Here is a 72,089-nt window from a genome sequence, read left to right on the forward strand (position 1 = left end):
CCCTGATTGATTCAAGCTTCACAGAGTGGTGAGAATTCATCTCTCTCTCTCTAGGTGTAGCCTTCTGACCCTGACTTGTGTGATCAGTTATAGTTTTCTAAACCTGACTTTTATAATCAAATTTAAGTTAGATTTAATATTATAACTGTTTTGTTTGTTTGGCTCCCCTATGGTTATCACCTGGCAATAAATAACTTTCATGATTATGCTGGTTGCTTCTCTCTGTCTCTGTCTCTGTCTTCCCCCCGCCTCCCCTTGGGTGTTTTTTTGGTTTCCTTATTCGCTCTGCAGCAACGCTCCTCATTCCTAAGCTAACAGATCCCTGCAGCACCCAAAACTCCTGTGGGGTTTGCTCATCAAGTGGGTTACTACCAGAAAAATTGTAATGTGAAAGTGGGGATAGGGACGTGCTGAACCTGGGACATAGGAGGGAGGCAGCTTGGAAGTGCTGCTCGATCCAGCCTGCTCAGGCGTGCTCTATTCCGATGCGGTGCCCGTGGCATATGAGGGTGACAGCTTGGAGCTACTGCTTGACCCAGCCTGCTGAGCCCAGGGACATATAAGGGGTCAGCTTGGGAGTGCTGATTAACCCGGTCCTCTCAGACGCGCTCTGTCAATGTGTGTGTGTGTGTTCATCTGATTCTGGGGCTGGAAGAACCCAGCCCTGGGGAACTAGGTCCTGCAGGACAGCTCCATTGGGAGGGGACTTGCAGCAGGGAGAAGTAGAGCTCTGTAGGAGAACACAAGTGACACAAGCAGTCCATGGATAGAATTACAGAACCCCCCCCCCAGAAGAGTAACCCTAATAAATTAGCATACCCCAAAGTAACGGGCAAAGCTGGTAACACCAGCCAGTGAGAGAGAGTGGGTTTCCAGGATGTGAAGATACAGTTCTGCCAGCTCATTTACCATTGTTTGAATGGAAGTTGCTCTGTAAAACAGAGGGTAGGCCAACAGCTCTGGGAAGGGAAGACTGAAAAAATGGGATTGTAACAGAACTATTTTGAAATTTGAACTATACTATTGTGACCACTCATGCTGTAGTAGTCTTCCTGGAGAACTTCATCCTAATCCTTCTCGTTGTCAATGTTGGTGAAAGAGAAGGAGCTAAAACATGCTGCATTTCACTTCCCATGTCATAGATGATGAACGTATTTGGCTGTCTCCTACCTGTTTGCTCAGCTGTGTAGATGCCTGTGATGAGGCATCTGACCCACACTGGCTCATAAGGGGTTAATAGAGCCCTAGGGAGGCTGGGTGGGAGGCAGCCAATCACAGAAGGGCTTATAGGAGGAGCCAATCAAGGCTGGGCAGGCCCATATAAGAAGAGCTGCAGTACAGAGTAGCTTCAGTCACTCTCTGGAGCTTGAAGAAGGATGAGGACTGGCTGCCTTGTAGGTAGAGGGCAGTAAGCACCTGGGACCGAACAGCGGTGCAGGCAGAGACCCAGGGACCTAAAGGCAGTTCCTGGCGGGCTGCAGGGATCTGTAGGCTGAGGCCCTGAAGTAAGGGCAAGAGCCAGGGGGAGTGTTGGGCCTGTGGGGAAGTAGCCCAGAAAGATCTACAGAAGAGTCAGAGGGGATGCAGCAAGTGGAGGCCATCTAGAGTGGCTGGGACCAGGGTAGTGAGTGGGCGCAGGTCCCCCCCCCGCCCCCACTTACCGCTGAGGAAGTGGCTGGAATGAGGGATGGCGATACTGTCCCCTAGAATGGGGGAACACGGAGTGTGGCACAGCCGGTGGGCTGTGTAACGAAGAGGATGCTGCGGTTGTGGGAGTAACATGGGTCCCTGGAGCAGAAGTGATGGTGGCAAGACATCACCAGAGGAGACTGCACTGGCATACAGAGCTAATCCCCAGGACAGCCAGCAGGAGGTGCCACAGTGTTGAGTCAAGCCCTGTCACAATGCCTAAGAAATTTGTTTGCATTCCAGCCATTCCACAAGGTTGGCAAGACTGGAAGGTTCTGGGGCCTGTCCTCTCTGTAGAGGAAGAAGGCCTTGGTGCATAGCAGGTTGCAGCCCCTACTTCAGCTCCTCCAGAACCTCTTGTTGAAGTTCTGGCTGCACGCCTCCCACACTTTTTTCCTTTTGTTCACTCCACAATGTCCCAAGCAATCCATGTAAATCTCCTCCTGGCCTTGGCCAAGCTGGCTGTGTAAGAGGCTAGGAAGAGGAAGCTCATTCATTGCAAGGCTCTCTCTGCTTGAATTCCTTGCATTGGTTGTTCCTGCATCCAGACAGAATTCCACTGGGGAGCATGGGACTCTTAGCAGTGGACATCATCCAGGGGTCTCTGCTCGGTGTCCTTGCACAGGCATCCTCTGTTATCTGCTTGACCCACTCCCTAGACCCAGAGGCGATGTGTAACTGTTGGTAGTGAGGGGGGGGGGCATGACAACCCCAGGCATTGCCTCTGAATCTAGAACAGAGGTTTTCAAACTGTGAGGCATGCCCCAAGAGGGGCACAGAGGAATGTGAGGGGGGCGGGGAAGCGGCAATGCCACAGGGCTCGGGGAGAGAGCACCACCTCCACCCCCGACTCAGCCAAAAACTGTAACTCCAAGTGGGGGGGTGGGGCTCAGCTCAGAAAGTTCCCCCAAGCCAGACAGGCTGGGTAGCCCGCTGAGGTGAGTTCAGGGTGGAGCTGGTGCTCCCTCCCTGAGCCCCACCAAGTGGAACTGACCTGAGCCGCCTGACATCACTGCTCCTCCCCTGCCCCCCCCCAAAAAAAACATTCCTCCAAGCCCCCTGAGTGGAGTGCACCCCAGCTTGAAAACCTCTGAAGCTGTTGCTAAATGGAAGGTGTAAAATCGGGGGGGAGGGTACATGACACTCACACACTTTGCCTCTACCCAGATCTATGCTTTTGTTTCCTTTGTCCCATTCCATTGACCTCTGTTTCTATCCGTAAAGCTTTTTAAAATGAAGTTTAGGGTATTTGCTAATTTGCACATTAATGTATTGGATACTTTGCTTAAAATGTCACACAATGTCTGGCGGTTAATGCACAAAGGAGTGTTGATGAGTCAGGTTCCTTGCACTGAATGCTCACTTATTTTGCTTTCCTGTCACAAACACTGACTGAGGGGATTTGGAATCTGCTTGCTATGGCTTGTATTGGTTCAAGTTATTCAAAATAACCAATCAGGCAAACATGACCGTTAAAGAGAGGAGCGACAGGGTAAAAGGTCATATGGCAGTCTCCATCATTAGCTCAGGATGTAAAGAGAGCTGGGTGTGCTGTCACAGGCAACTGCTGGTAAGTGAATCTATCTCTTTGCTTTTCCTTTGTAACATAAAATTCCTACTAGCGTTACTATTCTACTATGTTGTTTATGCTGTTGCAAAGCTGTATTGTTAGTTTCTGTAAAATTTATTTTATTTTCAGCCTGCCTAGATTATTTTTGCTTTCTAAATAGTGCAAAATAAATGCCTTCACAATAACACTCTGACTGCACTTTTGAAGAGATTATCAAAGCATGTGCATTACATGCAGATCTATTGCTCCTCAATAGCTGGGAAAAATTATTTAAATTGTAGTCCCAGTACATAATAGATCACCTTGTTTTAAGCATAAGCAGAGAAGGTGTTGGCACCACTCAGATGTAAGCCTGGGGGCATTTCACAAATTTTAAGCTGCATTTGAAGTGTGAATATTGAGCAGACTCAGGGCTGGGCAGTATAGGAGAGAAATATATTAGAATGGAACTAAAGTTCAATAGTAGAGCTGGTGATAAAAGGCAATTCTTTTCAGTGAAAATTTTTAAAGGAAACAAAACTGGTTTTACTTTGTTCAAAAATACCTCACAAAATGTTTAAATTTTTCTATCAAAAGGTTTTTTAAAAAGCCGTGGTGCAAACTGAAATGAAGTATGTTTGGTATTTATTCCCCCTCCTCCCGGTATCTTTCCTTTTCTCCGCCAGAGACAGATGAGGTTGTTTTAAACAACTAACAAAATCATCCAAAGCACAGGACTTGGCAGTGATAGTGGACTTCAGCTACCCAAACATCTGTTGGGAAGATAGTACAGCAGGGCACAGATTATCCAACAAGTTCTTGGAATGCATAGGAGATTTTTTTTTTTATTTCAGAAGGTGGAGAAAGCACCTAGGGGAGAGACGGTTCTAGATTTAATTTTGACAAATAGGAAGGAACTGATTGAGAATTGGAAAGTGGAAGGCAGCGTGGGTGAACATGATCATGAAATGGTAGAGTTCCTGATTCTAAGGAATGGTAGGAGAGAAAATAGCAGAATAAAGATAATGGATTTCAAGAAGGCAGACTTTAGCAAACTCAGGGAGTTGGTAGGGAAGATCCCATGGGAAGCAAGTCTAAGGCGAAAAACAGTTTGAGAGAACTGGCAGTTTTTCAGACAGACATTAAGGGCGCAAGAGCAAACTATTCTACTTCATAGGAAAAATAGGAAGTATGGCAAGAGACCACACTGTCTTAACCAGAGATCTTCAATGATCTGAAAATGGAAAGGAGTCCTACAAAAGGTGGAAACTAGATCAAATTACGAAGGATGAATATTAAAAAAATAAACCCACAAGCATATAGGGACAAATTTAAAAGGCCAAAGCACAAAATGAGATTAAATAAACCAGAGACATAAAGGGTAACAGGAAAACATTCTGCAAATACATTTGAATCAAGAGAAATACCAAGGATAGAGTAGCCCATTACTCAATGAATGGGGAAAGATAGTAACAGAAAATGTGGAAACGGCAGATGAGCTAAATGCCTTCTTTGTTTCAGCTTTCACCGGAAAGGTTAGCGATCAGACATCTAACATAGTGAACATGGAAAATTGTAGAAATTCCAGAGGCCTGGAAGATGGCAAATATAGTGCCAATCTATAGAAAAAGGAATAAGGAGAGCCTGAGGAATTAGACTAGTCAGCTAAAGTTCAGTAGCCAGAAAGATAATGGAGCAAATAATCAAGCAATCAATTTGTAAACACCTAGAAGATAATCAGGTGATAAGTAACAGTCAACATGGAATTGTCAACAACAAATCATGTCAAACGAACCTGTTACCTTTCTTTCACAGGGTAACAAGCCTTGTGGATAGGGGAGAAGTGGTAGACGGGGTATATCTTGACTTTAGTAATGCTTTTGATCTGCTGGTGGGCCACCACACAGTTTGTTTACATTTGCATAGCCGCCCGCCGTTCCCGGCCGATGGTAGCTGCGGGAAGCGGCAGCCAGTATGTCCCTGTGGCCCGCACCGCTTCCCGCAGCTCCCATTGGCTAGGAACTGCAAACTGCAGGCCGCAGGTTGCCCACCACTGCTTTTGATACTGTCTTGCATGACTTATTCATAAACAAACTAGGGAAATATAGCCTAGTTGGAGCTACTATAAGGTGGGTGAATAACTGGTTGGAAAACCATTCCCAGAGAGTAGTTATCAAAGGTTCACAGTCAAGCTGGAAGGGCATATCAAGTGGGGTCCTGCAGGGATCAGTCCTGGTCCAGTTCTCTTCAATATCTTCATCAATGGTTTAGATAATGGCATAGAGCAGGGATGGGCAAACTTTTTGGCCCAACAGCCACATCTGGGTGTGGAAATTGTATGGCAGGCTGTCATGAATATAAAGGGAAAGGTAAACACCTTTAAAATCCCTCCTGGCCAGAGGAAAAACCCTTTCACCTGTAAAGGGTTAAGAAGCTAAGATAACCTCGCTGGCACCTGACCAAAATGACCAATGAGGAGACAAGATACTTTCAAAGCTGGAGGGGGGAGAAACAAAGATTCTCTCTGTGTGTGTGAGGCTTTTGCCAGGAATAGAACAGGAATGGAGTCTTAGAACTTAGTAAGTAATCTAGCTAGATATGTTTCAGAGTAACAGCCGTGTTAGTCTGTCTTCGCAAAAAGAAAAGGAGTACTTGTGGCACCTTAGAGACTAACCAATTTATTTGAGCATGAGCTTTCGTGAGCTACAGCTCACTTCATTGGATGCATACCGTAAGTAAGCTATTACCAGCAGGACAGTGGGGTGGGAGGAGGTATTGTTTCATGGTCTCTGTGTGTATATAATGTCTTCTGCAGTTTCCATGGTATGCATCCGATGAAGTGAGCTGTAGCTCACGAAAGCTCATGCTCAAATAAATTGGTTAGTCTCTAAGGTGCCACAAGTACTCCTTTTCTTCTAGCTACATATGTATTAGATTTTGTTTTGTTTAAATGGCTGATAAAATAAGCTGTGCTGAATGGAATGGATATTCCTATTTTTGTGTCTTTTTGTAACTTAAGGTTTTGCCTAGAGGGATTCTCTATGTTTTGAATCTGATTACCCTGTAAGGTATTTACCATCCTGATTTTACAGAGGTGATTCTTTTACCTTTTCTTCTATTAAAATTCTTTGTTTTTTTCATTGTTCTCAACATCCAAGGGTTTGGGTCTGTGGTCACCTATGCAAATTGGTGAGGATTTTTATCAAGCCTTCCCCAGGAAAGGGGGTTTAGGGTTTGGGGAGGATTTTGGGGGGAAAGACGTTTCCAAGCAGGCTCTTTCCCTTTTATATATTCGTTAGATTATTGCTGCCACCACCAAGCAAGTCCAAGGGCAAAAGGTAAAATAGTTTGTACCTTGGGGAAGTTTTAACCTAAGCTGGTAAAAATAAGCTTAAGAGGTTTTCATGCAGGTCCCCACATCTGTACCCAAGAGTTCAAAGTGGGGAAAGAACCTTGACACAAGGCATGAATGTTCACGAAATTGGGGTTGGGATGCAGGAGGGGCTGAGGGCTCTGACTGGGGGTGCAGCCAGAAATGAGAAGCTTAGGGTGTGGGAGGGGGCTCTGGGCTGAGTCAGGGGGTTAGGGTGGAGGGGGTGATGAGGGCTCTGGATGGCGGTGTGGGCTCTGGGATGGGGCTGCAGATGAGGGGTTTGGGGTGCAGGAGGGTGCTCCAGGCTGAGACCAAGGGGTTTGGAGGGCAGGAGGGGGATCAGGGCTGAGGCAGGGGGTTGAGGCATGGGGGTGTGTGAGGGCATCTGGGGGTGCAGGCTCTGGGGATGAGGGGTTTGGGATGTAAGAGGGTGCTTCAGGCTGGGACTGAGGGGTTTGGAGGGTGGGAGGGGGATCAGGGCTTGGGCAGGGGGTTGTGGAGGGGCTCAAGGGTGCAGGCTCTGGGCAGTGCTTACCTCAAGCAGCAACCAAAAACAGCAGCATGTCCACCATCCACAGGCGCCAGCCCTGCAGCTCCCATTGGCTGCAGTTCTCAGCCAATGGGAGCTTCGGGGGCGGTGCTTGGGGTGGGGGCAGCATGCAGAGCCCCCAGGGTGCCCCTTCATGTAGGAGCTGGAAGGGAGACATGCTGCTGCTTCCGGGGGGCATGGCACATGTGTGTGGAGCAGCCCCCAACCCCGCTCCCCAGCTGGAGTGCAGGAGTGGGGCAAGTCCCAGACCCCACTCCCCAGCAGAAGCTCGAGGGCTGGATTAAATCGCCTGGTGGGCTGGATGTGGCCCTTACACCGTAATTTGCCCACCTCTGGCATGGAGAGTACACTTACAAGGTTTGCGGATTATACCAACCTGGGAGGGGTTGCAAGCGCTTTGGAGGATAGGATTAAAATTCAAAATGATCTGGACAACTGAAGAAATTATCTGAAGTAAACAGAATGAAATTCAATGACAAATATAAAGTACTACACTTAAGAAGGAACAATCAGTTGTGCACACGCAGAATGGTAAATGACTGCCTAAGATAGAGTACTGCAGAAAGGGATCTGGGGGTTCTAGTGGATCACAAGCTAAATATGAGTCAGTGTCACAATGTTGCAAAAAAAAAACCCACAAAAAAAGCAAACATCCTTCTGGGAGGTATTAGCAGGAGTGTTGTAAGCAAGACATGAGAAGTAATTCTTCCACTCTACTCCACACTGATAAGGTCCCAGCTGGAGTATTGTGTCCAGTTCTAGGCGACACATTTCAGGAAAGATTTGGACAAATTGGAGAAAGTCCAGAGAAGAGCAACAAAAATTATTAAAGGTCTAGAAAACATGACCTATGAGGGAAGATTGAAAAAATTGTGTTTGTTTAGTTTGGAGAAGACTGAGGGGGAACATAACCGTTTTCAAGTACATCAAAGGTTGTTACGAGGAGGGTAAAGAATTGTTCTCTTTAGCCTTTGAGGATAGGATAAGAAGTAATGGGCTTAAATTGCAGCTAAGGTGGTTTAGGTTGAACATTAGGAAAAAAACTTCCTAACAGTCAGGGTAGTTAAACACTGGATCAAAGTGCCTAAGGAGTTTGTGGAATCTGTAATTGGAGGTTTTTAAGATCAGGTTAGACAAACCACTGTCAGGAATGGTCTAGTTATTACTTAGTCCTTCCTTGAGTACTGAGGACTGGACTAGATGACCTCTCAAGGTCCCTTCCAGTCCTACACGTCTATGATTTGTTTTCAGTGGACAAGGGGGGGGGAAGGGAAGGGGTAAGAAAGGGGGAGGGAGAAGAAAAATGGGGAAAAAATGTTGAGGCCCACTCAATCAAAAATCAAAATGATTTTTTAAAATTTGAGTGAGAAATCAGAAAAAAATTATTCAATTTTTTAAATGCAGATGTTCATGTTCAAAAAGGATACTTTTTGTCGGAAAAGTTTTTACACAAAAACATTTGACCCTCTGGGATATCTACCTGTGTCATTTCTGACAACAGGTGCATGATAAGGAGATGCTTCGTTCCTGTTTTATGAAGGAGATAGGGATCCTGCTTGCTTCCGTCCCCTGTGTGGGTGGTTATACAAAAGCTGTCAGTGAGAGTCATGCTAATGCAGTCTCTAACCTGCAGTATTCCAGGTGAGAGCGTACCAGCAATTTATAATGGCATTGCGTTTTCAGTATTGTTTTATATCATGTTCTTTATATAACCTAATATTTCTTTTGCTTTTTTGTCCACTGTTTTGTATTTATTAATTAATATTGCAGGAGCAAGATAAAACTCTATTGTGATAGGCTCTGTACAAACAGAGTTAAAAGGACAGCCCCGGTCCCAAAAAATTTAAAATCTAATTTAAGACAAGATACAATAATGAGTGTATACAGCAAGGGAAATGGAAATAGTCAACTCTTCTTAATGCCAGAGAATCTAATAGTGAAATTTGGGCACAGGAGGGCAAAGACCAGTTAGACCAAAGCTGGCTGATAGGAAGTGGTTGGGCAACAAAAGGACTGTGATGGGTCAGGGGGTGGGGGGTGTCACAATGGCCCCCTGAGGACTGTCTCCTGATGTGCTGAAATTACTTCTGAGCCCATTTTCCCTGCTAGCTTGGAACTCCAGAACCCTGCCTTGTTCAGCCAGACACACTAGCCTGCTGCAACACAGACTCAGGGCCTGGGCAACACCCCCAAAGCTGCAGACTTTAACCAAAAACAGCTCAGCAGATTACCTCTCCTGCATCCGGACACCCAGTTCCCAATGGGATCCAAACCCCAAAAAATCAGTTTTACTCTGTATAAAGCTTGTACAGGGTAAACTCATACATTTTCCGCCCTCTATAACACTGATAGAGAGATATGCACAGCTGTTTGCTCCCCCCAGGTATTAATCACTTACTCTGGGTTCATTAATAAACAAAAGTGACTTTATTAAGTATAAAAAGTAGGATTTAAGTGGTTTCAGATAATAACAGACAGAACAAAGTAAGTTACCAAGCAAAATAAAGCAAAACCACGCAAGTCTAAACCTAATATATTAAGAAACTGATTACAGGAAATATCTCACCCTCAGAGATGTTCCAATAAGCTTCTTTCACAGACTAAAAGAAAAGGAGTACTTGTGGCACCTTAGAGACTAACAAATTTATTTGAGCATAAGCTTTCATGATCTATAGCTCATTTCATCGAATATATGCGGTGGAAAATACAGTGGGGAGATTTATATATACACAGAACATGAAAAAATGGGTGTTATCATAAACACTGTAACGAGAGTGATCAGGTAAGGTGAGCTATTACCAGCAGGAGAGCCGGAGGGTGGGGTGGGGGCCTTTTGTAGTGATAATCAAGGTGGGCCATTTCCAGCAGTTGACAAGAATGTCTGAGGAACAGTAGGGGGGGAAATAAACATGAGGAAATAGTTTTACTTTGTGTAATGACACATCCACTCCCAGTCTTTATTCAAGCCTAAGTTAATTATATCCAGTCTGCAAATTAATTCCAATTCAGCAGTCTCTCGTTGGAGTCTGTTTTTGAAGTTTTTTTGTTGAAGAATTGCCACTTTTAGGTCTGTAATCAAGTGACCAAAGAGATTGAAGTGTTCTCTGTCTCGTTTTTGAATGTTATAGTTCTTGACGTTTGATTTGTGTCCATTTATTCTTGTCCAGTTTGGCCAATGTACCTGATCACTCTTGTGACAGTGTGTATGGTAACACCCATTGTTTCATGTTCTCTGTGTATGTAAATCTCCCCACTGTATTTTCCACTGCATGTATCCAATGAAGTGAGCTGTAGCTGACGAAAGCTTATGCTCAAATAAATTTGTTGGTCTCTAAGTTGCCACAAGTATTCCTTTTCTTTTTGTGGATACAGACTAACACGGCTGCTACTCTGAAACCTTTCACAGACTAGACTCCTTCCTAGTCTGGGCCCAATCCTTTCCCCTGGTACAGTCCTTGTTATTTCTGGCAGACATCTTAGGTGGTAAGCAGAGGTGTTCTCATGACTTACAGCCCTTTCTGTCCTGCTCCACCCCTTTTTATAGCTTTGGCACATCTTTTATCTCTCTGGATCCCCACCCCTCCTTCTAAATGGAAAAGTACCAAATTTAAGATGGATTTAATTATCAGGTGCCATGGACACATGTCACTGTAAGACCCCAGCCTCCATTCTTCTTGGGCTGGCCCACACGTACACAGGAAGGTTTGCAAGTAAACAGAGCCAGTTACAGTTCATTGATTCTGAAGTACCCTTAATGGCTTCTACTCAATATGTTTACATCAGTAATACAAGTTTATATCTTATTCTCCTAACTTCAGAAATAGAAATAATACATGCAAACAAATGGGATGAACACACCCAGTACATTATAAGCTTTGTAATGATACCTTACAAGAGACCTTTTGCATAAAGCATATTCCAGTTACATCATATTCACATGTATGGAGTGCAATGTCAAAGTGGTTGGGCAACAAACAAAGGCGTGCTGGAGAAAATGAGGAAACCACATATAGCTGGTTGGAGAACTTTCCAGGAGGTTTGGGGATGGATAAGGGGGCTTAGTGCAGTTGGGTCACTAACAGGAAGGGTAAATCAGGCATTAGCAGTTGACGATTGTGGAATTGAAGACCTATGATTTAGTTAGTACAATTCTCAGTGCTCAAAGGGTTAAATGGAAAATGTCCAAGAGAAAGCTTCCAAGCTATTAAATCATAAACGGCTAGCACATCCTGTAAACAGTAACGACATTAGAGAGGGGAACATCTGCTAAGAAAGAGCTCGTGAGAGTAGCAAACACACTGCGTGTGGAGGGGAGATAGGAGGGCAGAATGGAGAAGGTCAAAAGGAGGTAACTAATAACGTAACAGGCACTAGATACAGGGAGCTGGAGCGGATAACACCCAAGGACCTTTCCTGCCCCAATAGTGATGATATTCAGCCATTCACTATGAGGTTTGTTTTTTAAAATTAAGTTAGAAGTAAATGTCATGTGCGTGATTCATCAGTGCCATGTAGCTAAGTCAGGGTACGTCTATAAAACCCACAGCAGCAAGGCTCAGAGCCTGGGTCGACGGACTTCAGCAACAACTAGCTGTAGAGACATAGCAGCTCGAGCTGGAGCCCACCCCCCTCCATAGGCTTGAGAGTCAGAACTCCTGCCTGAGCCACAATATCTGGGCAGCTATTTTCTGTCAACCCAGGCTCTGAGACTTGCTGCCGCTCCCTGGGTAGACGTACCTCAGTGGCCACTGTAAAGGGACCATTCTAGGGTCATGCATATTTATCCATCCATTACCGTTTTCGGCTCCACACATATCCAGACTAATCAGCACCCCCCCACCCCAACCTTCTAAAATAGCCTTTCTCTAGGGTAGAGGAGGGCAAACTACAGCCCGTGGGCCACATCCGGCCCGTGGGACTGTCCTGCCTGGCCCTTGAGCTCCCAGCTGGGGAGGCTAGCCCCCGGCCCCTCCTCTGCTGTCCCCCCTCCCCCACAGCCTCAGCTCGCTACGCTGCCAGCACTCTGGGCAGTGGGGCTGCGAGCTTCTGCCAGGCAGCGTGGCGGTGTGGCTGGCTCTGGCTGGGTGGCGCGGCTGCCAGTCCTGCTGCTCTGAGCAGCATGGCAAGGGAGCGGAGAGTTGGGGGGGGGTTGGATAAGGGGCAGAGGATCCTGTGGGGGCATCAGGGGTTGGGGAACAGGTGGGGTTGGTTAGGCGTGGGAGTCCTGGGGAACCTGTCAGTGGGCAGGGGTGTGGACAGGGGTTGGGGCAGCCAGGGGACAGGGAGTAGGGGGGTTTGGATAGGGGGTGGGGTCCTGGGGGGGCAGTTAGGTGTGGGAGGGTCCCGGGAGGGGGCAGTCAGCGGACAAGGAGCTGGATGGGTCAGAAGTTCTGAGGGGGGCAGTCAGGGGGTGGGAAGTGGGAGGGGGCAAATAGGGCATGGGGGCCAGGCTGTTTGGGGAAGCCTGGCCCTCCATACAGTTTTGGAGCCCTGATGTGGCTCTCAGGCCAAAAAGTTTCCCCACCCTTGCTCTAGAGGCATGTTTTCAACTCCTTTGAAGTCAATGACAGAAAATATCATATTGCCTTTATATAAATCCATGGTACACCCACATCTTGAATATTGCATGCAGATGTGGTTACCCCATCTCAAAAAAGATATATTGAAATTGGAAAAGGTTCAATAAAGGGCAACAAAATGATTAGCGGTATGGAACAGCTTCCATATGAGGAGAGATTAATAAGATTAGGACTTTTCAGCTTGGAAAAGAGATGACTAAGGGGGGATATGATTGAAGTCTATAAAATCATGACTGATGTGGAGAAAGTAAATAAGGAAGTGTTATTTACTCCTTCACATAACACAAAAATTAGGGATCATCAAATGAAACTAATAGGCAGCAGGTTTAAAACAAACAAAAGGAAATATTGCTTCACACAACGCACAGTCAGTCTCTGGAACTCTTTGCCAGAGGTTGATGTGAAGGCCAAGACTGTAACAGGGGTCAAAAAAAAACTAGCTAAGTTCATGGAGGATAGGTCCATCAATGGCTACTAGCCAGGAGGGGCAGGGATGGTGTCTCTAGCCTCTGTTTGCCAGAAGCTGGGAGTCGGTGACAGGGGATGGATCACTTGATGATTACCTGTTCTGTTCATTCCCTCTTGGGTACCTGCCATTGGCCGCTGTCGGAAGACAGGATACTGGGCTAGATGGACCTTTGGACTGACCCAGTATGGCCACTCTTAAGTTCAATGGGACTCTTTTCATTGACTTCAATGCGCTTTGGATGAGGCCCAAAGTTAGGACTTTTTGTGTGTGACACAGTAAGTTACTAATATCAGTGACTAGACATTTCTGCCTTGGCATTTACTGTAACATATAAAATCATTTAATTCCCAATAGATTCTGGCAATTCCTTCTCTCTTGTGCAGGGCCTGCCCTTCTTTACTGTAGTGAAGGAAAGACTTTCACCAGCAGGTGTATTCCTGGAAAACCTACTGGCCAGGGGTTGTTATTGCTGGTAATAGAGGGTGGGGCAAAAGTAGGAGGGGGGTGTCGATAGGATAAAAGGATGGGGAAATCTGAAAACAGCCTCCTAGATTATCGTTCTGTGGCACGATAAGATTGCTAGTGATTGACAGAAACTGACTATCCAACCAGACCAGCTTAAAGACCTCATCAGATATCAATCCAAGTGGCACTCAGACTGAGAGGGGGCCACGACATTTTGGGATTTTCCAGGATGATGATGATGAATTAACAAAATAAATCCCTGAGGAGAAATTCTAGCAGCAGGTGGTTTACATTGCTTCAGGTTTAGGTTTCAGATAACACAGATGATACTACAGAAATTAAAGCCTGAAGTTCAAGGTCACAGGGGATTAAAAAGCAGGTGCCAGGCATCTAAAGAAAAGGGTATTTCCAGGTTAGACTCCACCTGCCAGACACAAGTATATCTATTGTAGTACTGTAATAAAGTTTTGTTGAACAGATCAATACAATTTCTAAATGCAGCTGTTGCAGCCTTAAATCCAATTTCAAGCTGACTTTCTCCTTCAGATAATGGGGGAAACACAGTCATCTGTTTACTAAGGGCCTGATTCAAAGCTCATGAATGGGAATCTTTCCCTTGACTGCAGTGGACCCCTAAATACAACACTTAAAAATGGAATTTCAGTCATGGGCAGGGGGTCTGAAGCTCTCGTGTTGGGGCAGGTATGTGGATATAAGTTTCTAGTAATTCTTAGCACATATGTAGGGCCAGAGTCTGGGACTATTACACTGGCTCATCTGGAGGGGGAAGTGTGGAGTTACGCTGCTTTGGGACACACACACTCCCAGTATGCAAGGGGAACCCACATACACTCTGCCCCCACCCCTTAGGACCCTGTGAATCCATCCCACCTCACAGATAAGTGCATTGGGGAATAAAGCCATGGTCATGCTTCTCCCCACCCCTTTTGGTGTCATTTCTGCTTTTCGGGGGGTAGGAGAGGAGAGAACAATTCTTGTGTTTCTCCAACACAGGAATCCCTGGGGAGGGTCTGAGGTGGGTACGGGAATGGCATGAAGGATGCCATTAAACATTACTGATTCTCACAACACTTCTGAATTAGGTAGGGAAATTATCCCTCGATTTCACCTCTGTCTCAGTGACTTAACTCAGGGGGTGTCAGTTTTAGTTGGAATTAGATCCCGGGGTTCCTGGCCTCTAATCCAGTGCTCAGACCACTGGTAACCTTTGGGGACAATTACTAGTTATTGCTGCTGCAAAACAAAATTTCCCCAGGAGGTCGTCAGATCCCCGGCAGCTCCACAATTCCTCTCCTCCCCTTTCTCCAACATCCTTCACAGCCCCGAATGTCCTATGTTGCATTAAGACACTCCTAGACAGGAGAGCTACATGCAGCTCCTACCACAGACTCTCCTTGGGTCAGCCATAGGACAAATACGACCTTAGATCTTGCCGTGCCATATGCTAACTGTGCAGCCTTCGCATTCTCCTACGGGAGGGATTCGTCTGGAACTGCAGGTCACTTGTAGTGATTGCATTGATCCCGTCATTACCATGCGTGTTGCTGATTTTTACTGTATGCTTCCACAGGGTCCTGCTGGCATTGTACCAAAACGTTACCTGCTAGTGCAGGCCTCCTTGGCAGGATGAGTTACAGAATGATGAGCCAGTGCCTGAGTATGTATAAATTCCTTCCAGTACTGAAACATATCTCAGAATAGTATTAGTTGGACACTGAAATGTGCGTCAATCTCTGTTTTAAGCCCTTTTTGTAACCCCTGTGTTCTGGAGCAGCCAGGACCTGTCTGACCCCTTGTGTAATCTAGATCAACCTCAGGGCTGCTCCAACTTATGCTCTGCTTCCCATGGCCCACAAGGCCTTAGCAAGCTAAAAATAGCAGCAGTGCATGGCAGTTATGGTGCTTTTCAATCCCAACAGTAGTAGCGTTGATGTGGTAGGACAGGCTTCAGCATGTACTAGCAACATGAATATACACCTCAGCTTGTACTCAGGCAGCTAATATGTGCCCCCATGTCTTCACTACCATTGTTACCCGTGTTACCTACATTAAAGCTAGCACTGGTATTTGTAGAGTCCATGGCCAGAAGGGACCATTCTGCTCATCTAGTCTTATCTTCAATGTAACACAGGCCAGAGAACTGCCCCAAAATAATTCCTAGAGCAGAGCTTTTAGAAAAACATCATCCAATTTTGATTTTAAAATTGCCACTGATGGAGAATCCACCACAACCATTGGTTGGTACATTGTTCCAAGGGTTAAATTACCTCACAGTTAAAAAATTATACTGTATTTCCAATCTGAATTCGTCTAGCTTCAACTTCCAACCATTGGATTGTGTTAGACCTTTCTCTGCTAGATTGAAGAGCCCATGATCAAATATTTTTCCCATGTAGCTGCCTATAGATATGATCAAGCCCCCCCCCCCACCCTTAACCTCCTCTATAAATTAACTAGATTGAGCTCCTTGAGCCTATCACTATGAGGCAAGATTTCTAATGCCTATCTGTGCTACAATTGCACCCTCATATTGCAGTGCAGATATACGCAGAGCCCTTACTCCAGCTCTTCTCTTAGTGATCAATGGCTCCATGTCTAGTTGGCAGTCGGTATCAAGTGGAGTGCCCCAAGGGTCGGTCCTCAGGCTGGTTTTGTTCAATATCTTCATAAATGATCTGGAGGATGGTGTGGATTGCACCCTCAGCAAGTTTGCAGATGACACTAAACTGGGAGGAGAGGTAGATACGCTGGAGGGTCGGGATAGGATACAGAGGGACCTAGACAAATTAGAGGATTGGGCCAAAAGAAATCTGATGAGGTTCAACAAGGACAAGTGCATAGTTCTGCACTTAGGATGGAAGAATCCCATGCACCGCTACAGACTAGGGACCAAATGGCTAGACAGCAGTTCTGCAGAAAAGGACCTAGGGGTTACCGTGGACGAGAAGCTGGATATGAGTCAACAGTATGCCCTTGTTGCCAAGAAGGCCAATGGCATTTTGGGATGTATAAGTAGGGGCATTGCCAGCAGATCAAGGGACGTGATCATTCCCCTCCATTCGACATTGGTGAGGCCTCATCCGGAGTACTGTGTCCAGTTTTGGACCCCACACTACAAGAAGGATGTGGAAAAATTGGAAAACATCCAGCGGAGGGCAACAAAAACGATTAGGGGACTGGAACACATGACTTATGAGGAGAGGCTGAGGGAACTAGGATTGTTTAGTCTGCGGAAGAGAAGAATGAGGGGGGATTTGATAGCTGCTTTCAACTACCTGAAAGGGGGTTCCAAAGAGGATGGCTCTAGACTGTTCTCAGTGATAGCAGATGACAGAACAAGGAGTAATGGTCTCAAGTTGCAGTAGGGGAGGTTTAGGTTGGATATTAGGAAAAACTTTTTCACTAGGAGGGTGGTGAAACACTGGAATGGGTTACCTCGGGAGGTGGTGGAATCTCCTTCCTTAGAAGTTTTTAAGGTTAGGCTTGACAAAGCCCTGGCTGGGATGATTTAATTGGGGATTGGTCCTGCTTGAGCAGGGGGTTAGACTAGATGACTTCCAACCCTGATATTCTGTGATTCTATGATTCTTTGGCTGTGGAGATCCTCTGCATGAAGAGTATCCTCAGGGACTCATTTCCACCCCATTTAAGGCCACCTTATGTTGCCAGAACAGCACAAATTAACCTACGTGTGAGTGAGAATCAGTACCTGCTGGTGCAGCCTCTGTAAGCATTACATTATCTGCAATAGCTCAAGCCCAGCCTTTGGCATTCCACTCTGTTTTACTGACCGATAACATTGTTGAGACTTACCTGGGTATTAAGAACATAAGAACGGCCACACTGGGTCAGACCAATGATCCATCTAGCCCAGTATCCTGTCTTCTGACAGTGGCCAATGCACCACTGGAATTGTAGGTGAATAATTACCACCACTTACTTTGGGACCCCAGATTTTGGCTCTCAGGGTGCATTTTGACCCAAGGCCAGCCCCGAGTGCCCGCGAAAAGTGCTGGGTGAAGAGTACATCAGAGAGAAGTCCTCAGTTTGCTCAGTGAGGGCCTTATTCACTAGTGCTTTCTGGCCTGAAAACTGGCCACAAAGCAGCTGACCAGCTGAGTCCTCTCCCCACTATCCATCCTGGTAAGGGGCCTGCCTGCCAGGCGCAGAGGTAGCTTTATTAACTCTCCACTTCCTTTGGTGGAGCTCCCAGAAGAATGAGTGAGAGGAGGTGTGGCCGCAGCATCCCTATGCCATGGCTAGTTCCAGCTTGTAGTCAGTCCCATGGTAGACAGGATACAAGTTAGGGTATCCCTCAGAGCTGCTCTAAGCTACCCTGAGAGTTGAACTGGCCCCTTGAAATGAGGCCTACAATGAGCATAGAATGGGGAACAGCAGCAATGAAAACTTTCTACGTTAGCCCTTTCCAACATGCCCCAACCCTGTCAGGATGCACCACTTCTATGCCTGTTCCATTCTTGGCCACCCTTCTGAGGCTGCCAGCCTCAGAGATGAAGTGGCTGAGTGGTAAAGGCAATGGACTGCTAATCCCCTGTTCTCTGCATGTATGGGGCTGAATCTTCTGCTTTACCACTGGAACAACTTACCAAGGGCTGCGGGAGATTCGCCAGGACTGGCAATTTTCAAATCAAGACTGGGTGTCTTTTTCTAAAAATAGATGCTCTAGTTCAACCAGGAATTATTTCAGAGAAGTCCTGGGCCCTGTGCTATACCCCAGGCCAGCCGAGATGATTGTAGTGACCCGCTCTGGCCTAGCAATCTATGGAGCAAGAGTGCCCATTGCAAATGGCGATGGGCCCAGGCTACACAGGTTCAGATACAGGTTCAGATTTCAGCTCCCTCCCCTGCCCACAGCACCAGAGTCCAGGGACGTCTGACTTTGGGATTCTAGCTCAAGCCTCTCTAAGGATATGTTGACACTTACCGTGGTGTGTAGAGTACATTCACTGCACACACCCCTAGTACAGGTGTAAATAACTGTGTAGATGGTTAGGCACTGCTTAGGCAAGCGGAGAAGAGAGCCAGTGAGTAGGTACCCTGCATGTCTCTGCATACCCAAGCCGTGCCTCCCCCATCTATGCTGCAGTGTCCCCCACGTGTTCACCGCCAGAGCCTTTCGCCCACTGCAGAGAGCTGCCAGAACCTTTCCCTGGTGCCTCCCCTCTGCCAGAGCCTTTCACTGCCACATGTAGCTATACCCCGCAGCATGAATGCAGCCTGCTTTTCACTGTGGCATGTTGCTACACATACCCTACATGCCACCAGCATAGATGAGGTGATTCAGCCACCTGTCCAGTAGGAAATGCACAGAGAGCACCAACTGCTTAAACATATGCCAACGAACCACCATCAGAAAGGTTAATGTTTCATCACAGCCTTTCTGGTCCAGAGACACATTAACGTCCCTGATGAACAGGTCCCCATCACCATTCCCCTGTCCTAGATCCCCAAATGAACATTTTTTTTGTAGATCTGGGATAAATACTGCATAATACTGTCTAGCCTGACTCTTCCTAGCTTCCCTTTCTCTCTAGCGCTGCTGCTGGTTTTCCGTTGGGCTCTAAAAACAGCAGAAGCCCAAGAACATAGAACCGTTGGTGTGGGGTCTTCAGTGCTGCTGACTGCATTGCCCACTGATGATCAAACAGTCATAGACCATATACAGTGGGAATACATAAATAGCACAGTTTCCGATATTGTGGATTACTATGGAACTGGAAGCAAACCTACGATCTATAAAGCATATGAAGAGAGAATCATTTTCTATTCCAACGGCTCCCTCTTGTTGAAAAACGTACAAGAGACAGACAGCGGGACCTACAGAGCTACCATCAATTTGAACAAAATTGAAGCCAGGGAAACTACACTGTTCGTCTTAGGTAAGTGAAAGAGCAGAAGTATTTATAAAACAGCACATTAAAACAACTGGCAGCACACAAATTTTTTGCACTGGATAGATCACTAATGTGAACAGAGGCTGTGCGTGTGCATGTTTCAAGGAAGCAGCTGCACAACCTGTTATTATCACATAAAACAGCCCTGAAGTCATTTATAAAACATTTACCCCTGTAAATCTGGACAAGAATCCATTACGTTTGACAAGGGGGAGGAAACTTCTAAAAAATGAAAAAGAAGCTGGATATCAGAGGGAAAATAGTTTTATTATGAGATCTGTTCACTCTATTTAGTCAATTCTGCCTTTACAGGCAAAATGCCAACTCTCATATCGCTACCATTATTTTCTTGGAGGTCTCGCATCAAAGCCATCCTGACTTGACCCTGATTAACTTATGAAAGCACAACTCAAGATGGTGTGGCTGAAGAACAGAGAGACTCTGGTTCTAGCCACACTACACGTGTGCATCTTGACCTGAGCAAGAAATACCAATTTTGATTTCACTGAGTTGCACATTAAGGTTCTGTGACATATAGTCATAACGTCCTTTATTTTTGTATATGACACTGAGAAATAGTCTTCTAAAAGTGGTGGAGATGCCATCTCTGGTAAACTATATAACTAGACTGGAGAACGTACTGAAATATATTGCAGGGAATAGCCCTACACAGGTCCCTAAGAATTGACTGACAAGGTTATTTATGATTCTGTAAGGACCATATCATTTGAGAACAAGAAATTTCTAAGTGGGTTCGAGCAAAGGAGCAAGGAGACAAACAAAAATTAATAAGGTTGAAAGACAATGGTGTTAAAAAAACAACAACCCTCAAGATTCCTTATATCAGAACTCTTGTACTGAGGATTACCTAGGCTATGAAAGTTTAGACGTGAGCTGCTAGAATTTGGCTTTTGACGTCTACCGAGCTATTAATCAATCCTACATCACTGGATGTTAGATGTATTCCTAAAACTTGGGAAATCATCTTCTATCATATAGATAAGCAGATTTAATTGTTTGATTTAGATGCCTAACTTTAAATACCCGAGTTTGTATATTTCAACCAGGACTTTTAAATGTGTATATAATCTCTCTTTCCCCCCCCCAAGAGCCTATCTCCAAAACTCAGCTACAGATAAATTCTACTGTGGCCGGTTCATCTATTGAATTATCCTGCAAGGTGCTGGTTGGCAAAGTGCAAGCTATTGATTGGAAGAAAGATGGGAAGCCCCTACCCAGGAACAGATGTTACTGGTTCTCTGAAAACTTCAGTCTTTTGTACATACCAGAAGCACAGAAATCAGATTGTGGATCCTTTTCTTGTAATGCCAGCAGTGATATAAACTGGCAGGAAACCTCAGTGAATTTGACCATTGAAGGTAAGTGTTGTATTAGCATCTTCGACTGCAAACACTTGCCATGGCTAGTGCCAAACTTGATGCTTAGTGGTGCCACATGTTACCCTCTTCAGGTTGCAGATTAGATTAATGAAATGCTAATCTCTCATATTCTTCTCCCCCTTTCAGAGTTCCTAGGCTTAATTCTATTAACCATCCATGCAAATAACACAACCTTAGAAAGTAAAATTGCATAGAGTGATGTTAGAAGATCCTCTTTGGATAACGTTACAAGTCTTTTGCTATGTGGTAGCAACAATGCATACAGAAGGCCCGACTCACTGCTGCAGGATGCCAGTTTTGAAACAGCATGTAACTCCTCTGAAATCAATAAGTTACCTCAACACAAAACTGGAGCAATGCAATGGTGAATCAGGCCCAGCGAAACGTACATGTTGATGCTTCCTGACTTATGCAAGGGCTCATACAGACAGTCCTAGGAAGGATGAAAGTCTGAGACATGTAATTGATTTAATCTTCACACCTGTTGTGGAGCCCTGCACTTGGCATCTTTAAGAGCTTCCAACGTTTGCATGAGACATCCAGCTCTATTTTCTACAATACCTCATATTGTTTTCCAAAGCGTTACATACATTTAAAACTTATGGTTGAAATTTACAAGTTTGGGTACCCAAAGTGAGGCACCTAGGCTTAGATTCACAAACGGATGAGGTGTTGTAACGCTCAGCGTCACAAAGGATAACTTTTAGACCCCTAGTGAAATCACAGGAACAAAACACCGGGACACACACAGGCTGCATTAGGCACCTCCTGTCCCTATACAATGGATGGGGAGAGATGTGCACTCAAGAATCCAGTTCACAAAAGCCAGCACAGTAGGTGGGGAGCCACCAAAGCTAGCCAATGGAATATGCCAACAAGAGGAGGCTCCTCCAACAAGAGGAGGCTCCTCCTCCTTCTCCTCTCTCCCCTCTCACAGACATAAGCACCTGAGTCCAGGCTACAGGGAGGTACCAAGCCCTGCTTGTGATTCCCAGCTGGGAACTCCTCTCCTGGACTTATTGGAGTCAGGGGAGTGGATCCTGGGTCTGCCACCTCTAACCATCAGGCTCCAGAGTTAGTCATTCTCACTCTCTCTGGTCCAGTGACTCTGTCTAATCACAGTGGAACAGTTTCAACAGGAGAGAATGACAGAGCCCCACATCAGAACATCCCGTAGCTCAATGGTTCGAGCACTCAGAGGTGGGAGATCCCTGTGCAAATTCTCTCTCTGCCTAATGGGGGGATTGAACCTAGGTCTCCCACATCCCAGATGTGTGTTCTAACCATTGGGCTAAAAGTTACAAGCTGAGTAGCACTACCTCTTCCTCCAGACAGATTTTGAACAGAACCCAATCTGGTAGGCAGCCTCAGAGCATGCCTACATGATTGGGCCCCACAGGTGAGTTAGGTGGGCAAACATCTAACTTCCCTGGCTCATGAATCCCACTGGAGTTGCGGTGGAAGACAGGCACCTCGATGACTAGGAGGCGGCACCCATGCATGTTCCCAGAGGCAGAAACTTAGGCATCCAGGATACTTTGACCATGAAAATGTAGGTGCCAAGTGAATATAAGTGTCTACAGGGTTCAGTGGGAGTTTTGTGGGCAGTAAGGGAGCCTAAAAATAGGACTTAGGCCCCTAAATCTGGGATTTAGTAAACTAATACCTTTGTGAATCTAGGCCCTAAATCCATATCTAAACACCTAAATCAAGTGATTGATTGTCAGCATGGGTGCCAGGTTTGTATAATTTTTGGTGGTGCCCAGAATGGGTCCAAGCAGAGCCGTCCTGTTCATAGGACAGACCAGAGCAACCGCCTCGGGCACCACACTTTGGGGGGCTCCATGCTTCAGGGGAATGTGGGGGTCCAGGGCAGCCTGAAGGGTTAGCACGGGGCCTGGCGCCACACTCATTACCACTTCAAAAGTTATTTTTCCTCTCTTGGTATCCTGCTGTTAATTGATTTATCTCGTTAGACTGACCTCACACTTGCTAAGGCAACCTCCACCCTTTCATGTATTTATATGTGCTCCTATATTTTCCACTCCATGCATCTGATGAAGTGGGTTCTAGCCCAAGAAAGCTTATGCCCAAATAAATGTGTTAGTCTCTAAGGTGCCACAAGGACTCCTCGTTGTTTTTGCTGATACAGACTAACACAGCAACCACTCTGTTACTTTTCATTGTATCTCAAATCCAGGCTAGAAGATTCACCCCCATTTTAGTCTTTGGGACACTGAACTGAACTGCAGATAAAAAGGAAATTGTACTTATGTAACTCACACACCTTCTGGGTGTGGTGTTCTGTCCCATCTAGTGGCACCAAGACCACTTACAGAAAGATTAATGAGTCTGCTTTACAGTTTTGGTTAACAGCCGTATGGCTTTTAGCTCATGCAGTAGAGGCTCATGCCCTAAACTCCAGAAGTCCCAAGTTCAGTCCTGCCTGCTCACAACCAGGGTCTATCAGTGTTATACTTGCACTGTCCTTCAAGCAGAAAGAAAGAGCAGGGAAAACAGAACAGCTTTCAGTCCTCCTGAGCCCCTTATGTTCTCAGCTTTCAAGTGATGGTTTGGATTTGTGTTGTCCATATTTTAGGTATCATGCCTTCACTGAAGCATGCACTGAAAATTTCTACTGTTGTTCTTGTTATTGCAACAACATTGGCTGCTGGATCTGGATTGGGCTTCATTATCTTGTGCTGTCAATCAGAAAAGAAAAAAATTAGTAAGTATTTCAGCTCATTTCCCTTGAATCTTTGACAGCATGTAAATAGCAAATAAACCCAAAATGTGCTTAATTTCTTCCATGTATGAAAACGTAGGTGACAGAGTGGAGTTGAAGGCAAAAAGGTATGTGGTCTTACGCCTGTAGCAGGATACTTCAGTTATCTTCACTATATGTCAGTTTTCATGTTCACATCTGATTAGATTTCTCTGAGAAATTCCAAAGCTCCTGGGCATCTTCAGTACTCCAAGGCCAACATTTCCCAACCTGGGCTCCTAACGCCAGGGTCTGAAATCCATATGGAGGCACCTAAATGAGTGACCCGATTTTCTTTCATTAGTGCAGAGCAGCCAGCAGCTCCTACTGATGTCAGTAGAACCTGTGTTGCTTTCTTATAAGAACATAAGAATGGCCATACTGGGTCCGACCAAAGGTCCATCCGACCCAGGATCCTGTCTACAGACAGTGGCCAATGCCAGGTGCCCCAGAGGGAGTGAACCTAACAGGTAATGATCAAGTGATCTCTCTCCTGCCATCCATCTCCACCCTCTGACAAACAGATGCACCCACCATTCCTTACCCATCCTGGCTAATAGCCATTAATGGACTTAACCTCCATGAATTTATCCAGTTCTCTTTTTAAACCCTGTTATAGTCCTAGCCTTCACAACCTCCTCAGGCAAGGAGTTCCACAGGTTGACTGTGCGCTGAATGAAGAAAAACTTCCTTTTATTTGTTTTAAACCTGCTGCCCATTAATTTCATTTGGTGGCCCCTAGTTCTTATATTATGGGAACAAGTAAATACCTTTTTCTTATTCACTTTCTCCACATCACTCATGATTTTATATACCTCTATCATATCCCCCCTTAGTCTCCTCTTTCCCAAGCTGAAAAGTCATAGCTTCTTTAATCTCTCCTCATATGGGACCCGTTCCAAACCCCTAATCATTTTTGTTGCCCTTTTGTGAACCTTTTCTAATGCCAGTAGATCTTTTTTGAGATGAGGGGACCACATCTGTATGCAGTATTCAAGATATGGGTATACTATGGATTTATTTAAGGGCAATAAGATATTCTCAGTCTTATTCTCTATCCCTTTTTTAATGATTCCTAACATCCCGTTTACTTTTTTGACTGCCCTGCTGCACACTGCATGGATGTCTTCAGAAAACTATCCATGATGACTCCAAGATCTTTCTCCTGATTAGTTGTAGCTAAATTAGCCCCCATCATATTGTATGTGTAGTTGGGGTTATTTTTTCCAATGTGTATTACTTTACATTTATCCATATAAAATTTCATTTGCCATTTTGTTGCCCAATCACTTAGTTTTTGTGATATCTGATGATGATGATACGGATCTCCTTGGTAGTCCTTTGAGATCTTCTGATGAGGCCTTTATTATTATGACTCCCATGCCAATGCCCTATCCACCAGATCCTGTTGCTTTAACTTATGTTAAATACTGATCGGCCTTTCCTTTCTCTCTCTTCCTCTCTTTCCCAGCTCATTTTAGTATCAAACTCCTCTGGGTTTCTCTTTAGCGGATGGGCTACTCCACCTCATGCTGGTATGAAGCAACTTTCACCCCAGGCCTCTCAACAAAATACAGAGCTTATTCCTAGTATGGCATGGAGGTCCCGTAAACCTGCCCCACTTCCAGATTTCTTTTTAATTACACGCATACTAGGCTATAACTATGTCCTCACTTCTTTACAAAGTGAGAGGCCTGGGCACAGCAATATTTTAAGGTCCTTTCCTCTTTAATTCTCCTATAACTGACTAATAGATTGGGAGGTCTGTAACTAATTAGGCTGTGTTAATAGAAGTTCTTTTTAATATGAACTGGCACCACTCTCCTCTTGCGTGTGTGTGTATACTGAACTATCTCCATTCATCCCTTTGATAAACGGGATCTCTTCTGAGCTGCAAGGTTTTGCCTTATTTTAGAATCTGGTCCAACCTTTTCAGCACTTGAGGCCACATGCTAGTTTTGGGGCACCTCCACGGGCCATATATGGACATATGTGCTCTATAAAATGGCATCTTCCATGCAGCATGACCTTGCGTGTACAGTGCATGCAAGGTCATGCTGTGTGGAGGATGCCATTTTGCTCTACATGATCATGGATCATGATCTGGGATAGAGGACACAATGTTATACAGCAGGTCCACTGGCGATGGGGGTGGTGATGTCACTCACTAATGTATCTGTTGCTTTCGTAGCAGGAGAGCTGTGGAGATGGCCTGTCGTATTCATCCATGGGCTTGTGTGTGTCTCGGCCATCCTGATGTTCACTGCTGCTGTCTTCTGGATATGGGAAGAAGGTAGGCCCACCTTGGTTCTCATACTAAAGGGTATAAATGCAGTGAACGAAGCAGATGGAACAGATTGCAGAAGGAAACATACTCTTAGTCAAAGGAGCAGGTTCAGCCCTAGACACAAAAAGCAAAAGAATCATAGAATCATAGAATCATAGAATATCAGGGTTGGAAGGGACCCCAGAAGGTCATCTAGTCCAACCCCCTGCTCAAAGCAGGACCAATTCCCAGTTAAATCATCCCAGCCAGGGCTTTGTCAAGCCTGACCTTAAAAACCTCTAAGGAAGGAGATTCTACCACCTCCCTAGGTAACGCATTCCAGTGTTTCACCACCCTCTTAGTGAAAAAGTTTTTCCTAATATCCAATCTAAACCTCCCCCACTGCAACTTGAGACCATTACTCCTCGTTCTGTCATCTGCTACCATTGAGAACAGTCTAGAGCCATCCTCTTTGGAACCCCCTTTCAGGTAGTTGAAAGCAGCTATCAAATCCCCCCTCATTCTTCTCTTCTGCAGGCTAAACAATCCCAGCTCCCTCAGCCTCTCCTCATAACTCATGTGTTCCAGTCCCCTAATCATTTTTGTTGCCCTTCGCTGGACTCTCTCCAATTTATCCACATCCTTCTTGAAGTGTGGGGCCCAAAACTGGACACAGTACTCCAGATGAGGCCTCACCAATGTCGAATAGAGGGGAACGATCACGTCCCTTGATCTGCTCGCTATGCCCCTACTTATACATCCCAAAATGCCATTGGCCTTCTTGGCAACAAGGGCACACTGCTGACTCATATCCAGCTTCTCGTCCACTGTCACCCCTAGGTCCTTTTCTGCAGAACTGCTGCCTAGCCATTCGGTCCCTAGTCTGTAGCTGTGCATTGGGTTCTTCCGTCCTAAGTGCAGGACCCTGCACTTATCCTTATTGAACCTCATCAGATTCCTTTTGGCCCAATCTTCCAATTGGTCTAGGTCCTTCTGTATCCTATCCCTCCCCTCCAGCATATCTACCACTCCTCCCAGTTTAGTATCATCCGCAAATTTGCTGAGAGTGCAATCCACACCATCCTCCAGATCATTTATGAAGATATTGAATAAAACCGGCCCCAGGACCGACCCTTGGGGCACTCCACTTGATACCGGCTGCCAACTAGACATGGAGCCATTGATCACTACCCGTTGAGCCCGACAATTTAGCCAGCTTTCTACCCACCTTATAGTGCATTCATCCAGCCCATACTTCCTTAACTTGCTGACAAGAATACTATGGGAGACCGTGTCAAAAGCTTTGCTAAAGTCAAGAAACAATACATCCACTGCTTTCCCTTCATCCACAGAACCAGTAATCTCATCATAAAAGGCGATTAGATTAGTCAGGCATGACCTTCCCTTGGTGAATCCATGCTGGCTGTTCCTGATCACTTTCCTCTCATGCAAGTGCTTCAGGATTGATTCTTTGAGGACCTGCTCCATGATTTTTCCAGGGACTGAGGTGAGGCTGACTGGCCTGTAGTTCCCAGGATCTTCCTTCTTCCCTTTTTTAAAGATTGGCACTACATTAGCCTTTTTCCAGTCATCCGGGACTTCCCCGGTTCGCCACGAGTTTTCAAAGATAATGGCCAGTGGCTCTGCAATCACAGCCGCCAATTCCTTCAGCACTCTCGGATGCAACTCGTCCGGCCCCATGGACTTGTGCACGTCCAGCTTTTCTAAATAGTCCCTAACCGCCTCTATCTCCACAGAGGGCTGGCCATCTCTTCCGCATTTTGTGATGCCCAGCGCAGCAGTCTGGGAGCTGACCTTGTTAGTGAAAACAGAGGCAAAAAAAGCATTGAGTACATTAGCTTTTTCCACATCCTCTGTCACTAGGTTGCCTCCCTCATTCAGTAAGGGGCCCACACATTCCTTGGCTTTCTTCTTGTTGCCAACATACCTGAAGAAACCCTTCTTGTTACTCTTGACATCTCTGGCTAGCTGCAGCTCCAGGTGCGATTTGGCCCTCCTGATAACATTCCTACATGCCCGAGCAATATTTTTATACTCTTCCCTGGTCATATGTCCAACCTTCCACTTCTTGTAAGCTTCTTTTTTATGTTTAAGATCCGCTAGGATTTCACCATTAAGCCAAGTTGGTCGCCTGCCATATTTACTATTCTTTCGACTCATCGGGATGGTTTGTCCCTGTAACCTCAACAGGGATTCCTTGAAATACAGCCAGCTCTCCTGGACTCCTTTCCCCTTCAAGTTAGTCCCCCAGGGGATCCTGGCCATCCGTTCCCTGAGGGAGTCGAAGTCTGCTTTCCTGAAGTCCAGGGTCCGTATCCTGCTGCTTACCTTTGTTCCCTGCGTCAGGATCCTGAACTCAACCAACTCATGGTCACTGCCTCCCAGATTCCCATCCACTTTTAAAATAAAATAAAAGCACCTTATTAATCTCATAAAATAAAATAAAATAAAATAAAATAAAAGCACCTTATTAATCTCATACCTGGAAGATTCAGAGGCAGGATGTCACCCTGTCGCTATAGCATGGGTTATATGGACTATAGAATCATAAAATCAGCAAAAGGGGAGAAAGGGCAGAAAAGGCAGGAGGCCACTGTACATATCCGAGATGGGAGATTTGAAATTAAAGCTCCATACAAATTAAAGCTCTAACCAGCACTTACTTCCAGAAGATGGCAACCACTTTTTCATCCCGAGGTGCCTCCTTTATCTTACTGCAGCCAATGATCCAAACTTTTCCAAGCTGTTTCCGTAACATAGATGGGGCTACATGAGGATATAAATCACAGCACTCATAGGCCCCTCCCATGTCCTGAAATAGAGTCAAAGAGCCACTAGTAAATAAACCTGGCTTCCCCACTAGGGTAGAGAGATATGCCCCTAAGATAAGTGCCCAGGTCTCCAATTTTATTATAAAAACCAGAAGGAAGGAAGGACGAGAGAGAAAATCAGTTCCAGCCCTTCCCATGTTGTCGTTCTGGCCCCAAAGCAGGACAGTATCAATATTCTGGTCAGCACTTAAACACAACTTCAAACGTGCACTTAAATCCCACTGAAGTAATCGGGACTTAAACTTGTATTTAAAGCTAAATATGTGCCTAAGTCCTTTTGTAAACTGGCATCTCTCTGACCCCTTCCATACCACCACACCTGCTTGGGACCCCCATTCCTTAAATCTGCACCGTGGTCATGCCACACAATTAATAACAAGGAACTTTGGTTCTGTCGGTCCCTTATTAGCTTAAACAGACTTTTAAAGATAGATTAACGTTTTTTCAATAACTTTTTTTCCCTTGTTACATCCCTGCAGGGTGGAATTAAGGTTGGTTGGGTGCTTTAACTGTATGTTTCCACACTCTATCATGTTTGGTTGTTTTACGTCTAGCTTTAAGTAGGAATCTCTTGGGTCTATAAAGCTTTTGAGGATGGGATGTTTATTATGATACATATTCTCATCCTTAACTCCAGCTGAACATGTTTTGGCTGGCAGTTATTAAACCACAATGAAACAGAATTAACCAAAACATCCCTTCTGTCATCATAACTAAGACCCAGTCCTGCTACTACTCCATCTTGGCAGACCTCCAAGGGGACTCCTTGTGGCTGCAGGGGTCTGCCCAGGCAGAGTGATTTGCAGAAGCAGGACCTAACTGTAGGTACAGCAATTCTAGTTTCATTCCCTATTTCTCCACAGGTCTCACCACAGCCCTTGTATTGTATATGTTTTTCCTCACATGGGTGATCATGGTAACACTTCTCATAAGTGTGGTCTTGGCAATTTGTCCCCAACACCTTGGGATATTTAAAAAGAAAACAAGTAAGTAATAGGTTATTTGTGCATGTACCTATATATCTGTGACATTTAAGAAAAGGTTAGACAAACATCTGTCCGGGATGGCCTAGTTGTAGTTATTCCTGCCTCAGTGCGGGCAGATGGACAAGAGGATCTCAAGGCCTCTTCCAGCCCTACACGTCTATGATTCTCAGAGTGAGTGGTGTAGCTGTAACGTATTGTAGCGATTATCATTGGTTACACGATACATTTCTTGAAATGCTGAGCTTTGTTGGCACAGTTGGCCTGAAGCATGACAACTAGACTCCCCCAGTTAGTGGCCTTAGGCCTGTTTTTTTCCAATTCCAATTGTCCTCATATGCGCTTAACACTGTGCTCTACCTGTGGAAGGTAACAGACTTCTGGGTGCCCACCAGAGATGCTAGGTACGTACTCAGGCCAATTTGCCTCTCCCACGGCTGCATTACTACTTTTATCACAGTAGCACAATGAGAGCTAGTGTAGGTCTGTCTCCTCAAGTTGGGAATCTCACCTCCAACTCAGAGTGTAGACGTAGCCTATATGTTGAGGGCGAAGTTTTGGCTGTCCGTGAGTGTGGCTAAAGGGAGAAGAAGGAACAAGGAAAATTTTCCCCCCAACCCCCCATCTTTAAAGGAGCCAGACGCAACACTGACCCAGCAATAAGCTGTGCAGTTGGCTAGCGTGCCTGCAGAATCCCATAGCCAGCAGGACTGTGACGCTGCAATTTCTCTCCTTATTCTTCTAGCACCCTTTGTGTGGTGTAAGTATAAACCCGCTCATTTCATGCATATTTTAAAGACTTTTAAAACAAATCTCACTGTTACAGCATAACACCTCCTGAGCAGCTGCTAGTATTTGGCAGCAGATGAAGTGCACTTTGTACCTTTCCCCCTTGCTGGCTGATACTTAGTAACGTTTGCCCATAACTGCTTTGCCTTATAATGTTAAACAAAGAAAACATATGTACAGAGCGCTTAACATCACATAAAATGTTACAAAACTCAATAAACCATTGCAGACCTGTTAACTCCTGTTGATACTTGCTGCACTGAAGTCTCATGAGCGAGCGGAGACTCACCATGGGTCACCTCTAGAATCAGGTTTCAAAGGCTTTTGCAATTGAACAGAAAGCAGGAATGATTCTATATACAAGGAGAAGAAAAAAACAATCTCGATCTACATTCAATTGTGTCAATCAAATATGGCAGCATTTTATTATTTCTTTTCTCTTTCCAAGTGTACCGCGTCATTCTGGATACTGCAGCTCTTGGGGGAGTGATTCTGGTTGTGGTGTTTGCCATCTTCCTTATACAGAACATCCAGCAACTCCAAAGTAAGCCTCCGTCCTTCACGGATTAAAATTTATACTGTGTGTTTTCCTGCAAAAATGCATTTTTTTAAAAAAGGGAATTTATTTATATTTGGTGCAAAATAGAGATTTCAAGTTCCCCCTGCAGCCCAAGAGGCTGAGAATCTCCATAGCACTAAATACTACAGGGAACTTTGGGCATAGCGTGTCCTCCCCATCTCCAGCCCTGTCCCCGGCCAGCCTTCTACGCCAGGGCTTGCAAAGAGGGTGTGGTGTTCTGTCCCATTTAGTGGCACCAAGACCTCTCAGAGAGAGTTAAAGCCAGGCGGCTTTTAGCTCACGTGGTAGAGTCTCATGCACGAAGCTCCAGAGGTCCCTGGTTTGATCCAAATGACCAGAGTCTGTTGGTGTTACATATGCACTGCTGCATCAGGAGAATTCTTCTCTGCCAGCTGCAGGGCTTTTACAGCCCCCGAGTCCCGGCCCTTGTGAAACTTTCCCCGAGCAAATAAACTAGTGACATGGTGTTTCATTCCTTTCTTCTTTTGACCTCCAGGACAAGGCTGCTCACCATTTTTTGACAGCAGAGCTGCCACCCTTATCTCTGCTGCAATTTCTCTCCTTATTCTTCTAGTGTCCTTTGTATGGTGTAAGTATCAACCCTGCTCATTTCATGCATATTTTAGAGATTTTTAGAACAAATATCACTGTTACAGCATATTGCACCATCCATTTTAAATATTCCTTATTTCCTCTGGGAGTTATAGAGAAAAAGGATAACTTTATAAAGTAAATTAGAAGGCAAGGGGAAGTAGATGAACTATACAGCCCATCTACCATCATTTAGTGCGAGGTGGAATAACAAATATCTTTTTAACTTGGAATCTTCTTTGGGGTTAAAATTATAAATATATTTTTATACATATCTCAGGCCTCCCCTAAAGTGAGATTCACCCCATGCAGAGCTAGCAGCAGGGTCTGTGTGTCACCGATGTCCCACTTACGCTCTGTAGCTCTAACTCCCAACTATTCCCAGAGCTGGGCAGTCCAGGCTTTTTCCTTCACCTTCGCTCCTCACAGCTCCTTCTGCTTACACCCTCACTCCCCCATGCCTCAATGCAGCACAGTAGGCAGGGGTAGGAGGCCAGTACAGCTGCTTCCCAGTCCTAAGGCAGCACATTTCACCCCCAGGAAGAGGCCATGGCATGAGGGAGATGGAACCAGTAATTACAAAGCAATTCTGGGAGAGAAAGAACTGAGGGGAACACTGGATCATGGTGGGAAGAGCCAGCTGATGGGCAAAGAGAGGCAATAGCGAAGGGGAAAAAGAGGTTGGTGACAATTACATGGTGTGCTGGTGCTGTTGGTTATGATTTCCTTTGGGAGGGACTAGGAGAGATTGCTGTTGATCCTGTTGTGATGGGAGGGGTCGGATCCCTTCCAGCACAAAATGATTTTATTGCCAGAGCTGCTAATACATGTTTGTATGATGATATAAATCCTCTAGCTTCAAAGCATATAGACTTCATTTTATCGGAACACGGAAATAATAAAGGAGACGCAGGCAAATATGACTTTGATTACACCAAAATGCCAAAAACAAATCACTTCAGCCATACCTCTTCTTTACAAAAATGTTTTGCAAATTTTACTGTTTTCTCTAGTATTGCGGAAAGACAATAGTCTCCTGGAATTTGGCTCAGAGAACCACGCTCAGATCCCATTTTCTGAAGGGTTCTAGTTTCAATCTCATACCATAGAGGCTCCAGTGACTTTCTCGGTGTAACATCTTTTCTTTCCACTGGGTTTGATGTTTATATAAAACACTAAGCAGGGGTTAATCTGTCTATGCTTTCCAGATCACAGGAAGAAAAAAAGCCAAGGAAAGGATCAGCAAGAAGGACAGCATGCAGAAGTAAGGATGCAGTTGTTATACCAATAAAATAAAAACCAGCAGGATCTTATTAAAGGGGAAAAGGGAAAATGCCACATTTATTGTGAATACAGAAAGAATCATAGTAAGCAGTTAGTTATAGCTATAACATTCCATTCAATTTCATATTTATTCACACATTCATTCATACACACACAGGTTCTGCAAGGTTGTTATCATAGTTACCAGCCTTAGAGTTGCTCATGCCAAGCCACTGGCCAGTTGGCCTGGACATGAGGAGGGAGCAGGGCCTTGTCAGATGCTCATCTGATGCTCCTGGAAGTTGGTTTGCAGAATCAGACCCCAAAGTTCTCACTTTTTAGAGTCCATTTTTATAGGAATTTCTTCCTATGCCAGTCTATGGGAATTGCTTCATCATGCTGTTGCTGAATCAATCAGCAGATGATGGCTCCGTGCTGCCAGATGTTATCTTGTTCTTTGCTTCTCCCGTTCTTGAGGTTGTTGGGTAGATTCCAGTCTGCCCTCCGGGGGTCCTCTGGTTATTTCCACTTGACGCCTTCTTCAGCCGAGGGACACTGGATTCTTAGGCTGGCAACTCCCTGATCATTCAATTATTATCCACACCAAGCATCCATCCACATACATCCTCTATCTCTATTTTAATCACAATTGTTAACAAAGCGAGATGAATACAACAAAAGGGTGGGGAGTCTCTGGGTGCTGTTTCTGTTGTTACAGCGTATTGCTTTGAGTCTCTCTCTGTGTGAGTAGTTGTTGTTACAAAGAATTGCTTTGAGAACAGACTCTGTCTTAGAATGTACTAACACAATTAGCAGCTTGCAAGTTTCACACATAGAGGGAGAGAAACAGTATCAAAAACCAAGGGACCTCTTAATTAGTAATACCCTGGAATTTAAACTATGGGGAATCAAACTCATTTGTGATTTTAATACAGAATTTCTTTAATATCGATAAACCTGGAAATCCTGGGTGCCCCATCATCTCAGGCATTGGCACCCTGACAGCAGGATTGTCTGGCTATGTAGACTCCCTCCTCAGGCCCTACGCTACCAGCACTCCCAGCTATCTTTGAGACACCACTGACTTCCTGAGGAAACTACAGTCCATCGGTGATCTTCCTGAAAACACCATCCTGGCCACTATGGATGCAGAAGCCCTCTACACCAACATTCCACACAAAGATGGACTACAAGCCGTCAGGAACAGTATCCCTGATAATGTCACGGCAAACCTGGTGGCTGAACTTTGTGACTTTGTCCTCACCCATAACTATTTCACATTTGGGGACAATGTATACCTTCAAATCAACGGCACTGCTATGGGTACCTGCATGGCCCCACAGTATGCCAACATTTTTATGGCTGACTTAGAACAACGCTTCCTCAGCTCTCATCCCCTAACGCCCCTACTCTACTTGCGCTACATTGATGACATCCTCATCATCTGGACACATGGAAAAGAAGCCCTTGAGGAATTCCACCATGATTTCAACAATTTCCATCCCACCATCAACCTCAGCGTGGACCAGTCCACACAAGAGATCCACTTCCTGGACACCACGGTGCTAATAAGCAATGATCACATAAACACCACCCTATACCGGAAACCTACTGACCGCTATTCCTACCTACATGCCTCCAGCTTTCATCCAGACCACACCACACGATCCATTGTCTACAGCCAAGCTCTATGATACAACCACATTTGCTCCAACCCCTCAGACAGAGACAAACACCTACAAGATCTCTATCAAGCATTCTTACAACTACAATACCCACCTGCTGAAGTGAAGAAACAGATTGACGGAGCCAAAAGAGTACCCAGAAGTCACCTACTACAGGACAGGCCCAACAAAGAAAATAACAGAACGCCACTAGCCATCACCTTCAGCCCCCAACTAAAACCTCTCCAATGCATCATCAAGGATCTACAACCTATCCTGAAGGACGACTCATCACTCTCACAGATCTTAGGAGACAGGCCAGTCCTTGCTTACAGACAGCCCCCCAACCTGAAGCAAATACTCACCAGCAACCACACACCAGAACCACTAATCCAGGAACCTATCCTTGCAACAAAGCCCATTGCCAGCTGTGTCCACATATCTATTCAGGGGACACCATCATAGGGCCTAATCACATCAGCCACACTATCAGAGGCTCGTTCACCTGCACATCTACCAATGTGATATATGCCATCATGTGCCAGCAATGCTCCTCTGCCATGTACATTGGTCAAACTGGACAGTCTCTACGTAAAAGAATAAATGGACACAGTAGAGGGAGAGAAACAGTACCAAAAACCAAGAGACCTCTTAATTAGTAATACCCTGTAATTTAAACTATGGGGAATCAAACTCATTTGTGATTTTAATACAGAACTTCTTTAATATGATCCAACACTTTACTCCAGAAAATATTTTCACTGGACTTTGAAAATATTCTCATTGGTTCCCCACAGTACAACAAAAACTGAGAGATCCCTCAATTCAACCAGAACTTTTTTGAGCTTCCAATACTTCAAAACACTTTACAACTGCTTGTGTAAATATATAAAGTTACACACACACAGGACTATTGTTTAACATTTCACAGTAAAACACCACATCTCTTTAGGCCAGGCAGGGAAGAATTTCACATGCAATTGAAAAGCTGAGACTTTCTGGAAGCAAAATGTAATGAAATAAGAACGGACTGCAGCCAGGATGGTGGGATCTGCTGCTTTTCCAGTGGCACTCTGCATTTTTCATGACCTGGCAGAGAGGAGTTCTGAATTTTCATCTGCTCTGGATGACAAGGTGTCATAAATATAAAGGGAAGGGTAAACCCCTTTGAAATCCCTCCTGGCCAGGGGAAAGCTCCTCTCACCTGTAAAGGGTTAAGAAGCTAAAGGTAACCTCGCTGGCACCTGACCAAAATGACCAATGAGGAGACAAGATACTTTCAAAAGCTGGGAGGAGGGAGAGAAACAAAGGGTCTGTGTCTGTCTGTATGCTGGTTTCTGCCAGGGATAGACCAGGAATGGAGCCTTAGAACTTTTAGTAAGTAATCTAGCTAGGTATGTGTTAGATTATGATTTCTTTAAATGGCTGAGAAAAGAACTGTGCTGAATAGAATAACTATTTCTGTCTATGTATCTTTTTTGTAACTTAAGGTTTTGCCTAGAGGGGTTCTCTATGTTTTTGAATCTAATTACCCTGTAAGATATCTACCATCCTGATTTTACAGGGGGGATTTCTTTATTTCTATTTACTTCTATTTTTTATTAAAAGTCTTCTTGTAAAACACTGAATGCTTTTTCATTGTTCTCAGATCCAAGGGTTTGGGTCTGTGGTCACCTATGCAAATTGGTGAGGCTTTTTATCCAACATTTCCCAGGAAAGGGGGGGGTGCAAGTGTTGGGAGGATTGTTCATTGTTCTTAAGATCCAAGGGTCTGGGTCTGTAGTCACCTAGGCAAATTGGTGAGGCTTTTTACCAAACCTTGTCCAGGAAGTGGGGTGCAAGGTTTTGGGAAGTATTTTGGGGGGAAGGACGCGTCCAAACAGCTCTTCCCCAGTAACCAGTATTAGTTTGGTGGTGGTAGCGGCCAGTCCAAGGATAACGGGTGTAATATTTTGTACCTTGGGGAAGTTTTGACCTAAGCTGATAAAGATAAGCTTAGGAGGTTTTTCATGCAGGTCCCCACATCTGTACCCTAGAGTTCAGAGTGGGGGAGGAACCTTGACACAAGGCATCTAAGAACACAATGTCTCCAATGCCATGCCTGGCCATCAGTGCAATTCTGACATCAGGTTAGATTGTAGAGGGTGGTAATACTCGATTTCTTGCCCAGCCCCCTGCAATTCAGCAATAGCCTCTTCGTCTTGGAAGGAATTGTATCTCATACAGAAACACCAATGCTAGTTCTGGCTGCACCTGTTTTCTTCCTGGAGCTGCTCTCATCAAGAACTCTTGTTCCCTCTGCTGTCCGAGGAAGTGTCATACATAGGCTCCTGAAAGATGTCCCTTTGTTGTCCAGGCCTGGAGGTCAGGTGTGAAGAAATCAAAGGTGCAGCACAGGAGAGCAATTAACACACAAAAAATCATATTGCATTATCAGAAAGAGATTAATTTGATTTGCCGCCAAACTATGCTGTCACCTTCCTGTGATATTGTTAGTGACAAAATTAACCTAAAGGGTTTTAAAACCATGCACTGAAAGATATCAGTATTTTTAAAAAATATGAACTCAATTTAAAAGATAAAACTACTTCTAAAACAGCAATATAAATATAATCCAAAGCAAGGAACGAACAACTTATTGAATTAAGAAATAGTGCTTATGGTGCCAAATTTGATTAAATGTCAAAGGATAGCTGAGGCATTGGATAAATTGCAAGTTCCATTCACCTAAAAGTTTAGGGCTTGAGATTGCTTCCTGTTGGAGAGATATTAACTGAATCCTGGCTTGGGCTAAATACATTTCAAACTTGAATATTATGCAGTCAACAGGTAGCAATCTCAAATTATTACAATTTATTATACTGAGCTATACTCTTTTCTCTCAAACTAGCGCTCAGCGTGGCTATTGTGAATCCTTCTGCTCCGAACTCTCTGCTCATGTACTCCTACAACACGGGACACCCCCTAATCCCAAACTTCCTGATATGTTAGCCAATTTTTTCCAATCAGATTACAGAGAACTACACCAATGAGAGATGAATACAGTTGTGGCTCAGTCCCAGGGCTCCCTAAGTTGCTGGAATAATTCTAGCTCATCATAAAGACTCACATTCAAACCACATTATTACATAAATAAATGCGAAAGGTACATTGAAAATGGTACATATTGTATTAGAGAATAATAATGCTGAAGTGTTAGAATCATTCAGAAAGAAGTTGGTCCATAGAGCTGTTCTGTGAAATATGTTTTGTTGAGTTACTCCCCGTCCTTGTTTGTTCCCAGGACTCACTGGAGAGCAGAGGTGTTAGTTAACGTGAAGACAGTCTTTTGAAATTTCCTCTACCTTTCTCTTCTTAGGAATTTGTTCCTATTACCACATCCCCATATAATCTTATGGCCAGATCCCCGACAGTGGCTAAATTCTGCTCAGAATAACTGAGGGGAGTAGGCAGGAAAAGTGGCTCTAATCCCCCTTTCAACTCCCCTGATCCTGTAGGATGTTGGGGGATGTTTTGGTCTTTGGCATAAGGATGGCTTTAAATTATACCAGTAAGAATTATGCCCCTACAAGTGCAGGTTAAGATACTGGCACAATAGATACACGCCGAAGGGCACAGCTCCTGAAGACACCTGATAACATCAGAATCTTAGCAGTTGTATTTTAAAAAACAGATGTCTATCCCTCATGGTTGTGAAGAAGAGCTTGAAACATGAGTCTAGTGTAACTGATACAGTGATGCTTGCCCGAGTTTGCAGAGACCCTATAACCATAGGCCTGTGGACTTGTCTAGATGAATAATCAGTTAGTGGCAAGTTAGGGCATAAATCTATCCCACACTAGCCTGCTGGCCATCAAGTGTCTGTGCAGACCATGCTACTGCACACTAAAATTTCCGTGGTGCCCATTGACCTACTCATGTTCCAAAGCAGAGTACCCCAAAGCACTCCAGGGAACTGTTAGTGAGCAACCACAGGGTCCATAGGGACCGTTAGTGTTTGGCCAGCTAGCAAAAGCTAGGATCACACCCCAGCTTGCTGTGCACTAACTGTTTGTCTAGACAAGACCTGACAGGCATGAACTGCCCCGTTCATCTCAGTGGAGTGTTAACTCTGAGATCCACTGTTCTTGTGCTGACATCACCCAAGGGTTCCGATGTGCAGGGGGCCCCTTGTTGCTGCCACCTTGCATGGTTCTGGGGGCGATGGCAAGGCCTTCATACTCAGGATATATGCTTGAGTGGGTGGGGAATGAACCTTCCCTCATGCAAGGTAGGCCCCAGAGGGAGTGGTGATCCAGGGACTGAGGAAGCTGTATCCTGCCAGAAGAGGAGATGTAGTGGGCTCTCTGCCAGCCCAGCAGATTGTTCTTGCTTGAGTGACACCTGCCACTGTTATCTCAAGTAGGGTCAGGGGCATGGTGGGACTCCAAAGGGACCTGAATTGCCTTAATCTGGCCTTTATCCCCTAGAGCCACTCTGTCAGCCAGGGATCACTGGAGCACAAGGTGCTCCAGCCCCATCCCCTCCTGCCATTTTCCTCACCTTAGGTGGAGCAGGTGGCAGAGAACTGGCCATCCCAGCTTTTAAAAGACCTGAGGATTCTTCTACATCTGAGGAAGCCCCACCTGGCACTTCAGGGCAGATTTCTGATGTGGGCTGCTCCCTGAACACCACAAATTGGTGGAACGAGAGCTATTTATGGTATCTTTAGTGCATGGTTTTTCTTTGTGTTCATATAAAGGCTGTAATGTGTATCATGATGACAAATTTTATTTATTCTTATTCTAGGTTTTACAGTCCTTGGATGGCCAGAGCTGCAGAACTGACCAGCCAGCAAGCATGGTTGAAGGGACATTTGAGGCAAAAGTTAACATAGCAGAATAAATTTCAAACATTTTCATTGCTTTTCCTATGTAGGATATGTTAGGATATAGATATTCAGGCCTGTCTGTAAAGGCCTATACTTTAAGAATTTAGCTGTGTTCTTATCACTTGGCTAGTTATAGAGGTATAAAAGAAAGAAAGAATCAAAATCACTGTCTGCCAGTGTACGGTCCTTCTCTTACTGTGACAGTCTGTGGCCCTGTTCTTAGGCTAAGGCCTTTGGCTAAGCAGCAGAGGCAGCCATAAACTGGGAAGCGAGGGGTCACATCCTCACATTCCAAACTAGTCACATTGAAATAAGGTGCTATTGGGCTGTTAGGAATACAGTCCTGTCCTGATAGTGCCTATCACCTCCAGAGAAAGGGAAGTGCCTAGAAGATGTAAAAGGAAACTTAGTTTGATAGCATCCTGTCTGGCAAGAACTCACTTATCAATAGCTGGGATGTGAAATCCTCATTTCTGTGTTTGTTCTATCACTGTAATCCCCATTTCCCCATTGTTTGTCTGTATAATCTCTGTCTGGTTCTGTGATTGTTTCTGTCTGCTGTATAATTAATTTTGCTGGGTGTAAACTAATTAAGGTGGTGGGATATAATTGGTTAAATAATCATGTTACAATATGTTAGGATTGGTTAGTTAAATTTCAGGAAAATGATTGGTTAAGGTATAGTTGAGCAGAACTCAAGTTTTACTATATAGTCTGCAGTCAGTCAGGAAGTGGGTGGGTGGGTGAGTGGGGGAAATGGGAACAGGGAATGGGGGTCGGGAAATTGGAATCATGTTTGGCTAAGGGCAGGAATGGGAACAGGGACACAGGTGTAAGGCTCTGTGGTGTCAGAGCTGGGAATGGGGACACTAAGGAAGGAAACTGGAATCATGCTTGCTGGAAGTTCACCCCAATAAACATTGAATTGTTTGCACCTTTGGACTTCGGGTATTGTTGCTCTCTGTTCATATGAGAAGGACCAGGGTAGTAAGTGGGTGAAGGAATAAGCCCCCTAACAGATAGAGTTAAATGAGGCTCCAGAAGCTGAAAGCCAGGAATGAAAGGTATGTATCCTCCAGGTCAGTGGTTCTCAGGTGGGATTACAAGGCAGTATTTAGTGTATCAGAGCTTAGGATGCACCATGGTTTCTGTTTAAAACTGAATTTTTAGTGCTCCCTCCAAACAAAGGTACAATGATCTGCTTGAAATTTGGAATGCTCATTCAAGACCCAGGGTACAGTTTGTAATATAGATTTAGAGTCTCGTAGCCATGTGTTTGTGACATACAGCCACCCTCAAAACAGGACCCATGAAAATAAGCTAGTTTTTGTATGTGAAGAGATACCTGGAGGGAAGGTGATCTCTCCTCCCCCAAGAATACTTTGTTGCCTAGAACAAAGTCACTTACTGTAGGAGGAGGAATAGAATCTAGAGGTGAGAACCTGGCTCTGTTGAAGTCAAGGGGAGTTTTGCCACTAGGTTCAGGATTTCACCCTAGGTCTCTGCTAGGGGCAAGTCTACACTAGAGTGCTACATGGGTGCAGCTGCACTGATGCAGCTATAGCAGATCTGGTGAAGACGCGCTATGCCGACAGGAGAGCGCTCTTCCATCAGCATAATTACTCCACCTCCGTGAGAGGCGGAAGCTATGTCGGTGGGAGAGCATGTCCCACTGACACAGTGCTGGTATGGACAGTGCTTAGGGTACCCTAACTTGCGTGTCCGGGGATGTGTGTCTTTTTCACACCCCTGAGCGATGTAAGTTACAGCAACTTAAGCAGTAGTGTAGACCAGCCCTATGATACACCTAAGCATTATTCTCACAGCTAGAAAACTTTAAGAATGTGCCAAATCACTGTGCTTGACTGCATACACTCACCAACAAAGCACCGAGAACACAGAGCTGAATTGGCCAAACTAATAATTGCATATGATGTGTAGTGCAGCAAACAAGGCAAAGGCCTGCAGGAAGAGATGGTTAGAGCATTGTCCTGGGATCCACAAGAGCTGGGTCCTGTTCTGGGCTATATCACAGGTTTTCTATAGGACGCTGGGGAAGTTAAGCCGGCACTTTGAAAGTTGTTGCTGTCCCGAGGTGAGTGTGGAGAGCTACCCTGCCCCCACAATCACTGTGATATTCAGGAAGGAAGATGGCTGTGTGTTTAAGATACTGGATTAGGACTCCAAAGAACTGTGTACAACTCTGGGCTCTGCCACAAACTAGTTCAGTGACCTTGATGAAGCCACACGGGGCCTGATTTTCCAAAGCGCTCAGGGGGTTGGCTGCAGAGCACTTTGCAAGTCTGGCCTTAAATTAGGTACCTCAGCGTGAGCTGAACTCCATGGAAAATCTGGCCGCAATTGTTGGTGCCACGTACTTGAAAATCTGGTTCTTAATCTCAGTGCCTCAGTTTTCCTATCTGTAGGCTATATTGGTGTTTCAGGGGCCTGCCCATCCTATGAGATTCATTTGGAGTTTAGGAGCCAGAGGGAGTTTGCTTGACTAAAAATTGAAAAAGCACGCTCAAGAACACAGCCCCAACCTCAAGGATCCCCCTCCAGCAGGCTGCACCATGACAGGTGAACCTGCAATACTTTCCCTTTGGACCAGCCATAAAAGGAACACAGTTTCCCTTAATATCCAATTAAAAAGCCTACTTCTAGGCATAACTTCTTCCTGTACAAGTTCAACAGGCGACAGAATGCTCCTGATCACACCATTCTCCCCAAATACAACAGGTTCACAGCAGTTTTCCTTGCCCCATCCTGGGACATCATTTCCAGCTCATCTTCCCAAGAGGGTCTTTAAGCAGTCTGTCCCCAGACTTTCTGCCCTTGTTCCATGGCTTCGCTATCCAGGCCATCCACCTGAGCACACCCCGATTCACTTCTTGCCCATGACACATCTCCTGTAGCCCCATGTCAGGTCTCCCATGAAAGAACTCCAGCAGTGTACATTCCCCAGGCCTCCTCCTCGTACGTCCTACCCTTACTGCTGGAATCTGCCCTCCAGCATCAACCCTTTTGTCCAGGCTCAGCTTCCCCTGACCACGCTGGTTCTCCTGCTTGATCCTAGGGGCCTTTACACAAACTCTCCTGTAAGTCAACAGGGGTTCCCCAGATCCGGCCAGACATCACCAAGAATGTTCTTTACGATGGTGCTCTCCTCTGTTGCTTGTTTCTCTCCAGGCCTCTTTTCCTTCCTCCAGAGTACTCACCTGTCCCTTTCATGACTGACTCCTCCACTGTCTCACTCTCTTCCCATTTATATGGCCCAGGTGCCTTCTCTTCAACCTACCTAGGGATCAACTGACAATCACAGATGAACTAGTCACTGCTCCCTCTTAAAGGTGCAAGTACCTGTGACAGAGCTCAGAATTTTGGAGGGTCATTCTCCATTAGTGACTGTATAGGGTGACCAGACAGCAAATGTGAAAAATTGGGACGGGGGTGGAGGGTAATAGGAGCCTATATAAGAAAAAGACCCAAAAATCGTGACTATCCCTATAAAATCGGGACATCTGGTCACCCTGTGTTTGTAAGACATGAGATGATACAACTAAGAGGAGAAAAATACGTAGGGGACATTTGTGTATTTAGAAGTATTCAAGAATTTAAAGTGGCTAGGCTTGGTCATTCAGTAGAAGGCTGAGGCTTGCACTGAATAACCAACATGTTTCCACTTGGGGATCTCATGTAAACATTGTAAAAGTTTGCTAAGCTGAGAACAAGGGCAAGGAAATGCATGTGTTGTTCAAAGCACTGTTAGGATATAGATATTCGGGCCCGTCTGTAAAGGCCTGTACTTTAAGAATTTAGGTGTATTCTTATCACTTGGCTAGTTATAGAGGTATAAAAGAAAGAAAGAATCAAAATCACTGTCTGACGGTGAAAGGGCTTTCTCTTACTGTGACAGTCTGAGGCCCTGTTTTTAGGCTAAGGCCTTTGGCTAAGCAGCAGAGGCAGCCATAAGCTGGGAAGTGAACGGTCACATCCTCACATTCCAAACTAGTCACATTGAAATAAGGTGCTATTGGGCTGTTAGGAATACAGTCCTGTCCTGATAGTGCCTATCACCTCCAGAGAAAGGGAAGTGCCTAGAAGATGTAAAAGGAAACTTAGTTTGATAGCATCCTGTCTGGCAAGAACTCACTTATCAATAGCTGGGATGTGAAATCCTCACTTCTGTATTGTTTTGTCATTATAGTTCCCACTTTGCTATTGTTTGTCTGTATAATCTCTGTCTGGTTCTGTGATTGTTTTTGTCTGCTGTATAATTAATTTTGCTGGGTGTAAACTAATTAAGGTGGTGGGATATAATTGGTTAAATAATCATGTTACAATATGTTAGGATTGGTTAGTTAAATTTCAGGAAAATGATTGGTTAAGGTATATTGAGCAGAACTGAAGTTTTACTATATAGTCTGCAGTCAATCAGGAAGTGAGTCGGTGTATGGGTGGGGGAGATGGGAACAGGGAATCTGGGTAAGGAAATTGGAATCATGTTTTGCTAAAGGAGAAAATGGGAACAGGGAATGGGGGTAAGAAAATTGGAATCATGTTTGGCTAAGGGCAGGAATGGGAACAGGGACACAGGTGTAAGGCTCTGTGGTGTCAGAGCTGGGAAGGAGGATACTAAGGAAGGAAACTGGAATCATGCTTGCTGGAAGTTCACCCCAATAAACATCGAATTGTTTGCACCTTTGGACTTCGGGTATTGTTGCTCTCTGTTCATGCGAGAAGGACCAGGGAAGTAAGTGGGTGAAGGAATAAGCCCCCTAACAAGCACAATTTCCTGATCACAGGCAGTAGTCTATATATTCTAGTTAAACTCCTTTACAATGTGCTTGTTGTTCTTTACAATGTAGTTCTACCTTGAAAATAGACTATATAAAAGTTGCACCTTTATTCAGCAGTTCTCCCTTTTTTCCCCCTATAAACTGAGCACATTTGATAGGAAATCACTGAAGTTACGTCTGCACTGCAATAGCCCCCCGTACCGTGTCACAGAGCCCAGCTAAATTGACGAGCTTGCGGGGCTACAAATAGCTGTGTAGACATTGAGAGTCTGGGCTCTGAGACCCAACCCTCTCATGGTGTTTCAGAGCCCAGGCTCCAGCCTGAGCCCCACGAGCCCAAGCCAGCTGAAGACATGCTGTGGGTCTTTTATTGCAGTGTAGATGTACCCTGGGAGTCAAAGTCACTTTTCAGAGTAGAATCATGTTCTGCTCACCATGCTTAATGTACCCCAGGGGCTGGTAATGGATTGATAGAAGGTACAAGATTTCACGGTTTGAGAATTTGGAAGATCAGGTGGGAAAAACCTCCAAACTACCTGTCAGCTTCACTGGCAAATGGGTTTAGAAGACTTATATAAAAGTTTTTTTCAGACTTCTTTCCAAATATTTTCTTCAGAATAACTTTTTCATCTTCATTCTTTCTCTACTGAGGTAAATGAAGAATTCATTCCCCAAATTCATTCAGTCCTGATCTTTTTCACACCTTTCTCTCAACTGATCTCGATCAGGGTCAGAAATAGTCCAGTTTTCTCCAAAAAAATCTCAGTTTGAGCTAGAAATGGATCTGCAGCTTTGCTGCTCAAGCTTATGGTAAGTATGAGTGAGAGTGGGAGAATGTGTGTGTTGTGTTGGGACAGTTAGTTTGTGCAGGTAATAAATGAAGGGTGTATGCTGTGGTGAGGGGCTGTGTGTGTTAGTTGTGTTGATTTGTATGTAGAAAGAGTTGGGCTGGGAGATTTGTATTTTATACCCATGACATTTGGGCACACAGGTTGGGCAGTTGGTCCACCTTCTGTGCACTCTCCCTCATACAACCAATGAAATTACTGCATGCAAACTAGCTGTAGAATAAGGGTGGTGATTGGTTGGATTATCCTGATATCACAATGGTCTAGGACTCTTAGCATGGCACAGACATTCCATACTGTAGCTGTACACTGCACACGTATAATTTGTAAAGTCAAAATGGCTGAGAACTTAAAAATGGGATATTGACAGATTGCAAAACTCAGTGGTTATTCATCCTGGTGATATTCTGAACAAAGTGCTCTCAGTCATGATTGCAGCTGTTTCCATGGCTTCACACTGACTCAGAGTAGACTCTGGTATGACAATTCTATTATATAGACTTTCAAAATTTCTGATTGTCCGAGGGTTTCTCTCACTTATCTCGTCACTGAGTGCAAGAAACTAAATAATATCTGAGGAGAGCTGGGGGTGTGTGTGTGTTCTTTTTACTCCCCCTCCTTTTTCCTTTTGCCAGTCTGTAACTTTTCAAAACTTCTCAAACTTTTACAAAAAGTTATGGCATGGCAGAAGGAAAAGTGAAAAGTAACGAAGTGGTCTAGTTTAATTATTCTTTTTGCCACTTTTCTGAACTTCAGCCTTGATTCTGCAAACATCTTTCACATGCTTAACTTTACTAGTGGGAGTAATCCAATGATTTCAATGGAACTATTCAGAGTAGTAAAGTTTAGCACATTCATACGTGTTTGTAGGATTGGAGCCATGAGGAAGTTTAGAAAAGTTGTGTCAAAAAGGAAAAAAATGGAAAAAGTGAAAAAAACCAACAACCTCTCAAAACAAAATCTTGGTATTCATTCTGTTTCAGTCAGTGGCAACCCTAGGAACAAGAAAGAAAGTGGGTGGATACCGTGAAGTCTCAAATTTTAAAAAAGTTTACTTTTGAGAAAAAAGAGAGAAGGGGAAAGGTATGGAGTGGATTTTGTATTTAGTTGTTTTTCTCATCTCTTCCAGTGAGGAAGGAGGAAAAGTGTTTGTTTTTTAAGTGATAGAAATGGAGGGAAAAAGTCTGAAAACAAGTGTATTATTTCAGTGGCTGAAAACTAAAACAAAATGAAAAATGCAATTCAGAAGTAAACAAAATGAAACTTTCCCATATCATTTAGAAGGGGAGGACAGAGGTGAACAGCTAGAATGAGAGGTTTCAGAGTAACAGCTGTGTTAGTCTGTATTCGCAAAAAGAAAAGGAGTACTTGTGGCACCTTAGAGACTAACCAATTTATTTGAGCATAAGCTTTCGTGAGCTACAGCTCAATTCATCGGATGCAAACTGTGGAAACTGCAGAAGACATTATATACACAGAGACCATGAAACAATACCTCCTCCCACCCCACTCTCCTGCTGGCAATAGCTTATCTAAAGTGATCACTCTCCTTACAATGTGCATGATAATCAAGGTGGGCCATTTCCAGCACAAATCCAGGTTCTCTCACCCCCCACCCCCATACACACACAAACTCACTCTGTCTTTATGTACTCGCCGGCTTGGTGCTCCGGTGCCAAGATAGGAATATGGGTTCCGTCTATCACCCCACCATAGTTAGGGAATACCACTGCAGCAAAGCCATCCACTATGACCTGCACATTTCCCAGGGTCACTACCCTTGATATCAGCAGATCTTTGATTGCATTGGCTACTTGCATCACTGCAGCCCCCACAGTAGATTTGCCCACTCCAAATTGATTCCCGACTGACCAGTAGCTGTCTGGCGTTGCAAGCTTCCACAGGGCTATTGCCACTCACTTCTCAACTGTGAGGGCTGCTCTCATCTTGGTATACTTGCGCCTCAGGGCAGGGGAAAGCAAGTCACAAAGTTCCATGAAAGTGCCCTTATGCATGCGAAATTTTCGCAGCGACTGGGAATCGTCCCAGACCAGCAACACTATGCGGTCCTACCAGTCTATGCTTGTTTCCCGAGCCCAGAATTAGCGTTCCACCACATGAACCTGCCCCATTAGCACCATGATGCCCACATTGCCAGGGCCCGTGCTTTGTGTCCATGTCTTCATCACTCTCGTCACTGCGCTGACGTCGCCTACTCGCCCGGTATCGCTCTGCCAGGTTCTGGTGCTGCATATACTACTGGATAATGCGTGTGGTGTTTAATGTGCTCCTAACTGCCAAAGCGATCTGAGCGGGCTCCATGCTTGCCGTGGTATGGCGTCTGCACAGAAAAAAGGCGCGGAACGATTGTCTGCTGTTGCCCTGACGGAGGGAGGGGCGACTGACAACATGGCTTACAGGGAATTAAAATCAACAAAGGGGGCGGCTTTGCGAGAAACAGAATGTCCCCCTCAGAGATAGAACTCAAAACTGGGTTTAGCAGGTCGTTGATTTCATGGAGGGAGGGAGGAGAAAATGAATGCAAAACAAATCTGGTCTATTTCTTGTTTTGATCCACTTCATCTATTTTTTTACATCTTGCTGGCAGCAAACTGTGCAGTACGACTGCTAGCCATCATCTCCTCCTGGGTGCTTGGCAGAAGACGGTGCAGTATGACTGCTGGCCATCATCTTCCTCTGGCTGCTGATTAAAAGACAGTGCACTGCCGGTAGGACTCAATCGCTATGAGACTAAACTTAAAAGGGAAATGACCTGGCTGAGTCACTCCCATGTTTGTCCAGGCGCCCCTGACCTCATCGAGGTCGCTTAAAAGAGCACCCGGGACTACGTCGACAACGGCTACCAGTCATACTGCACTGTCCGCTGCCAAAAGGCTAACTGCCGCTGTGTAGCCATGCAATACCGTGTCTGCCAGCACCCAGGAGACCTACGGTGACGGTTAGCTGAGTGGGCTCCATGCTTGCCATGGTATGGCGTCTGCACAGGTAACTCAAGAAAAAAGGCACAAAACGATTGTCTGCCCTTGCTTTTATGGAGGGAGGGAGGGAACGGGGGCCTGACGATATGTACCCAGAACCACCCGCGACAATGTTTTAGCCTCATCAGGCACTGGGATTTCTGCCCAAAATTCAAATGGGCAGCGGAGACTGCGGGAACTGTGGGATAGCCACCCACAGTGCAACACTCCGGAAGTCGACGGTTGCCTCGGTACTGTGGACACACTCTGCCGACTACATGCACTTAGAGCATTTGTGTGGGGACACACACAAACGCCTGTATAAAAACACTTTCTACAAAACCGACTTCTATAAATTCGACCTGATTTCACAGTGTAGATATACCCTTAGTTTACACCTGTACAGAGCAGGTGCTAAGATCGTCTTATGAGGACAGGGCTAGCTACCTTGTAAGACTTCTGATTAGCAAAGATAAATTACATTTTTCCATCATATTTGCTATTGCGTCATCCAATTTGACACACAGTAAACCCCAATACAGAAAACTCTTTTTAACTGAAGAAAGCATTACCTTCGCCCCATCCCCAAGTGTGGAGAGATGGAGGCACTCTGAAACACAACACACACCTTTTGGGTGATTGGTATATCTAGAGAATTCAAGAGTCTAAATAGCTTATATACCCATGGCAAGCAGATAGCGTCTACAACTTTTTGCAGCTCACAAGTAAGGGAAAGAGCAAATCAATAGCAGCGAGGGGGTTCTATTTAACTATCACTTTTCAACAATATTGCAGGCACATATAAACACTAACGCAAGACAGATGCATATTATAGATGTAAAAGAGGTTAGGCCCTTGTCTCTCAGTGATTCCAAATCACATTTGCTCAGGTTACGATATATTCTTAACTGCCAGCCCTGCAAACCTGAAGAGTTTGAGAATTTGAGTCAGTCAAGTTGGTATTTTTCTGGGCAGTACATCATCACCAGAAATAAAGACTGTGTGGGTCACACTCTAACCTCAGTTTCTCCTAAACCACCCTACTATCTCCAAATTCTGCCCTCAGTTTTGGCTAGGCAACTCTATTGAGCTACTTTCCTACAGCCATGCTGGCTCTGTAGGACAAAGGAGGGAAGAGGATAAAGCAGACTTAAAGCTGTCCTAGGACTTGCTCCTGCAAGGGGGAATTCTCAGGTGGCGTAGATAGCTCTATACCACCTTTCCTCAGCCTCCCACAATGTAGGAGGATGTGGTGGGATCACGTCAAAGAGATGAAGGGGTATGGATGGAGTGCACTGTGCTCTGGCAATCCCAGTTGGTGTAGTGCCACTCAGCGGCAGATCCAGTTTGTAACAGCCTCAGAAGTTACCCTATCTTAAACACGGGATGGGGAGCAAGAAGACAATGAAACCTCTCACATCTGCCTGCCCAGGGCCAGAAGGGTTGAAAGGCTGTGGTATATCACCTTTGCCCTGGCTCCCCAGTCAAGTGGGCCAAATACTGCTGGGCACACCCAACTCTTTGGTCCAATGTTTCCACATTCTTTTTCCTAATCCCTTATGGAAAAGTTCTATAAAATTTAATAGAAAACAAACAGAATCATAGGACTGGAAGTGACCTCGAGAGGTCTTCTAGTCCAGTCCCCTGTTTTTAAGGCAGAACTAAGTATTATCTAGACCATCACTGACAGGCGTTTGTCTAACCTACTCTTAAAAATCTCCAACGACAGAGATTTCACAATCTTCCTTGGCAATTTATTCCAGTGCTTAACCACCCTGACAGGAAGGTTTTTTGCTGATGTCCAACCTAAACCTCCCTTGCTGCAATTTAAGCCCATTGCTTCTTGTCCTATCCTCTGAGGTTAAAGAGAACAATTTTTCTCCCTCCTCCTTGTAGCAGGCCTTAGATTTTGATTTTTAAAAAAGTTAGAGGCAAAATGCATATACAGCTGCCACCATGGCATGGTCACACTTAAAAGACAATGGGCCTGCATTGACTTTATTATATATAAATATTTTTAACTAGCTGTAATAGAAGTTCACTATGTAGAATGCTCTTGGTGTGGGGCCCAACTTCTTTCTCTGACAGGTATCTCTGTGCAGTTTTTCCTGGCAGCTAAGGAATGGCAAAGTATCCCACTGACAATTAAGTCCTTTACCGGTGTAGCACATGCTGAGAGTGAAACTGATTATGATTGTGATTGCAGAGTATTTCATTTGTAGAAGGTGCTCTGGGTAGTGCATTTCATTGTAGGAGCATCAAGCTCCTCTACAGCTGCTGGTTATAATTTAAGTAAGAAAAAGACACCGATAGAGACAAAAAGGTTAGGAAGAAAGAGGAGGAGAAAGGAGACAAATAAAAAAATGAAGGAAGGTAGAACGACAACAGTGCTGGTCTAGGTCCATAAGCGTTTCCCCTCATACTTGTGTCCAGCGTAACTTCTACAATGAAAATAGTGGGCTACAAAAGTTTAAAGGCATGCTACCAAAATATGGCTTTTGGCATTTACTGCAGTACGAAGCTACAAAAGAATTATTCATAGGTCAGTGTAATGCCTTACTAGAAGAGTTGATTAGATACCAAGGTGATTGTCACCTTGTAAATACCACAGATCTGATAGTTTTTAAAAAATGCATACATTCTTGGTATAGTTGGGGCAGAATTTATTCTGTCTACAATTAAGCATCTTAACATGCTGAATATTTTTGTTTACAGAACCTGTGTCCAAACCTCAACTCCAAAGCAATTTGAGTCTCATACCAGCAGGTTCAGACACTGAGTTATCTTGTCTGGTATTAGAGGGCAACATGGATCAGGAAGAGGGATGGAAAGCCTCTTACCCAGGAGAAATGTTACCACCTTTTTGAAAACCTCAATGTTTTGTCTCTAAGGAAAGTAGATAATGGATCTTTCTCCTGCAATGCAAGTAGGTCAGCTGGCAGGAAATCTCACTGAATTGACCCTCTCAGATAAGTGTTGCTTTCATACCTTGGGCTGAGATTTGTCAAAGTTTACTAGGGGATTTAGACCCGCAGCTCCCAATAAAAATTGAACTGGGTTTCAAGTCATCATCGGTAATGTTGACAGATAGCTTGCCCTACCAGTCTGGATTTGGGGTGGATCTCTTTCTAATTTGTCTGCACTAGCTCAGGGTATAGTGAAGCTTTGTAATTTGATTAATATGTATTCATTTTTCTTGATGAAAGAATGGAAAGGATTATCCATGAGCCTATTGTTACCGCAAGCTCTGAGCTTTATTGGAATGTTAATCTAAAAACAGTGCAGGTAGTTTGTTTGTCTTTATGATAATCCATGGTTTCTAGAGAATTTTAAAAGCTCTTATTTTGATTTACAGGAGAGAAATGGTACCAAGAACCAAGCAAATATTTTGGATGGGGGCGTTCTGACATTTCCTCCATTCTGCAAGATACACAGTTTCAGGGAATTGTTGTAAAAATGCATCATGACTATTTAACTGCTGAAATTGGAAGAGATTTATGGATGCCTACATTAAATATGTTGTGGGGGAGGGGGAAATGTGCTAAGTCCCATTAAGCTCCTTTTTTAGACAGTGGGCTTGTATGAATGCACATGAGAGCAGAATCAAGCATATTATCCTTATTAATTAATTGAAAAGGGGTAATGAAGTGACAGCATTTTCTGCATATGGAGTCAGAGAACCATTTAGGAAATGAAATAGAGATTTAGGGTTGGATTATACCCTGGAAGACTGGACGAGTTTGAGTGCACAGGTATAAACTGTGTCCAAATAGAACAACGGTACTGTGGTTTTATTTTCTTCAGTGTGAGATTTAAGATGATGACACAGGACAGGGAAAGTGCATCCTGGGTCATTGAGTCTAGTGGTCTGTTACCGTAGGCAGCCTAATCATACACTCCCATGTATAAACTCAAAGCTCCATCCCAAAACCAGTTAGGTTACTTGCCTCCACCACTCACACTGGAAGTCTGCTATCCGCTCCTCACTGGTGGTTAGAAAAAATAATAGTTTACTATCTCCAAATGAGTTACATAAAATGTGACCATTTAAACCAGAGTTCTGTAATAAGCGTGAAGGGATGGTACATTTTCTTCACAAATATGGCTTTAAGGATGCAGGAGAGTGCAAAAGATTTCGGGTAAGAGGGGAGTACCTAGAGGACCCAAGAATTATGCCGGGAGCTTTCATGCCTCTCCTCTGTAATTCAGCTCAGTGTCTCATTGTTAGGAGTTCTTTCTGCACTTTTAAAAAGCTGTCCCTCGTTCCACATGGCATGATGTGAAGCAAAGTGATAACTGAGAATCCTAGGCAGCCAGAGATTTGTTATAATACATTGCCTAGAGTCATAAAAGTCATAGATGGAAAGAATTAAATAAGTCTTCTGCTCCATCTTCCTGCCAGAACCAAGTGTCAGAACACAGTCATACAAACCATCAACACTCTTCCTACCAGTTTAAATAAGGATTAACATGGATTACCAGTACTGCAGTTATGCCAAGGAGCAGTGCTCCACAAACAAGTAAAACAATCTCTGCCAGAGATTACAATCTGCACTGATGACAAGATGCAGCTGGTGGAGGCAGGAGCTGGAAGGATGCAGTTAACAGTAAAATGAGTACAGGTTGCATGCAAGGCAGCAATTTTGCTTTCACTACATAGCAGAGTTTATACCCTCCAAAATAATTAAAATACATTTCAGTGCTGTGTATCCTGGTATTACCCCCGACATTCCCATTTTCATGGCAGTACCCAACTATGGGTTAGTTATAGCTGCTCTACTTTGGGGGCAGGACCATGAGCCACCTCTTGCATTAGTGTACTTAGCACAGAATAGCTAAAGTGTTGTATGACATGTTTAAAGAACAACAAACAAAAATAAACCACCCACAGACAGTTATACTTGTATCTCAGCCAAATAATGTTAGCAGAGAACTTCCTGAGGAAGGCCTCTCTTTCAAGAGAAGAAATGAACTACAGTCCTGTTCCTGCAAACTCTTACATACAATAAGTGCAGTAAGTTACTTTATTCTCGTACATAGTCTCATTGAGTTCACGGAAACTACATGAGTCAAGTGATTCAGGAGCATGTTTGCAAGATCAGGAATAAAGATTGCCCATTTACAGTAAACGTTACTAAGCCAACCTTTCTGGGGCAGAGGCCAACATTTGTGTCTTAGTAAGGAGTGAAAAGACGTGACTCTTCAAGTGAGCTTCAATGTCTGTATAAGAATTGAAGTCAGAACTGGTTCAAGTTCATACAGGAAATAAGAAATGTAAATAAGAGGAAAATGAACAACATCTCCAACTCTACAGCAGTTGAACTCTAGAAGACAGTTTAGTCTTAGGCTAATGATGCTGATGTGGACAGGAAGACAAGAGCCGTGAGACAGAGGGAGAGGGGAAAGAAAATGAAGAAACACTTCAAGATGAAAATGAAAGCCAAGAATAGATGTCTCAAATTCCTAGCCAAAGAAGTTTCTAATTAAAATAGACACCACCTGCAAAGCAGACAAACACAGGAGGAGGGAGGAAGGGAATTTGTTAATCACACACACGTATGTTTTAAATTTGGTTTGACCTGCCATGTAACATTTAGCCTTTTATTGAAAGCCCCTCTCAAAACACGAAATAAGCTTCCTTACCAAGGAAGCTAGGAGTGTCCCGCAGTATCTCTCATGCACAGGAGTGAATGATACACAACACCCTGCCTTTTACAGTGACTCTCAAAAGCAACCTTCCTGAGGATATCTAAAGTCATGGATTTTAATGAATGAAAGGACTGTTTTGATCATCTCGCATGACCTTCTGCCTTCAAGGTACCACCACCATAGCTCCTAGCCACTTGACCCCATTTTGCTAGGTGATATACAGACAAGACAAACAGTGATTCCTGCCCCAGGTAACTTACTATTTAAGTATAAGACAAGACACCAGGTGGGGCAACAGGCAGAAACAAGGAGATATTTGTCACTGTTAGTGCTGCAGAACATTGTTACTGCTGCAATGTCCAGGCTGCTAAGTGCTGCTGTTTGTGGAGCTCGGATGTCAGCTGCCATAGCAGAGAGCTCAGCATAGCAATTCAGCAGCCCGCCATGTTATTTGTAAAGAAAGACCACAGGCATGTTTGGGTGGTGAAGGCACTCAGCCAGGTTTACTGTCAGCAAAGCACAGTACTAGCGCCCTGTTCAATGGGTCACAGGGACACTAACACATGTATGCCTGTGGCAAGGTAACGTCTGAGTCAGGACACCAGGAGCCTGTCCCCTCAGCCAATACAAAGATGCCCCTCCTATGAATTCTCCTTTTATCCACTGATACAAACAGGTTAGGTATTGCACATCAGATGTTGTTAGTTACCACCCTTATCCTTGTACCTGCGAGTTAGAACAAGACATCCTCATCCGTTATCCTGTCACCCCCTCATCTTACTAGGTGTCGATATGTTCTTGTACCATCTCGTAGGAATGTGTTTACACAGTTACTTGAGAGAACAGTGTGTTTTTGTATTGACCTCTCTGGTCAGGAATGTGCTTACTCAGTTAGCTGACACCTGGGGTGTTGCTATTGTGCAAAGGCCAGCAATACTCTGGTTCATAGCTTTGGTTCATACATGTATTTATGCTTAGGGCTCCAGCAAGGCCTACAGTCACAGAGATAGGCACACAAGAGGCCTAACCTAAGTCAAGTTTTTTGTAGATATCACACCAAAGGAGAGTTGTAAGGAGTGGTTTGGAGGGCAAGGAGGTAGTTTTGCAAGTATTTATGGGGAACTCCTCCCAAGCATGAGGGGCAGCATGGGAGAAAGCACAAAGGTGATTGAAACTTGACCGAGTGGGTGACAGGCTGCCATCATGGGCTGATCAAAGATGGGAGTTGACATCTCAATACTGAATGAGAAATGATAGGCGGGGTGGAGATAGGTCATGAAGGGCCTTGAAGGTGAAGATCAGTAGCATCTGTTTGATGCAACAGAGAAAGGGAAGTCAGACATGGTAGTGTGGTCAAAGTGACAGGCTTGGAAAATGGTCACTTGGAAAATTGGATGTGAGTGAGGGCAAGTCTGTAATTAACAAGGCAAGAGAAAAGGATGTTGCAGTAATTGAGATGGAAGATGAGAGCCTGGACGACAATTTTAGCTGTGTGGATATATAGGAAATGTCATTTCTTAGATTTGTCACACAAAGAATTGGCAAGATTTAGACATACCCTGGATGAGAAGTCCTAGAGAAAGACAAAGATGATGCCCAGGTTATGGGCCTGAGTGATATGCAGGATGGTAGTGGTGCCCATAGTGATGAAGAAAGGAGGTAGCAGGGAGGATGGGGGAGGGAAGAGAGATTAAGAGCTCTGTTTTAGCAGAGGTTGAGCAGATGGTTAGATGTCCACAAGAAGATGTCAAAGAGACAGGCTGAGATTTTAGTTTGGACCAGAGACAGATATGGAGTAGAGCAGATCTGCGTGCCATCAGCATAGATATGGTAGCTGAATTTGTGTTTCTAGATGAGGTTACCCAGAGATAAGCTGAAGAAGAGGAGGGGACCAAGGTCAACACAGAAAGTCGGAGGGTGGGTAGAAGGATCCTTCAAAAGATATCAGTCTAATCGCTCCTTCAGTGTATGAGGAGAACCAGGAGAGGATAGAGTCACAGAAACTACAGCAGGACAAAATGTCAAGAAGAGCATGGTCCATAGAGTTAAAGGTAGCTGACAGGTTACGGAGGATGAGGATGGAGGACTGGCTTGGAAGAGATCAAAGTCTTTGGGGAGAACAGTTTCAGTGGCGTGCAAGGGGCACAGCCAAAACAAAACTGAAACAGAGGGTCCCCAGACAGCATGCTCAATGAGCTTAGAGACAGAAGGGAGAAGGGAGGTAGGGAGTGATGGTTGAATGAGCAAATGGGGTCAAGATGTTTGGTTTTAAGATGGGAGACACTAAAGCAGGTTTACATTGTGAGGGGAAGAGCCAGAGGAGAGTGAGAGGTGAAGTGTCAAGGGCGGGATGTGAGGGGGCACAAGGGAAGTCAAAAGATGGGGAGTCATGGGGTCAAGTGGATGGGATCAGATGAGAAACTTCAAGTGGATGGCACTGGAGTAAATCTCAACCTCGGCAGACCCAGCCTGGCTTGGGAGCCCACATATTCAGGGGCTGCTGGTGCTGCTGCCACAGAAGGATAATCTGTCACCAGGAGTCTGCCTCTGGCCTCTGCGGTTAGAGAAGCAACAGCGCTTTCTAAAACCCAGGATCCATTAAGGTGTATCAAGTTAGGCACTCAGAAATTAAGGCACCCTAGATCTGCCACATGTGAGAAACCTCACCTTTGTGTGTTGTGGGAATAATATAAAATACACATAAACAAATCAAGTTAAAATAAAGTGGGTTGATATCAAATTAATCTAGTTCTCAGGCTGATTAAATGATATCAAATACAACAATTCCTCATAAATTCTATGTAATAATGGGGGAAAGTGGCAATCCACCCCCCAAGCAATAAGGCATTATCAAAAACTCAATGCCAATTGCTATATTTATGTTCCAGCCAAAATAGCTGATACAGGCAAGGTCAGATTACTCCATGGCTGATGCTAATGTTGGGACCAATAAAGTACCAATAAAGGCAGCCTACCTAAATTATAGGTGGCTAGGTAATTGCCAATCTTTTCCCACAAAATAGGATTACATGAAACATTGCAATCCAATTCAAGAGGACAGTTTGTTACATTTAATACAGAAATAAATTTAAATGGTATTAACATAATTTCTCAAGATTCAACATGCAACTCCTCACACATGAAATGTGTATATGATCTGTTAAGAGAGCAAGGTTGTTCATCTTGAGGCTGTATTTGAGCAATTAGTCCGCAGGCACTATTCTCAAATAAATTCCGTGGGTTATGGAAAAGAAAAGAAAACTAAGAAGGTAGATACTTATATGCAGGAGGGCTGTCACAACTCTTGTTTCATTCAGTTTCAAGAAGCTGCTACATGGTTGAAAGCCAATGGGTTTATCTGCTCAGATGTTTTATAATTTATATATGCAAAATGCACCACCCCCACAGATATGTTAGACAACATCACCTGCATGCCTGGGTTTTAGCATTTGAAAATGCATGCACAGGTATTTACGCTCACACATAAAAAGAGATTGGTTTGAGGTGCCGTAGGAAGTTTGGTATCTAGGTGTAAGCCACCTTTGGAAAATTTAACCCTTCAGTGGTTAGCAGGGATTGTGTTTCTGGCCATCAGTGAGTTCTTGTTCCCATCTGATTACACCTCTGAAAAGTGTCTAGCTTGAGTGTTTTCAAACATTTTTATTCCTGCGTATTATCTAATACAAGGCTGTGCTGTTCATGTTAGATTTGGCTTTTTAAAAACAAGATTTCCTTATTCAAGCTACAATAGAAAACTTTCTCCAAAATAAAAAAATATGCACAATTTGAGAACATAAACCAGGGTTAGCCGTAATTACTCTAGAGCTCAGCTAGGTGAATAATTCAAAGTGAGTAGTTTATCTGACAAATTTCACCTCCTTTTCTGTTTGTAAATTGTCTGCCAGCAGATATTATGTGAAACTTGCCCAAAACTTTAGTGAATTGTTCAGAGTATTCACTATTTGAATATCACTGTGTGCTTAGGTTAGGATAGTATATTTTTGTTTCAATAACAGGAGTCTTGGGTCTAAACTGTGTAACCCTTACTCATACAAATGTGACCTTCCTCACAGGTCAAAAGGGACTACTCATGTAAATGCATGTCTCTATCACAAAAAAGCAACCTAGCCCTTACAATGTAATAGCCCTATTTTCCTCCTACAAACAGACACTGGAATTCTACCTAAAAATCATTTTACTAGATTTGGTAGTGTTGGGGAGACATTTTGCTAGAAATTATTATTGAAACAGAAAATTAGATAGTACATTTTCATGCTAAGTTTGGTAGCTAGTTGAGAAGGTATTTAGTTCTTATTCAGCCATGAGTTTTTCCAGTTTCCTTGCTAAATTCACTGTTTTGATCAGTCATGACATTCCAGGGTTCCCTCTGATGGCTAACGGAGCACTTACAAGTTCCCCATATCTTTAGTTTTCTGACACAGCTGAAGAAGTATTTGATTTGCACTGTAGCTATGCTCTGAGTTGATGATGTTTCCATCTATAACTATCCAGTACATAGTGCAGGCAGCTCTCCTCTCCTGGCAGTGTTAACCCTGTCACTCCCTGAGCAGGGTGTGTACACACACACACACACACACACACTCACTCTTGTGTATGGGCTTCCAAGCAGTCAAGGCGTTTTTAAACTGGATTTAGACTGGATTTGTGTTTAGAACTTTGTGGTACCAAACCTGATTCTCAGTTACTCCAACGCAACTTTACACTGCTTTGTCAAGTTATTTGGGCAATTGTGTCCACTTTAAGTTCTTTTTACAGAGCCAGAGTGGTGCCCCACAGTAACTGAGAATTCAGGCCACTGATTGCAAAGGGGTAAATCAGAAGAATCAAATTCTCCATGTGCATTCATGTTATGCACGCGTATGGTCTGACATCCAACCAATTAGATATTTTAAGCAGGGGATGAGCTCAGCTTAATAGAACTATGTCTAATAAAGTTACCTGTTAAGGGCCAGATTGTGATCTCCTTATTCATTGGACGACTTGTGAAAATAGGTGCTCACCAGTGTGTGTGTAAAGGGGTCACAATTTCTCACTGAGCTTTGTACCACTATGGCTTAGCCATGATTTGACATAAAAGTTATGTTACAAAACACCAGCTCACCTTCACCAGTCTGGTGCTATAAGCCATGATGATCACTAAAGGTTTTTGGTTCTTTTCATGGAGGGATCCTGATACGTGTTTTCTTCTTTGCTAGGGGATGAAGAATGGGTGTGGTTCACTGTCTCCCTTCAAGGGCCAGTGTCTCTCTCTACCCTGCTGTTCATGGACATTTTCATCAGGCTGCAGAGAAAGGTAGAATCACACCAAATGATATTAGCAAAGAGCCAGACTGTGGCCTGGTTTGTGACTGGTGTCAGGAGTAAGCTGAGGTGTAAAGCTTTCCCTTACTCCCTTGGCTAGTTGCCTGGATTGGGGGCAGCCATGCAGGGGGAAAAGCAGCAGCTACCTCCCCCACCAAGCAAGTCAGAGGGATAGGGCTGGGAATGGGGGGAGCCATGGGTCTGCCTCCCCTCCTCACACTGTGTCAGCTAGTACAGCTATACCAGCACACCAGAGCAGAATGCTACATCAAGGATAGACTGGGCACAGAGTAGTTCCTGGCCCAAGCAGAGGGAAAGTGGCAGGTAGATTTTGCAGGGAAGGTGAGCCCTGAAAGTCATAATCAAGTCAAGTTATAACGAAAGTGCTGCCTCTAATTCAAGTCCCATCCACACACACCCTTAAAACCAGCACATGATGCTTTTAACTCAAGTTAGCTAGCCCACCAAGGGGGATAAGTGTAACCCTTCTGCCCATCAGAGTTGGCAACAACAAGGGCCGGGTTCAGTATCTAGGGGTTCCATTCCAATAACACAATGCAAAACCGGCTCCAGCCCCCACCCAGTGACCTGGGACAAATATACACCACCCCCGCTGGGCGCCTCCAAGAGGCAATACTTCCCCTCTCGCAAGCACAGAGTCTGAGTGTAGCAAAAAGCCTTTTAATAACAGAGATAAACAATGTGGCATTATGTTGGGGAAACACCACCAACAGGATTCATAACACAACCCATGAGCAAAAACCTACCCCAAGGAGATTGGGGTGTGTCCTTTCCCTTTGGTTCTTGAGTCCAGCAACCCAAAATCACCCAAAGTCTCAAAAGTCCAATGGCCCAGAAGTCTCTGTCCCTGGTCAGGGCAACCCCAGAGTTCGAAAGTTTATCTGCAGAGTTTTACCTCCCAACCTGGGTGGAGATGGGGGGCGGGGAGAAGAGGTAAGGGGGCACCTTACATGATCTGAAGCTGACTGCCCCACAGCTCCATAGGGCTTCGCTTCGCTCCGCCAGCCAGTCCACAAACTGCTCCGCTCAGCGTCCACAAGCAGCTCCCACCGTCCCATGAACTGCTCCACTAGCCAGACCACGAACTGCTCCACTCAAGCAGCTCCTGCTGTCCCATAAACTGCTCCAGCAGCCACTCCACAAGCTGTTCCAGCTGTCCCGCAAACTGCTCCACAATATATCATCAGGCTCCCCCACTACTTAACCCAACACTCAGTGATTTCAGCTTGTAGTAGGGGAGCCTTAGTGCTGGTGCACTATTAGCCCAAAGTGAATTCAGCTCAGCAGCCTGTAACTAGATTCCTAATGGAATCAACATTAGCTCTGATATTCCACAGTAGAGAGAGGAGGAAGTGCAATTAGGATATAAGGCCCTCACCAGGAAACCCATACCACCAAGTATAAATACCTGTCCCCAGCCTCTCTCAATTCACAGAGTTTTGGAACCCATGTCCCTTGCCTAGCAAGTGCTACTTAGGTGATGGTGAGTCCCTCCATCATAACAAAAGGCCCAGTACAGTTCCAAGCACAGTTCCCATAATCAGGATAATAACAATTTATTCTTCCTGCCCCAATAACAGAGACACTGGGGATCCCACAGCAGCCAAAGTGACCATTTGGGCAGCTATGGCCTCATTCTAGGCGGGGTGGGTGTGCCTATGCAAATGAGATCAGCCCCTGAAGTTCTTTTCCACAACTTGCCACACCTCACCACCAGATGTCAGGGTGGAGCTCATCCTGACTCTGCTTACATAAGATAAAGCCTGAGTTGGCACAATTCACCAACTGCTAACACAGCCACTCTTGTGTTGATGCAGGTTAGCTGTCTTGGGTGTCACTGGTCCTCCAGGACCTTCCCACAATTCCCCATGTGCCAGAACTGACAGAGAAGCGCTCCCACAGTTCACTGGGAAAGAAGTCAGAGCAGTTCATCTTACTGCAGCACAGGGAATCATGTGTGTTGCTAAGACTTCTGGGGACACATTCCAAGGGACTGCAGCACCACTATGGACTCAGCAGCTCAGGTGCAAAGTGTGGCTCAGCTAACTTGAGAGGAGGAGCTTGAGGGCAAATAAATTCAAGACATACCCTTAGAGCACCCTGTGAAAAAGGAGACCGATGCCTTATGTTGAAGAGTTGGTGCTGACGAGAGCTGGTTGGAAATTTTTGGATGGAACACTGTTCTGTTGGAAAGTGCCAACTTGATCCATTTCTGTGAAACTCCTTGCTTTTGACAATTTCAACAAAACATCATTTCAAGAGAAAAATTTACAAGAGTATTTTAATAAGGTCAAAGTGTTCTGTTTTGACCTTTCCAAAGGTAGCATTTTGATTTTCCATTTCGAAACAAACAGTTTCCGTTGTAAAACTGTATATTACATAAGAGTCAAAATCAGAATGAAGGATTTCAGTTTTATCAAAACGGAACATTGACCCCAGCTATTAGAATTTTGTTTTATGGGAAATTTCAGAAATTTTTGGTCCATTTCAGAAATAATACTAAAAATTAAAAAAAAGCTTGAAATGGTGACATTTCCTGCAAAATGGAAAATCCTGTTCCTGCCCAGCTCGAGAGCTGAACCTATTGTGTAGCTCTTCCTTGATGTTTCTTCCTCAGACACTTAAGCTCTGCGCTTTCTCATTTGCAGGGGACGGCTGTTACTGGTGAAATGTGTCAGATTAACCTGTTAGTTTAGGCTTCTTTTGTTTCCCTTTTTGCCTACCTAGGGTCTGGAGAAGGCAGCCAGACTCCCAGGCTGCTACCTAGAAAATGGAAAGAATTCCCTTCCCTGCTTTTTTTTTGTCCAGGGGAAACCCTGAGAGTAAGAAGCCTCAAAAGGAAGATGGCAGCACCATCCCATCCCATTTCCTGCTCCCTTTCAATCTCTAGCTCTGAGCAGAGAGGAGACTGCCCTGTTTTGGGCATATTTCTTCATTTGGCTTTGTATGTGCTCCTTTTCTCAGTATCAGTCTTGCATGAAAAGCAGGAGCCACCCACTCTTATTCTGAAGCAGTTTACATGTGCAAACAGCACTTGCCTGGACACAACTGCCTTTGGGCAGAGGCAGACCCAGCTGAGACAGAGCGCCACAAGTGGACAATTAGCAGCCAAGTAGCAGACTAAAGCTGCTTACTTTTATTGAAGGCCTGAGGAAGTAAGTCACACAAGGCAAAGTTTTGGTATAGCCAGCAAACTAAGCATCCTTAGGCTTCTTAGGCTATAAACACTTATCTGAGAGACCTGGGGTTTTACACGTTTTATTATGTTTAACTTTTAATAAATGCTATGTCAGTTTCACCCCACAACCAGCCTGCCAACACCTGACTCATCATCTGCCTCTAGCTGCTTGGTGCAGTGAGATATTATCACAATCATGAAAATTAATGCAGTATCTTGGAGGCTTCTTGTATTTGTCATTTAGTACCTGTTATTCTGTGAAGAAATGCCTTTTTCTTCATATCACGTTATATTTTTATAGTGCCTTTTGGCTTAAGATTTCCTCAAACCCTTTACGGTGTTGTTAAAATAACCATGGATAGATCACTTCAAAGCTGCTTAATAGTGCATCCTGCACAAATATTTTGATGAGGAACAAGAACATACTGTTAAGATGCAAAGTGTTAATACCAACCATCAAGCAGGTCTTTGCTCTGTAGATAATCAGAGACCTGGTTACCCTACTTTCAGGCTAAGTAAAAGACACCATGTATTACTTTGTGTACTAATCGTTGGAAACAATAGAAGCCATTGCCCAATGCACTTGGTTGGTTGTGTGGCAAAGTCTGAGCAATAACTAACCCAAGGAGATAAGAGGGAATTCCTTGGACTAGTTGATGACAGAAGGGCTAGGGAATTGTTTTGGCAAACTCTGTGTGCGAGGCCTGGTCTATACTACAGAGTTAGGTTGATACAAGACAGCTTATGTCAACCTAACTATGGAAGTGTCTATGCTAAAATGTCACTCCTACCAACATAACTGCCCCACTGATGATGTAGTTAGGTCGATGCAGTGTCAGTGTAGACATTGCGTTGCTTATGTAGACAGTCCACCGTTACTGGCTTTCAGAAACCGTACCACAATGGCTCACACTGACAGTACAATTGATACAAGCGTTCTTGGTGAGGACACATGCTGACACAAGGAGCAAAGTGTAGACACGTGTACAAGCAATGTTATTACTGCTGCAGCCATATGCTGACATAAGTTAGGTAGACATAATTTTGTCGTGTAGACATGCCCTGAGGGAGGAGAAAGCAAGCAGACAGTGAGAGAAACACTTTTGAGTGTGGCCCTGAAAGGGGGAAGAGAGACAGAGCTTCTTGGGGACAGAACTGACTGGAGGAGCAGACTTGGAAATTGTGAGCCAGGAAATTGCTGTCTGATCCTACCGTGTTCAGGGAAACGGGACTTTGTGTACATTCTTTGTAAATAAAAAGGATTACACCAAATCTCTCTGCTGTGTCACCCATGTCTCCTCCTTATAGGAACAACCCAGTAAGGTCCTGAAAACTGGCTAAGCTCTTGGGCCAAAGGGGTAATGATCTCTAATTAAGGGGGGCAAATCCTCAGCTGTTTTAAATTGGCTTAGCTCCATGACTTCAATGCAGTCAGCTGAGGATTTGGCCCTTTATTTTTAAGTTTGTTTCATATGGAGATACTTCACTACATAGCAAATGTATTAAGAGAAAAAAGCAGAAAGTAAACATGAATATACACAACTAATAGTTCAATTTGAATAATGAATTAAAAATTAAATAAAAATGAGAACAATATACTGGACAATTTAATAAAAACTAGTAAACTAAAAGTAAAATCCACCACCATTTTGAGTGCTTGGTTTTAAGTGATGTATGGACCTTGTACAGCCTGCTGCACGGGGATGGATGTCACCCTAACCAACTGCCTAGTTGTTAAAAGGTGGGGCTATAGAAGTGGCTGCTTTGGTAAAGTTCTATCAAACTGAATGTACATGCACCCCTAACTCATTCTCTTCACAGGTCTTTGGTAGCCTACATATTGCGTGGGACTCTCCCGCTAGGTGTGATTATGGGAACATTCCTGAGAGCAGGCACATTGGTTTAAGCCTACAAAGCTTAAGGAGTTTAAAAACAAAAATAAGTAAAAGATGAGTTACTTATTTTTAATGATATATAATTAACATTTGTTCTTCAGTAACTCACTTTTGGTATGATAATCCATCTGTGTCATTACTATAAGACTTTCTTGGAATTCTATAGTGTATCTTTCTATTGTGCATTGTTAGTCTAAGGCAGCTTTATTAGTCCTATTATACATACAGTATCTTTCCAAATTAAAGTTTCTTCATAGTCCTATGAATCTAATTTTAGTAAAGTAAATAAAAGGATATAAGTATCTCATTATAATGTTACTTTCTTATTGTTCCTAATCTGCCCGGATACAGTGGTAGTGTGCTTCCTTTCCAAGAAGTATGCTAGTATAGTTGATTTTATGCTGAATTGGGATGCTAACCATCAAATCTTTACTACCACGGTAGTCCCTCGCACCCTAAATAGTTCCACTGATGTCAAGAGAAGTACTCCTGGTAATAAGGATGCCACCTGCTAGTAACTGTTTGTAGGATGAGGGATTGCAATGGTTCCTTCAAAGCATGGGATCCAGGGACAATGAAGATAGAAAAGCCTGCAAGCCATTGCTCAGAAGGTTTCCTGTTGATGGCTGGTGAAACTTTCAAAATGTTATGTGTAGACAAACCATGTTAGTATAAAAGCACAGGTAAATCATTGCATGGCAACTCTGGGAGCTCATATACTGTTAGTCATGACTCCTGATGGGGGGTGGTGTCTTGGAACCGGGGGGTGGGAAATAAAACGGAGCTCTTACCGGTGCAGGGCCCCTCTGGCACCCCCCGGAAGGGACGGGGCTTCTGGCAGAAGGGGCGGGGCTGGGGTTCAGCCCCCCCCCCGCCAGTCCGTCTGCGCTCCCTGGCCCGCAATGATTTAAAGGGCCCGGGGCTCCCGTCGGTGCTGCCGCGGTAACGGCTGCGGCGGCCGGAGCCCCGGGCCCTTTTAAATCGCGGTCCCGGGGCAGCTGCTCCCTTTGCTCCCCCCACCCCCCGGGGCGGCTACTTCTTTTGTCGGTGGCCGGGGGCACCAAAGGGGCAGCTGCGGCCGCGCTTTAACGTCGTTGCCCCTTGGGCGCCCCCCATCGGCGTCCCTGCCAGGCCGTGGCTGCCCCTTGGGCGCCCCCCATCGGCATCCCTGCCGGGCCGTGGCTGCCCCTTGGGCGCCCCCCATCGGCGTCCCTGCCGGGCCGTGGCTGCCCCTTGGGCGCCCCCCATCGGCGTCCCTGCCGGGCCGTCGCTGCCCCTTTGGCGGCCCCCATCGGCGTCCCTGCCGGGCCGTGGCTGCCCCTTGGGCGCCCCCCATCGGCGTCCCTGCCGGGCCGTCGCTGCCCCTTTGGCGGCCCCGCTGGTAGGGACCTGGCAGGGCCGTCAATGGGGGGCGCAAAAGGGGCAGCGACGTTAAAGTGGCAGCGCTTTAAAGTCCGCGGTACGGGCCGGTACTGGCAGCTACCTTTCACCGGTACGCCATACCGGCCCCTACCACCTTCCTTTCACCCCTGCCTGGAGCGACACTTCTACTGCATTTTAGTCTCTCTCAATCAGTATTTAGCTGCCAGGTGACAACAAGAGTGCTTCCTCCCTCCCCCAGCGGTGTGTCATCCTGCACTCTGCCGCCCCCTGGGAAGTGATCTGAGTTGCGGTGGTTGGAACTAGTGGATGTTCTGTCGTAGGAAAGTGGCAAAGTGAGAACAGATCATCCAGGGCTGAAATTCTCCCCTTGGGTGCGCATGCACTGATGAAGTGAACACAGCGTGTTTCTGTGCTGTCTAGCCCGCACCTCTGGGAAGTGTTAGTCATACAGAGCAAATTCGCTGATTTACACAAATAGGCTGCTCAGAGTTTGTTGACCCCACTACCACTGAGTTTTCCTCAGTTGTGGCATCACTCCAGGGCCTAGCATCACTCCAAACAATGCAATAAAGTTAGATCTCTTTAAAGTGTACTATTTCAACACCAATGACTACATGGGGGAAGGGGACCTTCAGCCAGCGTTAACTGATGTAGCTCCTCTGAAGTAAGTGAGACTTTGGCTCAAGATGTTTGATATTTATCCTTAGCAGGACCCAGCCCTAAGACTCCTTCCGAAGAGAATACCTTGCTAAACTAAGGCTATGTCTATACTACAGTCTTCCGTGCAACCACTCCAAAGCACCCCCAACGAGTAGCAGTAGCTATGTTGGTGGGAGAGAGGACCAAGCTTGGGAAATAGTCCTGCATCACTTCACTGAATGCGAGTTTTTCCATTGCCTTGAATGGGAGCAGAATTTGAGTCCTAGGTTCCTGCTATCTCAGCAGTTCTAATCTCCCTCCAAACAGGATTAGGTGGCTCCTTCCCTCAGCATGGGATATTTTCCCTTGCATTGGGGTTGACTCACGAAAGCTCATGCTCAAATAAATTGGTTAGTCTCTAAGGTGCCACAAGTACTTCTTTTCTTTTTGCGAATACAGATTAACACGGCTGTTACTCTGAAACCTGGCCTGCTTTTGTTTTTCCAGAAGATGCAACAACTACTGTAAGACCTGTAAGTGAAGAGGGCTTGCAGTTGTCCCCAAGACTAAATTGGCCTTCAGATTGTTTATTGTGGATGACAGTGCACTAGATGAAGGAATGCAGGCCAGACTTTCAGATTCCCTCCCTCCCACCCCCCATCATGTCCTGCATTTTCTGTATAGTTTATGTTGAAGTCTGGAGCCAAAAATCAGTCTCCCTGCTCGCTTTGGCTGCCTGGCAAACTGCCCATTGTTCCTGCAGGCAGGTTAATAGTACTGAACTCCCCCACCCCTTCGCAGGGCTGGCAGAGGGCAAGAGAGACTGTCAGCCCCTTTGGTGAACCATGGATGTGTACCAGAGAAGGGAGGGAAGGCTGAAGGAGAAGGGGCAGGAAGATGGTAACCAAGAATAAAAGACTGGATTAAGCACCCACCACACTGACTCCCTGTGTGTTTAAGCTGAAGGTACGAATTGAGACAAGACACAAGGCTGGTTCCTGCACTGAAAGGCATGGCTTTGCTCTGCTGATGTCTTGGTTAAGACTAAGAGGGGCAACTTTGAACTAGTGAACTGAGCACAGGGTGAGAAATAGTTTTATTCCCAATTGTCCCACTGACTTGCTGTGACACTGAACAAATCACAACCACGGTGCCTCGGTTTCCCCACGGTGCCTCGGTTTCCCCTTCACAAGACTTTTGTACCTCAAGTTAGCTGCCTGTTGTTAACTTAAGGTACAAAGATGTGCCTAATGATACTGACCCAGTTTGAAATTAAACCCATGGATGAAAAGTCCTCCAGGTAGACTCCAATTTCACTGAGGTGTTAGACACCTGACGACTTTGTAAAACTGAAGTCCCCAGTGACAAATTTTGGTTTCAATATATAGATCAGCTATGGGGAACAGGGGTGAGTTTTGGAAGAGAAGATATTTAGGGTTTAGAATATGTAGGGTGTACCTCTTGAAGAGGAATGTCTTCTTTTTTCAGTGGACCACCTGTGGAACAATCAGCCACAGTTCTGAGGAGAAATGTTATTTTATGAATGGTCCTTAACCATCGGCTGGTTTCCTAAGGAAAATGATGGCCAGAGTTGGGGAGAAGAGGAGTTCAGTCTTCTGAGAATGAGTATGCATCCGATGAAGTGAGCTGTAGCTCACGAAAGCTCATGCTCAAATAAATTGGTTAGTCTCTAAGGTGCCACAAGTACTCCTTTTCTTTTTGCGAATACAGACTAACACGGCTGTTACTCTGAAACCTGAGAATGAGCAGGATCCTCAGCCTGGCTTACAGGAAGTGTCCTTTGCTTTAAGGAAAGTGAAAATAAAATTACTCGTGAGTAACCCTAGAGTGAAGGATCAATATGTACCTGCACATATAGGATAACTTCAGGGCAAGGTTATATGACCACAGACTAGTGACACTCCACCTTTGTCAGCCAGCAGAGAGTTGAGTGGCAGAAGGGGAATGGTGACAGACATGCCAAGGTACTATTGTGAGCAAAAGGAAACCTAGTGTACTGTATCTGGTACCAGCACATGTACACACACACACCTCAATATGATGACAAACTATATCATGATCCTTCCAGGGAAATGGGAGCCCTCTCTGGACTGTTCTCCCTAACATGTCAGAGGAGCATCCACCAAATAAACCCAATGGCCACTAGTGGGACTAGGAATCTCCCTCCCAAGAAAGAGATGTGCTGGTCCAAGGAGCTGACATACTGTCACACATCCACACGTATCATTCCCTCAACACTCACATAGTGGCCAGAGCATTATAGAAAGTGGCAGAGTCTGAAGCCAAGATCATTATGCACAGAACTACAAGGTCTCTTTATAAACCAAACCCTCCAACTTTCCTACCACATGGCTTACTCTTTCAGGATCTGGGGCAGTGTGGGAAGTGAGAAGCTGCATCTGAGGAAGATAGGAACTCAACAGGCAGTAACCACTGTGCTACAAGCACCTAAGAAGCCAACTTCGCACAATAAGTAGTGGAGGGTGTATGGTATATTCTACAGGGCTGGGAGCGCTGGAGGTCAGGCTTTAATCTCCCATGTACAACATGGACCCTGCATTCTCAGCCAGCAAGGAGAAGCAATAAGGAAGCTTGCAAAAGGAACTCTGAGGAAAAACATACTTTTACATTTGTAAGGTATGATACCAGCTCAGATCGCTTGCACCATACCTGTCCCCTGAAATGGTCCCACTGCAAGGATTAGTGGCTATTGTGGAGGGTTAGGAAAACTCAACAATGATCACCTGTGTGGGTCAGGAAGGAATCTCCCCTAAGTAATATACAGCATTACACAGCTCTTCAAGTACATTATGAGGTTTCCAAATTCCTCTGGAGCATCAGGCCACCGGTGGGGGCAGGTACTGCACTATCCGACAAAATATTCCATCAGATGAGGCAGATTCCATCTCATGGAGGAAAATAGCTGACTTCTGAGGCAAAGGCTAGAAGAAACGGTGAAGGCTTTAGTCTTTACAGCTCCCTGATGCTGATCCCTCTCACCCCAAGTCTAGGCTCTTGGTTTAAAGAGCCTCAGAAACAGAAGGCACTTAGCTGGAAGGTCATTAGGGCAGGGACAGTCCTTTCACTGAATGTGTCCACACCTAGCACAATGAAGTCCTGGTTCCTGACTGGGGCCTCTAGGCACCCTTGCAGTGCCAATAATAGTAAATACACAATTCCCATCAGTACCCTGAGGGGGGACAGGCAGCCACCTCCTGACCATCCCTTCATGGCCAGAGGTAGAGCTACAGCACCCTGTTTGCTTTCCACTTCTTCAGAGCCCTTCAGCAACTCACTCAGTTCAAAGGCAGGTTCAAACAGTCACCTCCTGGGATGCAATTTATTGAGTTCTCAGGTGCATACCAGTCCCCTCAGTCCCAAACCTAGTTTAGTGTCACTCTCCCGATAAGCCAAAGGAGACACAAGGGCTTTTAAAAAAAATAGAACACAGACTTACATGCTTTTCATCCTATTTTCAGCTGGGCACAGCCTCACCTCCCTGAGAACCTGTCTTTCAGCTTCCCAGCACCTCTTGCCTGGGGTCTGTCCTTCTCCACAGGCTTTTCCATGTGGGTCCTTGTAGTCTCTTCCCTGCTTTGACAAGATCTCACCCAGGCCTCCCCACCTGAAGAGCATTCCTCACTCTCTCCTGTTTCTTGAGAATTAAAAAATCACTGAATAAACATCTCCTACACAACGTTGATAATGTCTGGTGGATTTAGGCCCAAATGGAACTTAATCCCACTCTCTGGGGGTGATTGGATCCAAAACACCAGATGCAGAACCTCATCCAAGATTTAGATCCAAAACCCAGACAAATTCCACTTCTGAAACAGAAATCAGACTCTGACCCTGCCCCCTGAAAACCTCACACATCCTGGGGCCCTACTCACCACTGATAATTTCTGAGACAGGGGACATGGGTCTCCACCATCCAAAGCTTTTCATGAGCATGATGGCCGTCTGCTTCCCAATCCCCATACACCTCTTCTTGAAGAGCTGTGCAAAGACTCCTGGAATTTGTAGTGGTAGCAAGTGGCACTAGACTCCAGGAGTGGACTGTTCAATTCCAAATTGTCATGAGTGCGTATGTAAGGACAGCGATTACCCATGGGAAGACCCACAGTTATAGTTTTCAGTCACTGCCAGCCCTGCAAACTCACCATGGGATCTGACAGTCAAGCTGTATTCTTTCTAGCTCCCACAACATCCTCAGTAATCCTGACCCAACTGGTGTGTATTAAAGACATAAAGTGCAACTGAGGTCCCAGCCTGGATAATAAAGCTTCTGCAACGTGCACTTGGAGGTCTCTCTTTGTTGTTCTGAGGTAGACCATAGCAGCTGTAGCAAAGGTCAGAGTCAAGTGAGTCTTGGTATTCTAAGCTGGAGAGTTTCCTGTCTTTTCAATTCAGTTGGCATCAGACAATCATTCCTGGCTTCTCTTTCCTTTTGAGCTGCAATCCTCTTTCCATCAGTGCTGAGGTTAGCAATTGATTTGCTGTTCAGTTGAAGAGTCTGTGTTGGCCTTTGTGCAGCAAGTTGATGTCCTTTGGTCATCATGTTTGTTCATGAAAATATCAATTAGGTTTCCTATGTCTGGGGTTTACATGGTGTTTCTTTGATTCTTGTGTCCATCTATTATTTCTTTGGGAGTTTGTGTTGTTATTAATTACTATTATTTTATTTGTATCATTGTACCACCTAGGAAGCTGAGACATGGACTAGGACCCCATTGTGCACGGTTGCTTGCTGTTAGGTGGTGTGATCTAGTGAAGTGTAGACCAAGATGGCTGTAATTTGATAAATATGAGTGTAGTTGGACTATCAGCACATTAATTTTGCTAATGTCTACATCTGTTATGCCATAATTAACCATATGTCATAAGAAAACATGAAGCAAACCGTGCTGACATGAAGCAAATCTGTCCCAGGAATCCCCTATTGTTATCAAATTGATACAGACCAATGCACATAAAGACACAGATTCATGGTTTCCTTCTAGTCGCGTTGACAATACAGTCAAAACTATTCCTTTCTTCTATAGTGTGGCAAGAAAATATAGGAACCATTCCCATAAACCTTCCCTCAGATAAGTAGTCTTTCCCATTGACTTCAGTGGGAAAGCAGCTGGAGATAACAATGACTTGCATGAGTCAGAGTTTGCAAGATTGGGTCTATTTTTGTCTGTGTGGACGAAGGTCAGGTCTCTGCCTTGGTGCACATTTATATTTCTACAGATAAAAGGATTCTTTCTGGTGCTTGAAAGATCTCAGTGTCTGAGTTGGAAAATATCTGAGTTGGGAAATTAATCTTGGCGATGGTAGGGAGAGTTTATAGGTGGCATGTACAGCATGCAGAAGTGTGTTGACAATAGAGTGCAAATACAGGTGACCTTTGTTATTTTGACCAAAAAGTATGTTTAGCCTTTTCTATGGGAGAGATAGGAGCCTTAGAAATAGCTAGATAAGGAAATGGATTTGGGGTCACATTAAAAACTGATTTATTAGAGCATAAGCTTTCGTGAGCTACAGCTCGCTGTAGCTCACGAAAGCTTATGCTCTAATAAATTGGTTAGTCTCTAAGGTGCCACAAGTCCTCCTTTTCTTTTTGCGAATACAGACTAACACGGCTGTTACTCTGAAACCTGTCATTAAAAACTGAAATATTCATATATCTTTAACATACAAAAATTCTTTATCTAACCACTAGCCCAGTCCTCACCA

The 72,089-nt window shown here is 44.8% G+C and overlaps 1 protein-coding gene across 3 annotated transcripts; it reads left to right on the plus strand.

Annotated features, from left to right (window-relative positions):
* Positions 1 to 3,208: 3,208 nt before the first annotated feature.
* On the plus strand, positions 3,209 to 40,324 carry LOC140917588 (cell adhesion molecule DSCAML1). 3 transcript variants are annotated; one of them, XM_073360720.2, is made up of 12 exons: positions 3,209 to 3,259; positions 14,221 to 14,376; positions 15,266 to 15,352; positions 19,251 to 19,595; positions 20,720 to 20,989; positions 23,610 to 23,738; positions 25,966 to 26,067; positions 29,756 to 29,878; positions 31,113 to 31,208; positions 31,741 to 31,833; positions 33,044 to 33,099; positions 39,551 to 40,324. In XM_073360720.2, exons 3-12 carry the CDS (start codon positions 15,322 to 15,324, stop codon positions 39,644 to 39,646), a joined length of 1,341 nt encoding a protein of 446 aa, XP_073216821.1. In that variant the 5' UTR covers positions 3,209 to 3,259; positions 14,221 to 14,376; positions 15,266 to 15,321; the 3' UTR covers positions 39,647 to 40,324. The 3 variants fall into 3 exon arrangements, with proteins under 3 accessions (XP_073216821.1, XP_073216823.1, XP_073216822.1); XM_073360722.2 differs by lacking the exon at positions 29,756 to 29,878; XM_073360721.2 differs by lacking the exon at positions 14,221 to 14,376 and having other exon boundaries at positions 3,216 to 3,259.
* Positions 40,325 to 72,089: the final 31,765 nt, after the last annotated feature.

Source organism: Lepidochelys kempii, chromosome 9, assembly GCF_965140285.1.
Source record: "Lepidochelys kempii isolate rLepKem1 chromosome 9, rLepKem1.hap1, whole genome shotgun sequence".
Lineage (NCBI taxonomy): Eukaryota > Metazoa > Chordata > Testudines > Cheloniidae > Lepidochelys > Lepidochelys kempii.

What these genes read in the sequence shown, in the direction of transcription:
- LOC140917588 (XM_073360720.2), top strand. Translation starts at nt 15,322, where the DNA reads ATGAGTTACAGAATGATGAGCCAGTGCCTGA. An exon ending in AATGATGAGCCAGTGCCTGA is followed by an intron (nt 15,353 to 19,250) that starts GTATGTATAAAT and finishes CTTTCTCTCTAG; the next exon opens with CGCTGCTGCTGGTTTTCCGT. An exon ending in ATCAGAAAAGAAAAAAATTA is followed by an intron (nt 23,739 to 25,965) that starts GTAAGTATTTCA and finishes TTGCTTTCGTAG; the next exon opens with CAGGAGAGCTGTGGAGATGG.